General features: G+C 36.0%; 2 long non-coding RNA genes across 2 annotated transcripts; both read left to right on the top strand.

The window, feature by feature from the left end:
• Positions 1–19634: 19634 nt before the first annotated feature.
• LOC121021706 (uncharacterized) lies at positions 19635–59440 on the top strand. The gene is made up of 2 exons (XR_005786661.1): positions 19635–19859; positions 58536–59440. It is a non-coding gene; the product is annotated as an uncharacterized LOC121021706 (long non-coding RNA).
• On the top strand, positions 22216–28192 carry LOC121021707 (uncharacterized). Its single transcript, XR_005786662.1, has 2 exons — positions 22216–26245; positions 26485–28192. It is a non-coding gene; the product is annotated as an uncharacterized LOC121021707 (long non-coding RNA).
• Positions 59441–72089: the final 12649 nt, after the last annotated feature.

Below are 72089 nucleotides of genomic sequence, written 5' to 3'. Positions count from 1 at the left end.
TACTATAAATAATACCAAAAAAGTATCATAAAATTTACCTCCAAATTATTTCATTATAAACCTTTTTTTTTTTTCCAGGAAATCAGAAAGTATTAGGTTGCAACAACTAGACTGTTGGAAATACTACCTGGTATGATAAGTGAGTACCCATAGCCAGATGCACCAAAGCACTTGAATAAAGCATCTTAGAATAGATGCACCCAGAAAATAGCCAAGTGACGAGTGGAATTCTCAAGCAACACTAGGGAAATAAGAAAGTAAACATGGGTCTGGTAGACTTGGTAACCACAAACTCATCCAAGAGTAGTCAGAGAAGATAAAGACATTCGATTACAAATGGAAATTCAGTTGGAGCAATCAGTATTATCAGCTACGTACACGGGCAGACCCACACTACCCTGAGGGTAGTGTCTGTTTTCGAAGAATGCGAAACCTGGTTCTGATTCTGCTGGTTAACCTGAACACCTTTGCGTGAGCAAGGGCCCTTCTGGGTATGAAAAGTTGGCCACGTTCCACAGTGGGACTCATACCGTGTACGGAAGGACACCTGCTCAGCCATTCAGTTCTAGTTGAAATCACCTGTGACAGTGTACAACCACATTGCCCCCAGGTTCGTCGTTTTGGCTAAAATTAAACGCGAATAGCTGGAGAACATTACAATATGCTTCTAATTAGAACAATATTGTGATCTCTAGACAAAAGTGGCCCCAGAGGGGCAGTATCCTAACCTGGGTCATTGGCCTCCTCCCTAGGGGCAGTTATGTCATCACCTTTTAGAGTTTGGATTTAAGATCTAGGGATGGGGCGAAGAGGGCAACAGATCTTGATTTTTTTGTCCCTTCATATTTTCTTGGTATTTCCTAACTGGGTGTCAGTGGGGTTAAGGTCAATTTTAGCTTTTTGAACTCATATTTTAAAAGCCAGATAATTCTGAATTTTTTCTCTTTTGCTTTGTTATATTCTCTCCATTCTTTTTGGTTATGAATGAGCTGGAGTCCCTGGGGTCTCCCCCGTGTTCCTCCTTCAGATATTCTCCTTTCTAGATGCTACTCAGCTTTTCAAAAAAGCCTTACTTGGGTTTTTTGCAATAGAGGAACCCCGACAGTGTCTCAATTATACTAGTGCCTGTCACAACAAAGTAGAGCAAAGAGGAAGTGTGTCAGGCCATCATACTTTCCTCCTTTATAAGTTCTGTGTCTCTGTGCCCCTCACCACTGCTGTGTGTGAACTTCTGGTTTCTGGTTCTTCACGGGAGGAGCTTGGGGGTCACCACTCTATCCAAGCAAGAAATAAAAAAGCTGAACAGACTGAAAAGTCAACAACTCTTCTTGGACCTATAAAAGGTCCAAGGTAGGTCTACCTTCTGGGAGCTAGAGCTGGGGTAGGAAGCCCCGAACTGCAATTGACGAATTGCTGGCAGCTCAGTGCAGACAACTTTGAGAATCAAAAACTCCAGGGGGACCTACTCATGCGGAAGGCCCTCAAAACATTGTGTGATTTAGGGGCGCCTGGGCGGCTCAGTCAGTTAAGCGTCTGACTTTGGCTTGGGTCATGATCTCACAGTTCGTGGGTTCATGGGTTTGGGCCCCACACTGGGCTCTATGCTGACAGCCTAGAGCCTGGAGCTTGCTTCGGATTCTGTGACTCCCCTCTCTCTGCCCTTCCTCCACTCATGTTCTTTCTTTATCTCTCAAAAATAAATAAAACATTAAAAATTAAATATGTATATGTGTATACACACACACACACACACACACACACACATATATATATAGATTTGTGCGATTTAACTCCTGGAGTTCCCCCAGGTTCCTACAGTGAATATGGAACAGAAATACCCTTAGACTTCTGGCATTGGGAAGGGGAAAGGAAACCATTTGAGGTACATCAGTGTAACTTATTCTCAACAAGAGCTGCCCTCATGGGAATCTGCTTAACCAGAGCTTAACCTGCTGGCGGTTATAGGTGCCTAACTGACCCGGGAAGTGAAATGAAAACCTCTAGCTCATTCTAGCCATCCTGTTTCACCTAAGTGCTGGGGAGGAAGAGGAAAAAAACAAAACAAAACAAATAAAACTCTTGTGAAGTTCACAGTCCAGAAGTACAGTTTCACTAAAAGGCTGAGACCTATTCAGAGGACCAGAGAAAGCTTTCTCTCCCCTCATACCTCACTACCACATTACTAAGGACCCATTCACAGACACAGTTTATGTCCATTATGTCTGCTTGTCAAGAATAAAAAAAAAATTACAAGGCATACCAAAGGCAAACAACACAATTTGAAGAGACAGAGCAAGCATTAGAAACAGGCATGGCAGGGATGTTAAAAGCAGACCAGGAATTTAAAACAACTATGATTAACAAGGGATCTAATGGATAAAGGAGACAGCATGTAAGAACAGACAATGGAAGCAGAGAGCTGAGATCCCAAGAAAGAACAAAAAATGCTAGAGACAAAAACATTGTAACAGAAACGAAGGATGCTTCTGATGGACTTGTTAGTAGACAGGACACAGGGGAGGGAAAATCTCTTCCCCAGGTGCTTAAAGACACATCAGTACAAACCTCCAGGAATAAAGAGCGAAGAGAAGAGTGAGGAAAACAGAAGACCCAAGGACTGTGGGACAGCTACAAAAGGTATAACGTATGCCTGATGGGGACACAGGAAAGAAGAGAAAGAAAGAAAAGAACAGGAGAAGTATTTGAGACAATGACTGAGAATTCCCCCCAAATTAATACCAGACACCAAACCACAGATCTACAAAGCTCACAGAGCATGAAGCAGAATAAATGCAAACAAAAAAACAAAAACAAAAACAAAAACAAACCACCTCAGCATATAATTTTCTGGTTACAGAACATCAAGCATACAGAAAAAAATCCTGAAAGAAGGTAGAAGGGGAAAAGGCCCACCTTACTTATAGAAGAACAAAGATAAGAGTTACATCTACCTTCTCCTTGGAAATCCTGCAGTCAAGAAAATAGTACAGTGAGGTATTTAAAGCTTTGGGAGAACGAACGCATCAACCTAGAATTCTGTATGCTGCAAAATTATCTTTCAAAAGCGAAGGAGAAATGAAAACTCAGACAAACAAAAATTGAGGGAATTTGTTGCCAGGGGATCTGCTTTATAAGAAATCATATAAATTTGCTTTATAAGATCTGCTTTTTAAGAAATCTTAGAACTTTCTAAAAGCAGTCCTTTAGAAAGAAGGAAAATGAGACAAGTCAGAAGCTTAGATCTACAAAAAGAAAGGAAGAACATTGAAAACAGAACAAGTGAAGGCAAAATAAGCTTTCATTCTTCTTATTTTTAATCTAACACAACAGTTCAGAATAAGTGCAACAAGTGTTCAGTATGTATGCTTCTGTGTATATCTTATAATAAATGTGTATGATATATATGTATTTATCCATGTTTATGTTTACTTATATATAAGAGAAATGAGTGAGAGCAGTGATACGAAGGGAGAGGAAGAAGGAAGTAGGATTATTTGGTTGTTACAAGGTACTCACGCTATCCATGAAGTAGCACTGTGTTATTTGAAAGTGGACTTGGATTAGTTGTAAATGCATATTGAAAGCTCTAGGATAACCACTAAAAAAAGTAAAAAAAAAAAGATATTAATGATATGCTAAGAAAAAAATGGAATCATATAAAATGCCTGATTAAAGCCAAGAAAGTCAGGAAAAGAGTGAGAGAAGCACTGTTGCTGGCAGGGAGTGTTTGGTTATTCCTCAGCTATCAGAAATGCACTGATTTTGTTGGCTCAAGTGACTCTATCCAATAATCTGGAAATTAATGACAGAACCCAATTTGTGAAACTCTGATGGGTGTACCTCTTCTGTCTTTACTGTCTGTGTCCTCAATAGCCCAGTGGTAAGGGGTACTTCTGCTTATTGGAAGTCCTGTTCCTAAAATTGGCCCAACTCCTTCCCATAGTAAATCTATGACTTCTGTCTTTACTGCAGGATTACCAGAATGTCTGTGTGGGCAGACTTCTGCAAAACTGCAGGATGGACCTAACAGTCCCTTACATGAGGAGGATTGGGCACGCTACATGGATGGAAGAGGGACATGTGACTCCTTCCTCTTAGATTCATGTGACTAGGACTTTACCTTAGAAAGAGGGAGAAGCTTCACAAGTGGCCTCATCCCTGCTCTTGTTAGCCTAGTTTTCTTTCCTCATTTTGTCTAGAATGGCTCACACATTCTGCTCACGGACTTGGGTGTTCCTCTTGTCATCTTTAGGGCACTTGAGAGCTTCCCAGAGCTTCTCCAGTGCCTTTTCCACTCTGCTTATATATCACCACTCTCTTCCTTAAGCAAAGAATTTCCTCTGCCACCTTCTCCATTGAAACAAACGAAAGCCAGACTTCAACTATCCCCTCCCATTCTCTCCCTTTCTAATCCACCTTTGGTTCAATTGATAAACTTGCTTTATCTCACTTATTCCCACATCTCCTATACCACCGTATGCCCCAGAGCAGATCATAGCATTTCCTGTCCTTGTTTTTTTCCTTACCCAGGCACTTGAATCTGTACTTTTTGCCCCGCCCATTCAAAGTATTGAGTTATCACAGAAAAAAGATGAATTCAACCAGTTGAGGCAATGTATTCATCACACAAAAACAAACGTTCATGTGTGGTTATGCAGGCAGTAGGGGGTATCTGGCCAGCTCAAAGGACCTCCAAGTTTCCTTGATTTAAATTTTTTATTTTAAACCAGTTCCAGGGGCCATTTAGTCAACATTTAATGTATGAAATATCCACCATGTCACGATACTTAGGAACTCTTTAACTTAAGGCTTCTAATCAGAGGTAGAGTTTTCCAAGTAGAGACTATAATTTTTCATAGGCCTGGCAATGTCTATACTGGTCTCACAACCACTCATCCTAATCCAAATCTTCTCTCTACATCAGTTTAATCCCCACATTGCCACCAGAGTTATTTCCCTAAAAATAAATCAGTAAATTTGGTTTAAATGTCCCATTTTTGCTCAAGGCTCCATGCCCTTCAGGCTCTACATAAACTGTTATAACCTTCTTCTCTTTGAATTTTTATTCTACAGACCTAACTCAGACATGTCACTTACATGAAACCTTCTGCTAACCTGCCTGGAAACTAGTCATTCTTCCCTCTGTGGTGTCTTTTCAGAAAAAAAAAAAAAAAAGAATACAAAGTTTATTGAGTTGTTTTGACATGTATCTGTCTCTGCAAGGCTATATTTGGCCATACACATTTCTGGAAATTTTTCTAGCATATAGATAATTACTCATAAAAACAGATAACTTGTAGGAAAATAAACCCTGAATGTAAGCAACTACAGTAAGCACATTTGCAGAAATCTGTTTTGAAAGTCTAGTGCAAATGTGAAAACTACCTAGTGGTTGGAATTGAAACCCCGCTGGATAGGCTTGTAGCAGCCAGTTGTACACATCTTCTCCTCATGTGTTCAGTGATGTCACATCAGCCACATTTGGTGCATTACATCATGGAAATCAGCAAATGCTACAAATCAGGACTCTTTCCTACCTCCTCTGTACCCCTCCCCAAATCAAACATTTTTCAACACTCCACTGAGTAACGTTTCTTTTTACAAAACCATCCCACATCTGTGGTTTGTAATCAAACCTTCTTTATTATCCTTATTTAAAAATTCTTAGTCTTATCATCAGATTTTATTTTAAAAAGCATGCTTTTGCTCACTAATACATTTCATGGCAGTATGAATTTATCTTTTGAGGTTATTTCCACAAACACTTGACTAGTTAAGCTCTATAGTTGACTCAATCAGCTTGATAAAATAATTCTGAATTTTAAAATCAATATTTTATATCGTTATTATGGGAGAATATTACATAAAAATACAAATGATGTCACCAAAGTTAAAAATCATTTATAAGAATGAATGATTTAAACAAACTGTGAAGTATAATGTGATTCTTCTATTATATTTAGCTTGTTTTCATTTTTCCTTGATACTTACATTCTGTTCCTTGTGGCTTGTAGCCTCTGGTGTCTGCTGGCATTCCTTGGGTTCTGGCCACATCATTCCCGTCTCTACCTCCGTCATCATCATACCTTCACGTGCGTGTGTGTGTGTGTGTGTGTGTGTGTGTGCCTTTTCTGCTTGTGTCAAATCTCCCTGTGCCTCTCTCTTATAAGGTGACTTATAAATGTGATTACATTATACCCACCTGGAAAATCTCAAGGTATTACCCATCTCCATATATTTAATTACATCTTTTACCATTTAAGGTAATATTTACAGGTTCCAGAGATGAGATTAGAACTCAATATCATCACACTACATCATTGATCATATTTTAAAAAACCACTAAGTATTTGTAAAAACCTATTCCAAGGGAGCCTAAGTGTTTCAACCATTTTTTTCAGAGGCTTGAACAAAGTTGTCTAGTACTGCCAAGCATTCACTGAACACTCAGGAGTGGCAAAAATAAAGACACAAACGATCTATCTTATTAATATTTATGGATTATTTTGGTTATTTTTGAACTTAATTCTATGCATGTCATTTTAAAGTTTATTATGTATGAAATACCTTGCTTTCCGCCCCCCCCTCCTTTTCATAGGTATGGTACAATCCCGTGTTCATTTTTAAAGTTGGGTTGTTTATTCATGAACAAATATTTTTCAATACTCACCTTGTATTAAGTACTTTTTAATTTCTTACCTGAACATTTTATGACAGGTGTTACCAATGATGTATTTTTTCATAAGTCCCAGCATACATGAATCAAACTGATTTGCCAAGATTCCTTATAATCATGATTTGAATTATAACATTCCCATTGAAAATGTTTTTATTGAATGCCAAGTATGTCTGCAGTGCTTTATCATCTTCTCAGAAAAAGAAAAAAACCACAAACTACTGTTAAGGAATTACAGAGTTTTAAAGGCAACAGAGAGAAGTGAACTAGTTCAGCAAGATCGAGACCTTCAGCCATTTCAGCTGGTTTAAAACAATGTATGAGAGTATTGATTCATATGATCTTATTCTGCCAGGGTTTCATGTTTACTACCTCCTGTATTACATGGAATTTAACAATGGAGAAATCATTCATGAGTTACAGATAGCTTAGAAGGGTGATGGGGGATGTTTTTGGATTCAGACTTGGTTGGTTTCTTGATTCTGGCTCATATGTGGACAAATCATAAAACTAAACAAATCATTACCTTGCTGTATTCATTTATACTAAATGAATAGACATAGTGAGCCTCCCGATATATGATAATGCCTACTAGAATAAATAAAATATGAGAAGACTTATATTATGTGGTTAGAGACTACATGTGCTTATGTGTACGGGATTTTTTTAATGACAATTATTTTTTGAGAGAATAAGAGAAGGCTTTAGGAAGGAAGGTCTTCAACCTTGAAAGATTGAGGAAAGGGATGAGGAGAAAACACATTACACACACACACACACACACACACACACACGAAGGAGGAATAAGATCAGGAGGAAGAGGATAAAGTTGTGGCAGATGAAACTAACATGGTATGTTTATATGACAGCTGGAAGCAGCCCTGACAGCATTAGGGAGAATGTTAGGTAATACTAGGAAATAACGTTCCACAGCTAGAAGACACAGACACTATAGATCTTGAAAATCAGGGGGAAAAATTGGTTACATATGATGAGACAAGAGATAGAGAACCATTGAAGGTTTTTGAGCAGAAGAGTGACATAATGGAAATAGTTGATAATTTGCATATATAGTGAAAGAGTTTAAAGAATACTAATCAAATGAAATTGGGAACTGAGAAAAATATTTCTTCTGAAATAGACAATTTAATGGAAAATAGTGACACTATCCAAGTAAATAACATAACAAGAAAAAGACTTTGCAGAATATTGATTTAATGCATCACTTAAGCAAGAGAATATCTCAAACCTGCATTATCTATGCTCTATTTCCTTGTACCTTGGACAGCTTATCTATTTACCTCCTTCCAAAGAACAGGCACATTTTTCTACATGAATTGTTTGCTTATGATGTATAGTATTTAACAGTATGATAAACTGCATCTCAAAGAGTATTCAGCACTTTTAGAAGTTATGTATTTGTTAATATGCCATGGGTTAGAATATCATAATAAAAATGACTAAAATTAAATTCAGACCAGCAGAGAATAACTGCCATCATCATCATCTGTTGAAAACATATCACTGCCAAAGAAATCACTTTCAATATGCACAAAAGTTTGTAAATTGCAATTTGACCTCATTGTATAAATTTCAATAGTCATCTGAAACATCAAAAGAACCCATTTAAAATAATTATGTTGATTCTAAATTGTACATTCAAATGATATGTTCAGTTCACAGATTGATGAAATGACAAGAACATATGCCATAAAACCAAGATGAAAAGTTGAAGTTAGTTATCAAGCCTGTTGTTAATTTTTAGATGCAGGTATGGAAAATCTACCTCTTTAAATTAAGAGGTCTAATCTGAAAAAAAACAAAGAGAAATTGTGTGGTTATATCTATGTAGTTACCATATTAGAGATAAAATTAGCCTTTATTACAAGGAAAACTCTGGAATTCTTTTAGGATAGGAAAATAAATGTCATTCCCCATTAGAATGAAGCAAATGCCTTATTTGGTCAAGGCAGCATGCATAATTTAATTAGATGCCTTAATATTCTGGAAAATGGCATGAAAGGGCAGCTCAAATATATTTAGCAGTTCTGAATTTTAGAGACACAGTAGCTAAAAGATGTGTATCCTTACAGAACACTTTATGATAGCATCATTTCTGCTCATGGGTACAAAGGGTCTTAGTACATTTCTACTTCCCTGAAACAGCAGGGCACAATGGGAACAGGAATGAATGAATGTGAAAGTTGAGAGCCAGAGAGCTTTATGAATTTCATAACAAGGATCTGAAGAGATCAAGGTTTGCAGCAATCTGGAACTGGTAAGAGCTACAAAGGATGTGGCTTTAGGGAGCAGAGGGTAGAGAGAGGAAAGTCCTTGTAATTGAAATTCTTTGGGGGGATGAGAAGTTTGATCTCACTTTTGTTTTCATGAATATAAGCAAATAAGAAAAGTGATATCTTATTATTTATAAAACCCTGAATATTTTGACAAACCCTAATTTAGGGTTGGAAATCAGAATCGAATGAAATACATCAGTGTCATTTGAGTTTCCCTCCCCTGGGAGTTGATTTGACTCTAGTTCAATGAGAGAATCAGTAAACGTGAAATGATGGAGATGAACTCAAAACATTGACAAAAAGCTCTCTCAAAGAGCTTAATGAAAATCGTACCATTTACAGGCACTACAGAACACTCCAAATCAGAAGGAAAGAGTTGTAAGAGATATTTGCAGAGCAATGCTCTTAGTGTTGACTGGACTTTTACTTCCTTAATGTCAAGATTAGTTTTTCTATTTTTGGATTATATATAATACATTACATATAATTCAATATATCAAAAGAAGCCTAGAAGTCAATGCCACATTTATTATTTTAGGTGCATTTCAATGATTCTATACCTTATCTCTTCCTGTGAGGTAAGAAAAGTCAATATCCTCATTTTCATTTTCTCAACTAATGATAGTGCTGGGTAATAGTACGTTGTCAATAAATATTTATTGGCTGACTGATTTAATCTTACTATGCATATTACAAATGAAGAAAATGTTTAGGCCTCATATGGTGCTTGAGGCAAACTTAAGGGCAATTTTGCAGTCACTCCATGGGACTTGAAGTGACTGATAAAAGGGATATGTGTTTTTCTATTCAAATGCAATTTATTACACAAATTAGAAGGAAAGTGAGGTTAATTTACATATCATACGATGGTTGTGATCAGAAGTTGCACCACACCTGTACGGAATGGATGTCTGTTTCTGTAACTGAACTTTGTCTCATCTGAATCAAAGGAACGTATGTCTTTGGGGGTTGAAGGAAAGATGGCAGGAAATCCGAGGGTCAGAACATAACCAACTCTTAGGACCGAGACCAGACTATGGCATTATAGAAAATTCAAGAACTGTACCGTCCACATCTGTAAGCTCCTGTGCATCACTCCTAATTCTTGCTGATGATTCGCTTTACTTCCTAGTCTATGGTCTTGCTGAAAATGGACCCTCAATCCTGTATAGTCTATCGACTAACGCTAAAATCTTTTAGTCACAAGTTCAAATTCCTAGTTAGCTGGGCTTAGATGAAGTCCCATCTCTGGACCAACACGTGGTGGGCTAGGTAATAGGAGACAACAGCTCCAGTTGCAGTGTGTGGATGAAACACTGTGATGAGACTTTCTAGAAAGTATCCAAGAGGCATTCCTGTCTACCTGTAGCTGCTGGCAGGAATTCTCTCAATAAGAAATACCTGACAGTGGGACTTAAATACCTTTTATCCCTGCCATGCCTCCATATCCTCCCAGGTGTTCTTGGCTAGATATTGGCCACTGCATTTTTATTTGATCTAGTAGCTATCAACCTAAGGACCAGTCTACAATCATCTTAGTATACTCCATCCATTCCTGCTTTCTTTTACTCATGCCCGGATCTGCAGCTCATATTCTAGCATGCTTCACAGCCGATTGTGCCCACTGTAGAGTCCTTTCTGTCCTCACTGACTAAGAAGCATATTTTTATCATTTGCTTTCCATTCCATGAGCCCATTTCTAGTGCTAAAGCTCAACCCAGAAATTTCCAACATAACAATCATCTGTTAAAGCAGCCCAGTGATGTTACTATCCCCCCTCACCTCCCAAATCCATACAAGTGGAAAAAATAATCCATTTGGGGAAGGCAGCAGAATGATTCCATTTTCTTTTTAACCTTTCTTTCAATAATTTTTATATAGACAAGAAGGATTTATATATTCAAAGTTTTATATAGACAAGAAGGATTTTTTCCTGTTTTCAAAGTATTTTAAAATAGTATTGAAAAGAACATCCAACAACCCATTTTTCTAACTGAAAATTTCATTGCTTATTCTGAAACTTTAAAATTTCAAGCTTCACTGATAAAAATTTCAGCATAAATTATTAATCCAATTTAATTTAAATTTTCATAAGTTATTAAAGAAGATTGCATGTGAGTAACCAATTTTCAGATTTGGTAAGTTCTAATTCAAGACAACGCTAATGTGCAGCCTTTGGGTATTAACTTTCCTTAAATAAAGCATGAAATAATTTCTTTCATCCAAGACAAAATGTGCATGGCAGATGCTTTTCAAAGGGTTTAATTAATTATCTCAATTTTAGACCACCCAAGAGTTGGAAGTAGACTTGGAATTGAGTATATAGATACAACTCAAAAGTAATGTGATGTCTGGTAAGGCTAACAATTTTCATAATTGAAGATCTTAATAGATAATTTAGTGTGTCTGTGAAAGCCATGCACTTACATAGGTTAAGAAACTAGAGTTGTGGAGTGAATTATTATTCTTTGTAACTTCTTTATTTTATTTTCTAGGGTCAATAAGATAATTTCTTAAAGTTAATTGCCTAGAAGGCACTTCCACTAAATACAGTTATCCATTCAGTCATTATCATAGCCTGAGGATTATTTTTGAAGATAAGTAAGAAATAACAGAAAAGAAATTTTCATGAAAGTGTCCTAGGAAGACTAAATGAGCATTCTGCAGAAGTTTCCATAAATATTTACAACTCCCTAAATAGGGCTGAAAGTACTTCAACCTTGGCATTTCACTGCATTACTACCATATGGATACTCAATTTATACCAAGGAAGCTAGAACAGCTTAAGTTACTCATATGTGTGATATTAGAAAAAACAAATGCCAAACCCAGAATGCAGTAGATAGCACATCACTTAATGGTGTTATTTAAGGATCATAAAATAATCTCACCTCTTACCAAAATGTTTCCTCTCCAAGTAGTCATTGCCTAAAATTTTCACCACTGGATATCCAAATGGATAAATACTTACCTAATTATATTTATTCATGCAGGTGCTGTCTCGTGGAACAACACCACTGGAGAATGCTCTTTAACAAAATCAGTCCAACAATAAATTTCATATATTAAAAAAATAATAAATAAAATAAAAAATAAAATTAAAAAAAGAAGATTAAAAATAAATAAATAAATAAATAAATCTTTCTTCTTATAAGGGCACTAATCCCATTCATGAAGACTCCAGCCATATGACCTAATTACCTTCCAAACGCCCTATGTTTTAATATCATTACAGTGGGTGTTAAGGGTTTCAACATATGGATTTTGGGGGGACAGAAACATTTAGTCTGTAACTGCTATAAATTATATTGGGACTGCAGTAGATATATAGATTAATTTGTGGGGACTTGATAGCCTAAAAATTCATGAACATGGTATATCTCCTTAATTGCTTAAATCTTTAATTTCTCTCAGTAATGTTAGTTTTTGGTACATAAGTCTTACACATCTTTCATTAGATTCCTCAAATATTTTGATTATTTTGGTGCTATCATAAATGATCTTTCTAAAATTTTATTTTTTACTTTTTGTTGCTTACTAGCCACAAGTACAATTATTTTGTTTCATAAAAATATAATAATTCTTGTATATTGATTTTTCTTGTAGTCAGCAACTTTGCTACATTTATTGTCAATTCTAAAAGTTTACAGATTCTTTTGTATGTTGTCGTTCCACAATCATGTAAACAATATCAGCTTTATCCATTTCTTTTCTATCCTTAGTGCTTTTTATTTCTTTTTGTTTGTTAATGTTTTGTTGTATCTGTTACGGCAAGCAGTAGAATATTGAATAGAAATAATTAAAGTGGGCATTTCTGACTTCAAATAAAGTTTTCAATATTTGTAAAAAAAAATCAGTCCAGCAAAATGTTGAGCAAGCATTTCAGGAAAAAAATTTATATTATTTTAAAATTTATTTTGGCATAAAAATATAACAAAAACTAGGCAAAAATTAGTTTTCATAGTTTTAAGTCCCCCCCCCAAAAAAAAAATTTTAAGGACTAAGTGAAATCATACCAGAGTGCAAATCTGGATTAAAGGTGACTGTAATATCTCAAATGGAGAAATAAAGTAGCAGTACTCTGAGCAGGAGCTGTGGCATGGCTCAGCAGACATTTTATAGATTCTGCTTGGCTGCCGTGTGGCCGAGGATCAGATAAGAATGTTGTGCCCCTTTTTTAAAGGCATCACCTGGAGTTCAGCAACTGCATGAAACATCATACGCCAAGTGATAGCAAGGTGTGACAAAATGTGGAGGGTGAGGGAGAAAATGGACAGCTGAGGAGAAGGGGGGGGGAAGAAAATGAGAGAAACTCTCCCACTGGAGATAATTAGTAAGCCGTATTGAGTAGTTGGTCCCTAATGCTATGTTCTAATCTAATACTTCTAAGTGGCTTCCAGAGCCTTGCTAATAAAAGTGTCCTCAGCTGACCAGCATCATCAGCATCACAAGGGAGATTGCTAGACAGACATGCTGAATCTAAAACCATGCCCCCCACCTATGGAACCAGCTTTAAACCAAGTCCAAGGTAATTCATGGGCACATTAATGTTAGAAAAGCATTGCCATGTGGTAGGTAGATATAAACATTCAAAAGATGTACTGATAAGTGAAATTAAGACTCTAATGAAATCATTGTTCTTTCACATAAATGTAATTGTGTTATATTAATCTGAGACAAGCTAGTGATGATACCTTGTTTTGGTGACTTTTGTTCTAAAAATTAGAGTCTCTGTTTATAGACTGTATGCTGTCCACATAGCTGTTTCCTTCTGATTGGAAGAAACAGAAAATGCACTTTGCTTTTGATCATCGAAGGCATTAGAAGTCGGGAGATTTAAGACAACAGTAGGTCATCCTACTTCTCTCGCTTGTTCACTTTATGCCAACACAGCCACATGAAAAGTGACAAGCCAAAATAGTGGGGTTTTTACTGTGTTCTACATTAATCATGTGCATATTTGGGAAATCCTCTATGTCTGGATATTAATTTTTACTCGTAGGAAATGTGAACATCACACTCAAGAGAGGGTAATAAACTGAGAAAAATCAAAAGCATTTCAGTCACTTAAAGGTAAACATCTAAGTTCATAAAAGGTTTGTCTTTTACGAAGTTCAAAAAAAAGAAAAAGAAAAAAAAGAGTAAGAAGCAAACTCTTCAGTATGTTGGGCCCAACTCCCTGAGATCTGACCACACATCCCGATATGTGCTCATTATAAATTCAGAACAGTTGAGAGACTTCCTGCTCAGATATCTCTCATTTTCGTCTGATCCCAATTTTCCCACCCAAGTCTCAGACCACCCATGACAAACAAACAAAATTACTACCAACAGCTAATTTTATAACAAAAAACATTTTGTATGTAAATGTGTGAAAAGCAGAAATTTCTATGTGTCCTTTATTTCAGAATACAAAGTTGAGGCCAAGTTAGAAGGCTTAACATAATCCAATAATTTAATACTTGCATATTTGAGCTACGGAACTCTTAACCTCCTGCCCTCGTATAGCCCACATCTCATGACATCATACCTTGTGTCGCGAGTGCAGAGACATGGTACTGATTCTATGTTGCATTGTTTCTATAAATCATGTAATTTTCCACATCTTAGTCTCTCTGTACATAGTCAAGGGGATAGCAATACTTTTCTCACTGAGTCATTGTAAATATCAAATATAACAGTGGGCCTTAAAGAGCTTTGAAATATAAGATATATCAAGTACATATCAAGTACTGTACATATAAAAGACAGTTACTGGTAAATGTGTTTCTTAAAGACATTTTAGGATTTATAATATGGTATGTATTCTGGGATTATTTAATAATATGCAATTTAGAAGGTCCAATTCTTCCATCAATGATATTTCATTCTTTAATAGATTTTCCTTCAGAAAGTTGAAAGTATAAATTGAGCTTTTTAATGTAGAAAGAGTATTTTTATTTTTTGTAAATATTTATTTATTTATTTATTTTTGAGAGACAGAGAAAGCCAGGGAGAGACAGAGAGTTCCAAGTAGGCTCTATGCTGTTAGCACAGAGCCTGACATGGGGTTTGAACTCATGAACCTTGAGATCATGACCTGAGCCAAAATCAAGAGTCAGATTCTTAACTGACTGAGCCACCCAGGCACCCTAGAAAGAGTATCTTTATGTAACAAAAATATAGATATACTCTTTTTATTTATTTACTGGACTTAAATAATTATAAAAGCACATAGATACAAATTTTAAAGAATCAGCAAAACATATAAACACAAAACTAATTTATTGGTGTTATTTTAATTTTATTTACATCACCACTGCATTGGACATTTTATTCAGTTTCATTTTCTCAACCAGTCCTTTGCAGCTGAACATACTGAATGGCTGTTATATAGGATATTTGGGATTTTTTAGCTCAAAGTGTGAACAATAAACACAACAAACTTCAGAAAACAAGGCTCATATTCAGGTGGGGAGAGACATATGGCAGACAAGTACATTTGGAAAATGATATATTTTCTGATGATAATAAGTTCAATGGGCAAAAAACAAATCCAGGCAATAAATTAGATTGGATAATAGGTGGGTGTCATTCTATGAAGAAAAGTTTGCCTGAGCAGTAACATGTGAAGAGAAACAGATGATGAGGGAGCCAACAGGTAAAGATCTAAGACAAAGGTGTTCCAGGCAGTGGGGACAATGAATCAAACAGCTTGAGGAAAGTCTGATATATATATATCTGATATATATATATATATATGGCAAGGACACAAGCCAGATTGCATAAGTAGAGAAGTGAGAAAAAAGAAACTACAAATAGTGAATGTCACTAAATCATTTAAGAGGTTTACCCAGGAAAGACACAATACAGGATGGGGGACCTGGTACCTAAGGCAAGGATTTTTAAATATCGAAGACCCTTGAGCATCTTAAAATGCTAGTAAAAAAAACTTTGTAGGCAAGGAGCTGCTGACAATTTGAGAAAGGTAGAGACATTTAAGAAAAGTTTTCTGAAAACAGCAGGAGGAGTTATCTAGGAACACTGTAATTGATTTGCCTTAGGTAGGTTGAAAAACTTTTCCATTGTAATGGGAAAGAATAAGAAAAGGATGAATCTACATTTTGGCAAGTTAGTTCCTCTAAGGATGGAAAGGCAATGCAATCTAGGGAGAAAGAGTAGAGAGAGAAAAAAAGAGTGGATAGCATTGTGGAAAATGAGAAAAGCTGAGTGAGCAAACATAAGTTTTATACAGCATTGAGTAGTCAAATCTGGAGACTCTGAACTTATAGTGATGTCTTTTATAGATGGATTTGATTTTTATCTAGCATCCCTTGGAAGCCCAGAAGAGAGGAGATTATCCCCTGTATCCTAAATTGGATTTTGCCTGGTGGAACTGATGGGACATCAAAAGGCAAACCAGGCAAGAAAGTTGGGTATCTTGACCAGATGTGGTATGATGTCATGAAATATGGCTATACTAGCGCAAGGCGTATGAAAGGAAAGGGAATGGAACATGGAAGAGAATGATAGATAAAGAGACAATGGAGGAGCCAGAGAATTGGAGGTATCAGAAAAGGTTGAAAAAGAGGTGTAGAAGGGTGGAAATGGTAGATAGAGAGTAGGTGACTTGACTTTGCAGTATTAACAGTACACTTTTCCAATCTACAGTTTGTGTGGAGTGATTGTGGTGGGAGTGGAGGCGGCCCCATCATCAGAATTGAGATCAGTGAAGTCAGATATTAGAGTGTTGATTGGATTGCCTGTATGAGCATTGAACTCAACCAGGGTGATGGCAGAACTAGAGATGAAGGGGGAATCTGAGACCCAGAAGCCTTGTGTTGTGAAGACAACAAGGAGGAGTTAGGTAACTGTGTGCCAATCTTGTGACCATTAGTTTAAATCAGTGAAGTGTCCTGTATGATTAATTTAGACCAAAATTGGTGAGAATCTGTGGTCTCAAAATAGTTTCCCTATTTGTCCTCCAGTGTCTGATTCATTTATTTGGACTTTATTTTAAAATATTCTTTTTAACACACTAGCATTATTTATCAGATTTTTTTTGTGATCTGTTGGCCACCAGTGAATAGGTCACTGCAAAACAAACAAACAAAAAAACAGCAAAAATTAGTGTCATCTCTACTATGATAGGAATTAAGAGGGATTAAAAATAGTGAAATACAGGGGCGCCTGGGTGGCGCAGTCGGTTAAGCGTCCGACTTCAGCCAGGTCACGATCTCGCGGTCCGGGAGTTCGAGCCCCGCGTCGGGCTCTGGGCCGATGGCTCAGAGCCTGGAGCCTGTTTCCGATTCTGTGTCTCCCTCTCTCTCTGCCCCTCCCCCGTTCATGCTCTGTCTCTCTCTGTCCAAAAAATAAATAAACGTTGAAAAAAAATAAAAAAAATAGTGAAATACAATTCAGCCCTTGAAATATTTACACTATAGTAGAGAAACTTAATAAAAATACGATAACATAATATTATCACTTGAGTGTTGAATGAGAAGACAGAACTACCAAAATTCTGGATGGGGTGGCAACAATTTATGGGAAACTAAGCACCATTCAATGAAAAAAAATATTCAAAAAGAAGAGGACTAAAAATTATCTTCTAATTCTACTTAGGACCTGCATAACCTATTCTAGCTACAACACACTCTAGGAGAGAGCAGTGTGTACTTTAGATTGCATAGGTGGTGAGGATGCAGTCATATTTCCTTCAGGAATTGCCTCCAGTCTACAAATAGGCCACATGGAGATGAGGAGGAGTGAATGCAAGTTCCTTAGGCTGGAGGAGGGACACATTCAAAAAACTCCAGGAGGACTCTTGATATTTCCCTAGCAGAAATGGAATTTTTGATGCCATTTTGGAAAGGATCCATGACTTGTCTGATCCTATTAATTCATGGGTTTCAAGCTCCAAACCAGCTGCAGGACTCCTTAAACTCCAGACTAATGTTCTCGGAAAATGCATTCCCTCAACAAATATGGAAGCTTCTATTGTTACAAGATTCTATGGAGGGGCTCTCTCCTGAGGCCCAAAGAAAAATATGGCTCCATGCCTGCTACGCTAATGCCTATTTATAGTCACATTAGGGTCACTTTTAATGGTATGGTCTAGGTCTGATCTAAGCACACTTACATGACTGTATATTCTCTGTTTATGCTGAAACATTCAAATATATTATACCAGAAAGAAAAAGGAAGGAAGGAAGGAAGGAAGGGAGGAAGGAAAGGAGGAAGGGAAAAAATATCATCTTATTCAACATCATGATGACAATCTCTATACAACGCATAGTAAAATGGAAGAAAATTGGTTTGAATCAAGTGCCACCAACTACCAACTTTATGACACTGGGTAGTATAAACACCATTTTCTCATCTACAAAGTGGGGATAACAGAGTAACTAACCTATTAATAGTTGTAAGAATTGAACAAGATGATGTGAAGTGCTGTGCACATTACCTCGCATACACAAAAGGAAGATACCTATAAGAGATAACCATTATTGTTTTAGAAGGGAACATATCTATTTGAAAAACAAGGACATGAAATCAGTCAAATATGGGTTCAAAACATGGTAGCAAATTATCTGTCTTTGCCACAGAGAAACGAAAGTAATAAAAGGGACTCTATGGATTGTTGTAATGATTGAATTAAACAAGAGTGATTATGTCTTGGTAGGCACACAAGAAAGAGCGAACTCCTATTCACTTCGCTATCCATTTATTTTGCGTAACTCTGCGGATCAGTGTGAATGGATAGAGTTAGTATTTGTCAGAGACCACCTTCCTCACCTTCAACCCTAGAAATATGGGATTTGATCATCTCTTGGGTAACTTGTACCCCTAAATCTTTACAAATGCACCAGTGATTTTTAGGAATCGGGTGAATGAAATCATCCTGAAGTGACTGAAAAATAAATTCTGGCTGTCAGTATTATTACAGTTTTGCATTACCGTAAGTGCTAAATTAAAGAATGACTTTAGAAAAATTATACTTCCTCTCCAGCCCTGCTTAGCTGAAGCCCTTACTTTGATTTCTTTGACATTGTTGCCTTTTAATGTTTTCCAGAGTTATTTTTCCCCCTGCTTTAAGCAGCAACTCAAAAAAGTTAATTCTATTTCTGGGTCACTATTGAATAATTTAGTCTGCTAGTTTAGAACTGCATAAAGCTTGTGTATCAAAATAAAATCTGAAAATTCATGATTGACAAAAAGAAAATGATTTTGTGCTTCCAAATGTGATTGAGTTCCACAAAGGAATGAGATGAAAATTTACTTTCTGTCACCTCCAAAGTTAACTGGGAAAACACACACACACACACACACACACACACACACACACGTTTTTCTGACAGGCAACCAGGCAAATCACAGACAAAACTGCAGGGCAGGGGGATAAAAAGGAAAGAAAAATCTTGAAAAAGCTGAGCTTCCAATCTCCTCCCACTGGTTTCTGTGAAGGATGACTTCAGTCCCTTTCTTAACTAATTCTGTCACTGTAAAATCCTACAGTCATTCTTCCACACATAAAGGACAAATAAACTCAAGAGGAGGATCCAGATGCTTTCAGTTTTAACTATTCACCAATGGTGGAAAAGGCAGAATGCCTAAGCTATGTCTTGGTGGCCAATAGGATGGCTGTGTATCTCCCACATGACTCGCTGCCTCTGTCTTTCACATGGGCTGTAATTTAGTTCAATTCAGAACTGCAGATAGTACAGCTTTCACAGGAGCAAGGATGCCTGAGCACAAGTGGCTGACTTCCGAGTGACTTTGTGAAGCACTTTCCTACCTCCCTCCGTCATGAAAACGGGGATTCTGCACCTGCATCAGGGACAGTCTGGCAAAAGCCTCTGCTATGCCTCCGGGGACAAGGAACTAGCACAAATAACCATTTTGAAATTGTAAGTATACATTTCTTTCCGTCAAGTGTACTGATTAAAATAGTTTTATGTCATAAGCATCAAATATTTGAAGATTTTTTTAGGGTACTCTTTTATACGTGTACGGAAAGGTATTCAGCAGGCAGGAAAATGTTTCAGGGACAATTGTTGCATGCTTTATTACGTTAAAGATAAAGAATTAAAAATAAAAGTCAGGCATTCCAAAGAGTAGCTGCAGGAAGCTGCACCCCGGAACATTGCTCCAGTATGCTGCTTTGTTCATAAGAAAAAATGAAGGCACACACATATGTACTTACTTCACTTCTTTTCATTCTTTATGTCTAATCAGATCTGATCTGTCCCCAAGAAAAATAAAAGACAAACTTTGCTGACTCCACTGACAAGGGTACCATAGACTTTCCAGACATCTGACAGTTATTATAATTAGCTATGAAAGACTGCTAAGACACTTGGGGGCAAATAGCTCTGAAATTCTGAACAATGGCTTCAAGCCAGAGCTTTCTTTTTATTTATGTTTTTTAACTACCACTTTTCATTTCATAATAATGATAGAGACTGAACTGGTTTCAGCATTTTAGTCCACAAAATGTGAAATAAAGTCCCGGCAGAAGTGAAAGGTGACCGTGTAAAGTGGTCAGTGTAAAGACAGAAGGAAAAGACAGCTTTCTGTATCAGGATCCAGCCTTCCATGTATAAAGATTTTTTTTTTTTTTTGAAATTCCTAATAGGGTGGAGTGAGGATGTGGGGGTGGGGAGGAAGCATGCGGAAGCTTCTTTATAGAAGAATGCTTGAAGAATAAAATAATTTGGGATTTCTTCTTACCAGAAGGCAAAAGATATGCTTAGCATCTCACATTCTTGGTAAGGTTTTTTTGATGGAGTTTCAAACAGAAGCGACGTACAAACCAGTTTTTTTTATTTATTTATAAAATAATTGGAAACAAATGGGGGAGAATGATCCTGTATTATTGCTTTCTTTTTACATTCAGCCAGGGTAATCTAGCAATGCATTATGCTTTTACTTCTAGAATCATCCAAATTCTTAAAAAGTTATAAGCTAAGTCTCATAAGAAATTAAAAGGCAAATCAAATCGACGTGATTGTGACTGATGAAGATTTTGAACGACAAAGCCTCCAACAAAAAGAGAGTTTGTAAGAAAACATTGCCCTCCTTATTTTTAAAAGAGAGTATCAACTCCATCAATTATTGAAAGGAATTATTCAAAGGCTCCAGACATAACTAATTATGGCTTAAAGAGATCTGCCAGAGCAGAGCTTGCGTTCTAATTATAAAAGTCCAAGACGGTAGGATTCATTTTTTAAAGAGGACTTGGACACAAATTTTCGCATAATCTTTTTAAAATACACCATTTTTTTTTCTTTGTCTGCTCTCATGTTATCTACACCTCCCCCACCGCCGCCCACTGTGTGCTGAGACACCTGAAGGCTAGACATAATGATCAACAGAGCTCCAGCCTGTCTGGACTCCAGCCAGGTTTTTTTCCCCCCTCTACAATCAAGGAGCTTGCACGCAATGCATGCCGAGCCTATTCCGCTGCTATGTGCAGATCCGGGATGGAAGTCTTACACATACTGCGGAAAGATTAAAGACAACAATATCCCCTTTCTTTTACCCCAGACAGCCTCAATTTTTAACCCTTTCATTACCTTTACAACCAAGACGTCTTATCCTTTCAAAGGCAGGTCTCAAGGGACCCTGCAAGTCCTGCATCACATTATACAGATACACATGCCTCATTTGGTATAGAAATCTCATCTCAGCAGACCCATCGGGGGGATATTTTAGGATTAACAGTGTGCTAACTAAACAAAACATAATTTGCCTGTGCGGGAAATGCATTTTTGAATGAACTTAAGCTGTAAGAAATCTGGAAAAAGTCAAAGGTCTGTGGAAAGATTCTTGCAAACCTTGCAGAAGGTTATAGCATTTCTGATGATGCTGTTCTTTAAGGCTCTCTGGTCTGTCTCTCCCCCCCCCCCCCCCACACACACACTCAAGAGACACACTCAGCCAGGCAATTATATCATTATATCACAGAGAAACCCGGGTTTGCTGGTGATGTCATCACATATAAAATTTCGCCTTTGTGGGCAACATTTTCAATCACCTAATCGCCAATGTCTGTTGGGTGTGTGCCCATAGGAAGTTCACATGTTTGTGGGGTTAACCAACACCCACAGGAAAGGACTATTTTATTTGTAGCTATCTCTTTCTTGAAGATGTGTTTGTGGGGCAGCATGGGCATGTTTATAAAGATGTATGTAGTCAGGCAGAGTTTTTTCGTTCTGGGAAGCGTTACTAATATGCTGGTTGAACGTTTCAGAGGTGGTTGAATTTCAATGATATGAATAGGAGGTAAAACTCCAGAACATTTTGCAATCACTTGGATAAAAATGTTATAATGCTGATAGATGTTATGACTTGGTGATTCTTATTTGCCATTTCAATTTTTGCAAATATTAAATCGTTTCACTCTCAACTTATTGGTTAAAGAGTATATGCCAATGATTTAAATATAATGCTTATTTCATGTGCTCTGGGTTAGATGTTAATTTGGTTAAAATTTTGTGGGCCGGTGTAGAGCTTATATCTGTTTTCAAGTTTATTTTGTGGGTTTTACACTAGACAGTTATCCACCAAAGGAGTGTCCAGATTGTTAATAATGTGTGTATTTACTTGTACTATTTTATTTTACTCAAATAGAACAAAGTTGAATAATTTTACTGAAACATATTGCCATATCTGAGACATCAATACAGAACAACTTTGCATACATAATGTTTCTTCATTACTAAGTTTTTATATGTAATTTAAATTAATCTCTATTATTCTAGAATGGCCAGGTATACTTAACCAGTTCTTATATGCCAAACATTCGATAAATTCTGTTTTAAATTTTGGAAGTTGAACTTAATGCTCCCTTCTTGCACACTCGGAAAAGGATTAATTTTGAAAGGATTTGTAAGACACATGTATATGAACAGCACTATTTATACACCAACATACAAATTAATGAGATGAACCTTGCCGATGTATTGTGTGATTGTTTTAAAACAAGAGAAAAAGTGTTTTGTTCTTTTTTTGCTTTCATGTTACTTTTGTTGAGAAAAGTATATAGCTCAAAGAATGGACACATTTTGTACTTAGAAAAAACAAGCCACACAAGTTAGGTGACATTCTGTGGGCTAAAGACTCCAGTGTGAACTAATAAATAACTTTTTTGAGAAATTTTTGGGCCTGACTCCATAATTTTTACATAAATAGTTTTTCCAGCGTATAGTGGAGTTCTTGCCTGAGGATGAGTTAAGAATTGTTTTATCAAACATAAAAAATTAAAAATTGTTGGATTTAAATTTCACCTACTTTCTAAAAACAAAACATGACATTGCCCACTGGGAATACAGGTTACTAAAGAGGCATCTTTCAAAGAGAAGAAGATAATGGACTTGATTGAAATAGTTGAACTACGTAACGCCAATTCAAGAACAAATGGTTTTTCAGAGCATAAAGGAGAAAGAACAATTTACTATAGTACAGTTTATTCTTCTTACACAATAGTAATGATTTATTTGAAATGACAGAACAAACATAGTAAATATACAAAAACAACCAATGATATCTTATGTCAGAGATCTGTCAAGATTGTTGTGTTTCATATATGAGAATATTCTTAATTCAATTATTTTTCTGAAGACTTTAGTGAAAACCTACACTCTTGCTTAGCATATATGTTGATATTATAATCGTGTATTCTTGCACATGTGTGTAGATACAGTATATATAAAATGTATTTGAAGAGAGTCTGATGACCAAATATAATTGTTGGTATTTTATTATAACGAGAGTTATTTTTAAAAGCTATTGCATTAGGATATTAACATATTTTAACACAATGAAATTTACATGGGGAGGTCAACTAGCTATGTCTATGCTAGCAGAAGGGCATAGTCAGATAATGGCCAAATTAATGTGTTGATGATGTAATTATTGCAAATGCCTCATATCAAACTATATTTCAATCATGTCCAAATAGAGACGACTCTAATGTGGCAAGAGGTATACAATGTTATTTAAAGAAACTTTGTTTCTTTACATTATGAAGATGGTTTCTAAAAGTAGACTCACACTCAGTTTCTCTTATGAAAAGACAGATTGGGTTGTTTTTTTTTTTTTTTTAAACTTAGCCTTTAGGCTTTGAGGCCTGAAGTTATTTTGAGTGGATGTCTGAGCACCGACCACAAAGAGAATGCCCAGGAACCTCAAGTCACAATGAGAAAAGAAGGAAAATTGGTTTGGCTGCTTCATGCCTCAGATTTTATTCTGTCAAATCTACCTGCAGACAGCCCTCAAAATTAATTTGAGTGAAAACTATCCAAGTTATTTTCACAATTTTCGAAAGACCCACGGTCCTGTTGATATCCCATTAAGGAATAGTATTCTAAGAGTGATTGAATGTTCCACTGCCTGAAACTCAGTCAAGCTCAGTGAGGCGCTGGGGTCAAATGGGCTCATGAATCACAGATAGGAAATGATCTGTGTATTGCATATTTGGAGGTTTAAAAAGAAACATTTGGGATATTTTACCGTAAACAGATTTGGGGTTGGTTTTTGGCACATCTTTTTAAACACCAAGTCTGCAGTTCAGCTGAAATAACTTTTTATATGTATAGCTAAGACCAGATGGCCACGTGCTCCTTTCTTATTTAGATGAGACTTTTCCTTTCAATAACATCTTTCTTCCTGACCTGCTTAAAAATTCCAGCGAATGAAATCAGCTCAGGATTTTCAATTCTAATTGACCATGTGCAAAGGAAGGGCCAGTGGAGAAATCAGTGGAGGCATTGTGAGGCTCACTGCCTCAGTTTTGTCTTTGTGTTTTCCCCTTACTAGTCAATCTAAACTAATTGAAAACATTTAATATTTAGTCATATTAATATAGCTACAAGATTATTGCTCAATGCAAATTATTTGAGTCGGGTGTTTCTGCCATTTCATAAGTAATCAGAAAAGTTATCACACACCTCCATAGTCTTTCAACTACCTGCTAAGCAATTTATGGGTTAAAAAAACATTACAACATTGGCATAATGATTGAATTAAGATGAAAGAATTATGATACTAAACTTATTTGAACACATCATTATTATTGAAACACATATATACTGTTAAATTTACCTTGAAAGTATCTACTATATAAAATTCCTGGTCCATTACATGTGAAGTCATTATATTTATAATTTTTTTTTTCTGGAGATTTCATTTGGACTTGGATTTGTAAAAGATACCAAACATTGAAGATGATCTGTAGGGTCAATGGCTAAGTAGCAAATCATATATGCTGGTAAAGTGGGCATGTGAATTTTTAGGGTGTTTTTCTTCTTGACAAGTTCTTGACTCAAATAATTTTCTTCATAGTTTATTACTTCAAAAACTCAAAGATGTTCCCTTTTTAAAAATGTAATTTTAGAATGGCAAAAGTGTTAGATGAAAACAAATTATCCTTCTGATACAGACATTATTTTGACTAATAAAGACAGAAACCCGTACCAAAGGTGCAGATTTTTAAAATACATGCTAGAGATAAGAAAAACTCTGAATTAATTATCATTGTTATTGAGAAAACACTGGCCTCACAGCAACACTGTCTCAGATTTAGAATTCTTTGCTCATTCTTATCCAGGTAACCTTTTATCCACTAGTTATCAAAAATGGGATGCCTAATCAAAAGCCACACTAGTGCAATTGTTTGAAAAATGCTTTTTATGAGTGATAAGATCAAAACGAATTTCTTTGAGTCAAAAGTACACAAAAATTGACATGCGGTTGGTCATGGGATTCACATCTATGAAGGCATGTTCTATGCCACCAACGTATAAAGTCAATTCTTTATGCACCTTGTAAAACTTAAATTTCTGAGATTTTCATATATGTATATTATATATATATATATGAGTCAATTTGTATTAACAAAATATTAAAACTCCCATTGCATCAAATATATGTGTTAGTTAAGGTGTCTCATATTTTATAAATTTTCTTCCTGATTTGTGAATCATAAAAATCAATTAGAAAAAATATATATGGCAGGGATTTAGCACATTTTTGTTCTACTACCCGAAATGAATAAAATATATTTAGGGACTTGAGACATCAAAATATAAACAGAAAACCTAAGAAACACAAAGTCTAAAAATTATACATATTTTTAGCTTAGTTTTACTCCTAAAAATAACAGATTCCAAATGAAAGTGAATGTGGCTCTTATGTAGGAGATAATGGATAACGGGATCTTGAGAAAAATAGTGAAAATTATATTGGCGGAGTAATTTCAGATGGTTGAAGCTAAGATGGTCAAAACAGATAGGTAAAGGGGCGCCTGGGTGGCGCAGTCGGGTAAGCGTCCGACTTCAGCCAGGTCACGATCTCGCAGTCCGGGAGTTCGAGCCCCGCGTCGGGCTCTGGGCTGATGGCTCAGAGCCTGGAGCCTGTTTCCGATTCTGTGTCTCCCTCTCTCTCTGCCCCTCCCCCGTTCATGCTCTGTCTCTCTCTGTCCCAAAAATAAATAAAAGTTGAAAAAAAAATTAAAAAAAAAAAAACAGATAGGTAAAAACAAGGAATACAACTGGGAGTTACTCCCACTTTCTCTTCTTCCATGTTATTCTGAAAAATAGACCTCGATTCTGCAGGATCATAGATAATCACGCATTTTAAATGAGCTTTACTCTTTTTATTTATATGGGGTCATGATTGAGACTTGCTACTCAGTTTTCCTGTTTATCCTAATTCTTTAGACGAAGAGCACAGGAGAAACTATAATCAGTTTTGGGAGCTTTGCAGCTGTGTAAGATGTCTGCCCCTCACTATATCCCCTCTGCTGTTCTGTAAGCCTGTGATCATCAGTCAGAAACAGAGATCCTTGAGAAACCCAGGCCCCTTTAATTCTCTGGGGGCTGCATTTGTATCTGTTTTCACGTTCCTTCTGAAGAATCTTTCCCCAGACTATAGCACACATCTGAACACTTGCTTCCCACCCAGTTTGCTATGTTCACAGCCATTTCTGCTTAGGTAGGACTTTGCCTCATCCTTAATTACGCAGCTACGGTTCACACTCAGAGCTGTATTTTTTTTTAATTTTATATTTTTAAACTGTGAAGGAAGTGGGGCCAACCGGGTCTACGTGACCTCAAAAGAATAAGTGTAGGAGCAGACGCAGATGTCTTTGGCATTCTGAAAGTCTGCAGTGTGGTAAACAGAATAACAAGATTGCACTGAATTTGATTGGACAGCTCTCACTTCCAGCAAGTGGACTATGCCCACTTTGGAGTGGAAGTTTTCTCTTAAGTAATGCACTTGTGGTGGACTCTTCATTCCTGCAACTCATACTTGATTTGGTGTATTTCCTGCAGGGAAATTTACTGTTTTAATTTAAAGGGCCTAACCTCTCCCTCAGCAAATGCTGAATAGGACAACGGTATGAAAAGAGATTATGTCCATAAGCATATGAGAGAGCAAACTGCACCAGATGACCCAAAACGAGGCGAATATGTCAAAAAGTTGATTCGAGTTAATTATATGTTTATCATGCATATGGGTTATCTAGTAATCTGTAGGTAAATGCAACCTCTCTGTGTGATGGGAAACCAGAACTGAACCAAAATTCTATTTAAGGTTTTAAGTATTATGTTTATTGTTTAGAAGCATTCGTAAAAGAGACATATTTCACTGATTTGTACAGTCGTCTGATTGCCTTGGTACTATCAGCCATCGCTAGGATATTCGTCCACGTTAAATGGGAGAAAATGCCAATGCTCTGGTTGTTGTAAGCACTTCACAATGTGTTCCCCTCACCCTGAAAGGACATAAAGATTTAAGCTGACAACAGTGACCGGGAAGAAATTCGTTCTTTGGTTAGTCTGAGGACAGAAAAGGGTTAATTTTTCAAATCTCTGTGAAGAGGTGGGGAACAAGCCCTGGAAGATAAAAATCAAACCAAAGCCTAAGCTGCTAGTGATTTGGTTGTATTTATGGATTATACTACATCTTGAAAAGAAGAAAATCAGAGCTGTAAGATGACGCTGCAGGGGTCGTCTGGACTTTTCACTGAGTCTAAAGTCTGTGTAGTCAATGCTTATTAAGGCCTGGATTTGACCTTTGCTCTCCTCACTCCTCCCTGTCCCAGGTGCAACATTTTTGCAAGTGCTTTACCATTATTGGACACTATGTGCAAGCTTCAAATTGTGAATGAACAGAGTGCTCTTAGCATAAAAAGCAATCCAGTAGTCACCATGCCCGAGTTTAAAAAAAAAACAAACGTTAAGATCTGTAAACTTACATCCACTTTCTTTTATAATTAATAAACAATGACTGTAGGTGTTCTTCGAGATATAACGAAGCGCAACTTACATTTAAACCAGCTTGGTACGTTTGCTGTTATGGTGAAGTTTTTTTATGATAAATTTTTGTAAGAATATTTAAGATAGTGATTTCTATCTAAACAAATTATCTTTGAAGTTAACATAGAAAAACCTATATAATGATTTTGTTTAAATTTTTACATAGACACTCTTATAATACCTGAAGCTCTTATGGTCTAGGTTTTGTTTTTGGTTTTGTCTGTTTTCCTAGAGGATGAATTTTACTTCTAAAAACTGCATTAGCTAAGAGAAGAGGACAGAAATGCCTTAGTATTCGCTCCTGGGATATAGTATAACTTGTTTACTGCAACATTTCTATGAAGTATATTTCTGTATTTGCATAGTGTTTGATAACTATAAGAGAAAATCCATTTATACTATTCATTAATCGATATTTTGAATAAAATAGCCAGGTTTATGCCTCTGGAATGATAGCTAACATGCTTAAAGCGTATAAAATGACTCAAAATTAATTAAGTAAACATAAAGGGAGAAAATAGAACTATTCACCTATAGAATACACTAAAAGATTTACACTTTTATTTTATCTTTCTGCTGAGTGTTTTGTTTAATTGGCAATTCTTTAAATGGCATAAATTTACGGTTGAAAACCCCAGCCCCCTTTCCATTTTTTGATGTCCCTTTGGATATAGAAGTAATCACTATTTTTTACTTGCTAGGCTATCTTTTATATCTTCATTTTTAATCACCTAGTTATGTACCACAAGCAGTACAAAATGGATGAAATATCAAATATGAAGTTCCTAAATTCGCTGCTTCTAAATTTACCTTAAAATTATTGAGAATTTTTCAAGTGAACATATTTGTTGGAAATAGCATTTATCCATTTGTAGTTAAAAAACTGTAATGATGATTTAATATAAAGACTTAACAGATTTCTTTACCCCACGTCGACTAACTCCCTTGGTTGCAGAAATTGAGAAAATGTCTCCCTTTTATTCAAACTCTGTAGAATCGAGTCCTGCACACTTTACTATTTTCACTTTACATAAAGGATTGGCAATATGGTTAAAGCTTTATACTTTAACACGACCTCTATTGCTCTCATTGTATTGTTTTTATAAAGGAGCATGCATTATAGACAACTTCATGCCTGGATGTTAATTTTCATACTTTACACTTATAGCATCTCATAAGGATGCTCATTTTAAAATATTCTAAGGAGCCACAAAGTTATGTTTGGTTTGATTTGATAAGAAAATATCAACAGTATCATAGGTAAAGAAATGAGCATTGACTTTAGGATTGTTCTTTGTCTCTTCATGTGGAGCCAGATTTCCCTCTAAAGAGGAGCAAATGCGCTTCTGAAAAATGGATTGAAACTGAGATCCTTATTTGAAGACAGTGTTGCTACAGATTTGCATAAACTATTTGGTAATGCCTTGCCATATAGACCTTTTAATGCTACGTACCCCCCTGTGAGGGCATCAGAGTGGAAATCTGCTTCCAAATTTTAATGGTGTGTGTTCCCTTAAACATAACCTTCAGAGAAAAAATTTCAGAATTACATTAGGGTGAGTTTAAATATATTTTTCCCTATAGATCCCTTACTAATTATTTAGGTAGCGGTGTATCAAGAGATACCTAAAGTCAATTTAAAACCATAAGAGACTCTTAAATACAGAGAACAAACTGAGGGTTGATGCGGGTGGAGGGGGAGAGGGGCAAATGAGTGATGGGCATTGAGGAGGGCATTTGTTGGGATGACCACTGGGTATTGTATGTAAGCGATGAATCATGGGAATCTACCCCCAAAACCAAGAGCACACTGTACTCACTGTATGTTAGCCAATTTGACAACAAATTATATTTAAAATAATAATAATACATACATACATACATACATATTGGGACAGACACGTACACACACAAAATTAAGTCAAGATCTTAGTGCCTAAAGGGAAAACATGCAAAGAAGTCCCTAGGTTAGATAACTTGAGCTTGCTCTCCAACCAAACTCAGTTTTTTCAACTTTCATTTATGAACTACATGTTATTTCAAGATTGGACCGTATTAACCACTAGTAAATATTTACTTCAGGAAATATGTAGGCTACGATAGTTTAAAGATGGTAAGAGATGAGTACGTAGGATTCCATCTTTTTTTCTCGTTCAAGCCAGAGTATCCTGTAAGCTTCAATAAATGTGACCTTTCATATTTTATGTTAGGGGTAAATAATAATAATAATTATGATAATAATAATCATAATACAATAATTTTGACTGCACCATTTCTTAAAAGAATAAATTGCTATACAGTATATTTAGAATTTATCTCTTCTATAATTTTTGTACAGCAAAGTGATTCTAAGATATCACTCTATTTCTATAAAATGAATTCAAGAGTATGGAAAACTTTTTTTTTAAGTTTATTTATTTATTTTGAGAGAGAGACAGAGAGAGAGAGAGAGAGAGAGAGAGAGAGAGAGAATGAGTGGGGAAGGGGCAGAGAAAGGGAGAGAGAGATAATCCCAAGCAAGCTCTGCACTTAGCTGGATGCGGGGCTCTATCTCATGACAGTGAGATCATGACCTGAGCCAAAATCAAGTGTCGGATGCTTAACCAACTGAAACACTCAAACACCCCGGGAAAACTGATTTTTAAAAGCTCTTTTCCTATAACATGGCCCAAAGAACAGCAAACATATTTACTAAATATCTATGGAACTTTTTTCTTTTTTCTCTCTCAGCTTCCTGTCATCTTCCTTAGCCTTTTAGCTGCCAATATCCTTTTCCTCCAGATAACTTCTTTTTTTTATTTAATTTCTTTAAATGTTTACTTATTTTTGAGAGAGAGGGAGAGAGAGAGACAGTGCAAGCTGGGAGGGGCAGAAAGAGAGGGAGACACAGAATTTGAATCAGGCTCCAGGCTCTGAGCTGTCAGCACAGAGCCCAATGCGGTGCTCGAACCCACTAACTGAAATCATGACCTGAGCCGAAGTCAAGATGCTTAACGGACTGAGCCACCCAGGCACCCCTCCTTCCAAATAATTTCATAGTGCCATTCATTGAGGTCTTTTTTATTCTCATTTCTCCAAAACTCTGGTCAATTTATTAACGTCTCTCAGTATTTTGATGTCAGTTTCTCATTAGAGTCACACAGCAAATAGAAAGAACACTAGGTATGGAGTAAGAAGATATGTTACTAAATAACTGAGTGACTCCTCTGGGATCTCAATTTCCCTGTCAGTAGTTTAGGGAATTAGGGACACAAGACCTCCAAGGTCCCAGGACATACCTCTGCATGATTAGCTGAAATTGAGACTATTAACAGATTAATGAATTCTGTGCTTGCAAAATAATCTCAATATGGTATACATGTGCCAAGTGGTCCAGCCTATTGGAAACACAGTCATATTTACACTTTCTCAAAACTATTCCTTTTAAATGTTTAATTTTCACTTGTTAAATCCCTTTGTATGTAAACTTTGATTCTTGAATGTGCCTTCTGATGGATATTCTTCATGTGAATCTGCTAATATCCTGCATGAAGTATCGTATGTAAAATCATATAGTGTAAGGAAAGCCTAGATAATTCAGACAATGCATTTTATTGTTGAGCCAAGTCAAGTCAGGAAACAACATGGTCACTTTTTCATAAAAATTTTTTTAAGTAGGCTAGTCTTTACAAACTCCATAATAATCTGGAACCACTGGGTTGTACAACCAAAGAAGGGATTCTCTGAAGGGTAGATCTTAACTGTTATTACTGCAATCATGTGATATGACTGTGGGGGTTTCCCAGATGCTGATCTAGACTTTAGTACAAAGAGTTACAAAATAGACATCTTCAAAGTATTACCAAAGTTGTATTTCAAGTTAGCACTACCACTATTTTTATTATAGGGAAGTTGATCATTGAAAGACTGTTGAGGAACTCTGACAACATTTTTACCCTGGATTTTAGCAATGCAAATTTGTTCAAGTTTCTTGTTTACGAACAACTTAAGCAAGTTATAAATTCTCTTGCTAATTTAGGCTATGCTTTAGGTTTAAACTAGTTTATGACTGTGGTGTATGTATATTGAACTCCCACAGGGGTTAAATATACAGAACCGAATTTTCAGGTTCAAATGTCAGAAGCAAAGGTAATACTAAAAGTCCAAAAATCAAGAGTACAGCATGAGTGATGGGAGTCCATGGGAGAAAATATGTCAAGTGCGTTAACTAATAAACATAAAGTGAATTACAAAAATGCACTTGAAATATAAAGAGCTATAATTATATTGAGTTTTTTTCTACTAAAGTCTATGTAAGAGATTTAATTTACCCTTTTAGGAAATTGTGATCAACAATCTAACAGCTATTCAGATTGTGTCATAAATCAGACAATTACAGATTAATTTCTTAAGCTTATTTGTCCACCAAAATGATCTCTGCCTTCAGAATATTGTAAAAACACAAAAGAGATCCAAATTAAAGTGCCTGGTAGATATCCACAGAATACAAAAATCAAGTGTTATCAAATTATCTGTAATATGAAATTGTAGAAATGTCTGTGATTTCCTTTATCCTTCTTTTAAAAAATATTTTGGGACACCTGGGTGGCTCAGTTGGTTAGATGTCTGACTTCAGTTGAGGTCATGATCTCACAAGCCTCATATAGGGCTCTGTGTTGACAGCTCAGAGCCTGGAGCCTGCTTTGGATTCTGTGTCTCCTTCTCTCTCTGCCCCTCCCCTGCTCATGATCTGCCTCTCTCCGTGTCTCAAAAATAAATAAATGTTTAAAAAAATTTTTTAAATAATAAAAATATCATTTTATCCAAATGGTCATATAAGCTTAATCTTTAGAAAGAAGGAATGAAGAAGAAAAATAAAAGTATCATATTAAATCTAGAAAGTAGTTTCTTAACTTAAAATGTGAAGTTAATGATTTAATGAAAATCATGTCCACTTTCAGAAATATTTACTTATATCAGGTTTGAATTTTGTCTATCGTTATGTAAAGCCATGACACATTATACATATGCGCATGTTGGCACACAATACATTATTAACGATCACATTTGGACTTGGTAGGGAAAAGTTTAATTCCATAATTGCTGTCAATGCTAAGTTGATTTTATGCATCTGAATTTCCATTATACCTATTTCTGAAATGGGATGTTAAACAAAAGGAAGTAGGAAACATCAGTGCCTGAATAACACGTATAAAATGAAATGCAACATTTTTTTCTGATCACAATGTGGATTTCTTTTCTTTTAACTTGAGAAATTTATTTATTAGAGTCAAATCTCAAAAACTCAAGAGTTTATCTGGTTTGTGAAATAATATTATTTTCACTGTTGCCAGTAAACAACAGAAACCGAGCCTTGAAAAAAGAAGTGAGTAATCCAGATTCAGGGAGTAAATTATCTAGAATGATAAGGTAGAATTCTTTCAGTTTCTCAGGTGTCTCTCTAAAAATGACTGGATAAAAGAAAACATATAGAGATGAAAGCACAACATTTCCATTTGCCTAATAACATCAGTTCTGATAAAAGTCCTGGTAAAGATAAAGCTGAGTCAATTTGCTTTAATGAAAGGCATCAAACCTCCTACAGAAGCACTTAAAGCCTTTGTTATTCAGCTCCTCATTTGTGAAGTCTAACACATACCCCATACATCCCATGACACTAAGCATGTTTATTAAGTGTTTACAGCCTCTTAAATCATGGTACTATGTACAGTGTGCATCTAATTCCTATTAAAATTTCCGTGATGTAAGTCCCATTATCATCCCTTCTTTGGAAGTGAAGAAATTTAGAAACAGGATGGCCAAGTAGTAAGCCCGAGCTGCCACAATGCCTGTCATGGTGGAGTAGCATTTGAACCCAAAGACCAGACATCACATGTGCATCTAACTGCTTTTCTTCCATTATTGTCCTAAGCTATGGAATAGGGGGGGGGGGGGGGGGGGGGGGGGGCCCGAACATCAATGTAATAAAGCATTTTATAAATGCAAGATGGTATTAATTCTAGAAAGGATGCCTGCCCGATCTCACATTATCATGGGTAATCAATTCTTAGATGTGCAGGTCAAATCTCTCTAATGAGTTCCATTACAAGGAAGATTGAGACAGAACATATATTAGCACCATGGAAAAGCCCATTTATTTTACTTATTTATTTAAAATTCCTCTATACTGAGTTCTCTTGAAAGTCACTATAATAGGATTTGACCTGTGTGGATAATATACCTTTTATTTTCACACCAATTATATTTGTTTTATGAAATCAATTTGTTCTCAGTCATATTTCCCTGTGGCTCATCAGTTTCTTGTTTTTATCTGCTTTACCTAATCAACAATTATATTCTGCTATTCCATCTAAATAGCACTAATGCTGTTTCAGACAAAAATGTATATCAGTAATGGTTGCAAACTTAAAAAACAATTAATCTCAAAGCACTTTAGTAAATGCACTGAACTTGGCTTTAAGACAATTTACAGTAGCACAGAAGTCCAGTCTGTAATGGCCTTTGTCCAAATGAATGTAGCCACCAATGATCCTTACAAAAGGACAAAATTACACCCACAGACAGTGCTATCAAATTGTTACAGTGTGGCCATTTAATAATCAATCTAAAATGTTTACTGAATGTTAGCTCTAGGGAAGATATTGGACATCAACATAGTCCATGTTCTCATGCTTTAAGAAAGAAAATCTGTAAACAATCTCAATCTTGGATCAGGGTTAATGGAGTCTGTCAAGAAATAAAAATATGTACTTAGAAATTCTAAAATCTCACACCTCTCATTTTTTTTTCTGTCATTTTCTAAAATTTCTATAAACAGCTAAAATTTGGTTTAGTTGGAGGCTTGGCTGGACTCACAAGACTTTCTCTCTCATGATTTTTTAAGTGTTATTCAACTGGATGTTTCTAGATGTGAAACTCTGACTCAAATCAACTTCTCTCTTGGAGAAGAAATGTCAGTCATTGCCCGAAAATTTTCTTGTTGCTTCTCAGCTTTCTAAAAAAAAAAAAAAGTTCTTGATTTCACGGCAGGTAGTGAAACTCATTACAGAAACTCATTCATTCCATAAACAACAGTAGAGCATTTTTTAAAAATATGCTACATCTGAAAGAGTTTTTACTATATGTATTTTTAATTCACTTGAAAATATCTTTGAAGGTACTCACTATTTTAAAAGGTGTATCTAGTGTGTCTATGTGTAATTTCAGCCTACTATGGTAAAACTTGTGAAAGGTCAAAGGCAACATCCTAGCAAGGGAGTGGAGGCTATTTTGGCAGTTTCCTGTCTGCAATATTGCTCTCAATTCTGAGAAGTTCTACAATAAATTTGAAATTGTCTTCTAAATTTATGTTGACTATCCTGAAGAAGTTCCATTAATTTGTCTCTGGGAAATAATCACTCTAATCAGTCTTTCAAGTGGTACTGAGTAGTTATTGCAAAAGTCTCTTAGAAAACTCTTATTAGAAAGTTTTATATTTAAATACTTGTTCATAATTTCCATTCAGTTTTCTCTTAAACATTCATATTCATAAGTGATTTTCAAATCATTCGATGAAATATCCATGTGTTATCATGGGTTTGTTACCAAGTACATAAAGAGTAAAGTTAAACTAACATGGTGTCCGTGAAGAGTAGAAAACAAAAGAGATGTTGACCAAATTGCGTAGATTCTGGTCATAGCGAAAAGATAGAGCCTGGATCACTGTGCTACTTTAGTTCAATGCCTATTTATCAAGCTCTTGTTAATGTAAATACTAGGCTACACAGGTAAGAAGGTATCCAAAACATGAGAAAAATTTATTCTCCATCCTCAAAGTGTTCATAATCAAGTTGGTTAAAAATAAAAGTGCTGAAAGTAATTAACTTTTATTCAAAATATATGCTAAAGTTAAGAGACAACGATCTTTCTGCATGGTTGTAGGAAATTTTATCATAAAATCTTAAATGTGAAGATAGCAACCTCTTAAGTATGCACAATCCAAAACAAGCAGAAATTTCAAAGAATTGCATTTTCTTTAAAAAAAATTTTAATGTTTATTCATTTTTGAGAGACAGAGCACCAATGGTGGAGGGGCAGAGAGAGAGAGAGAGAGAGAGAGAGAGAGAATCTGAAACAGGCTCCAAGCTCTGAGCTGTCGGCACAGAGCCCAATGCGGGGCTTGAACTCACTACGTGTGAGGTTATGACCTGAGCTGAAGTCAGACGCTCAACTGGCTGAGCCACCCAGGAGCCCCAAAGAATTACATTTTCAAAATTATCCTTCTTTCAATAATTTTCAGATAATGGATGTTCACAATAAAGACCAGAGAAATATCCTAAACTCAGAATTATAAAAGTAAACATTGGATTATATAAAAGTAAACATTGGATTATATACAGTTTAATTTTGGGATAACGTCTATGTTTTAGTACCGACAATATTTGAAAATGGCAATCTAAGGATTAATCAAATGTATCAGTTCATTTTCAGAAAAAAAGAGACAGATCTGTATTAATGTTCCTTGTTTTGTGTAATTTGAAAGAGTATTTTTAATCAGATAACTACCACGTGTTCTGATAGTGATGTCAAGTCATTATTATTTGACTATAATCCCATTCTCCCCAGTTATGAGAACATGTACATATTTTGAAAGGAAACACTAAGCAGGATACCTTCAATGTGATCAAACAAGTACCTTCTGCTGGAGGACATTTGTTCCAATAAATCTACAGGCATTTGGAAGAACTCATACATTTCAAGTAACACTTTGGATCTTAAAATTCATTCATGTTATTCTCTGTGTTCTAGGGGTCACATTCATCAAATCAGTGATATCATTGAGGATGTAGATGGCACAGCATTAGCACAGTGGGCATAAGCGTTGACCACACGTTTTGGGTCAACTTAGTCCTACCTGTAGCTGCTTCAAGAATCTTCAAAATTAGAGCTGGTCTATTACTTTTTAAAAATTTGTTTTAAGTTTATGTATTTGTTTTGAAAGAAATGTAAACAGCACAAGTGGGGAAGGGTCAGAGAGAGAGAGGGAAAGACAGAATCCTAAGCAAGCTCCACACTGCCAGTGCAGAGCCTGATGTGGGACTCGAACCCATGAAACCTTGAGATCATGACCTGAGCCAAAAACCAAGAGTCAGACGCTTAATTGACCGAGCCACCCAGGCGCCCCAGAGCTAGTCTATTCTTATGGCTTAAATGTGTTATAGTATGTAATCTTTACAGCAGACTTGAAAACCAAAAAAGAAAAAAAAAATGTGGTCTCAAAGTCATTTCAGAGTAGTGCAATTTATGGAATACCATAATGCTTAGGGAGCTAGAGAGATGGAAACGAAATATTCCCATCAAACTGTAATTTCTAGAATAATTTGGAGTCTCATAACAAGAGTAGCTCATGGGATCATTGATTATAGAGCCATTGGTCCAATTTACAAGTGAGTTCTTGCCACTTGTCATCTTGAAACTTGGGCCTTTATTTCTTAGATCCTAATATGAATCCTCATATTATTTCTGTCCCACTCATCAACATCACCTTGATGACCTTTCTACTCCTTTCTTTATGCAAGGAAAATGAGGAGGGGCTTATTTTGATGTTGACTCATCCACAATTAACCTTCAGAAGATTTGAGCCAGATGACAGAACCCTCCTTTCTAGGAAGGGCCATATCAACATCAGGGGTTTTGATTCATTCTGGAGAGGGACCTGGAGGGATCTATCCCAAATGGAACTGCTAAACAGATTTTAAGCTAAGCTAGTTTGCAGGATGGCATAGAATGGTTCCACGAAGAAGAGACAATTTCAGGAAAATAGCAAGGGAACATATTGCGAAGACTACAGGGAGGCCATGGGACACTACACTCTGACCGGGGAATCGGCACGAAACTTGTGAGGCACTCAGAAGCAACGGCCACATTTCTCTTTTGGTCGTAGAGACTCAGGTGCACGGGGCTACTTCCAAAGAGATTTCAAGTGTCACGAATGGTAGCCCCTGCCATTCTGCTCTCACCTCTCATTTTTGTGGGAATGACACTCTGGTGTAGGATTCCAAGCACCTATGATAACAGCTACCATGTGCTCCCCCAGAAAGGCCCTCTCTTTCTGTTTACTCAGGTCGTGGTCTCTAGTGAGCCTGTCAGTATGAATATTGTTCTTTGTCAGCCGCCTCTGAAATGCTGACTGTGACATACACGTAGTCTCAGATTGTGTCCTTTGGTTTACTACTGTGTCTTTTTGCCCCCAATGCAGCCACTTTCAAGAGTTTTTTTTTTTTAATTTTTTTTTCAACATTTATTTATTTTTGGGACAGAGAGAGACAGAGCATGAACGGGGGAGGGGCAGAGAGAGAGGGAGACACAGAATCGGAAACAGGCTCCAGGCTCTGAGCCATCAGCCCAGAGCCTGACGCGGGGCTCGAACCCACTGACCGCGATATCGTGACCTGGCTGAAGTCGGACGCTTAACCGACTGCGCCACCCAGGCGCCCCAACAAGAGTTTTGACTGAACTGTCATCGCTTTCATATGGTTAAGCATTCTGATGCTAGAGTGGCATCCTACCTCTACTGACACCTCTATGGTTCCAATTGCTGAGAAAGTAAATGAGAAGGGAGACTTTTACTTAGCTCTTAGCTTTCACGGGTTTTCTCAATGGAGAGAAACGCTCCCTCTAAATTATGAGGAACACCCAAGAAAAGAATAAAGAAACCATCATACGGTAACAGGGCAGGCATCATACTCTATCTTGGCTCTTTGTATGTCTAAAAGTAGTAAAGGATTAACAGCAGTACACATCAGTTCTGAAAAATAGCAAAGCCTGTGGTAAAACTTAAAACAAAAGAAAAGAAAATTGTTAAAGCGATTTGTTTTGGGTCAAATTTACATAATCTAATAGAGCAAAAGAAGGCATAATACAGGTGTTTGCCATCAAAAGTTTTCATTTGTATTCGCTGGACTTATCCTAAAATAGGTACAGGTTATGATTTCACCTCAGAGAAAATGAAGTGTCAACACAACTAATTGAAGATATTGAGTTAAGGCTTTTTTTAAGAGAAAAATAAGAATATGTCACATTGGGCCCTATTACACACACAGTTCTGAGTCAAAATTAAAAGAGAACAGGGATTATCATAATAGCAGTATGACATATAGGTAAATATATGCTGGTAGTGCTTTGTTTCCTGCAGAGGACAAGGATTTTGCTTGTCTCAAACAATGCTTGCATAGTTCAGATTCTCGAGGCACTCAATAAATAGTACCCTTCTTTCCTGCTCAAGTTCTGAAATAAAAAATGTAAGACAGATGGAGAGAGGATATCACCTTTATTACTGCTGCAGCTAATCATTTTGAAAAAAAAATATGGCTTATACCTTTGAGCATGCAGGCTGAACATTATGGCATGAAGGTCATCCAAGAGTATATACATTCTGCAGGCAGACCAGTTCTTCAGGGAGAGAAACAGAGAGAACAAAAGACAGGCAGAAACACACGCACACACGCACACGCACACGCACACACACACAGATGCATGTATGCTGGCTCACATACCCAGTTTGTCCTTCCAAACTTTCCAATTAACTGCCTGTTGGAGTAGAATGAATAAGAGTGAAGAGTATTATGCAGGTGTGCCGGTAGAGTCACTGCCCACAGAAAATGAAGAGCAAGAGAAGGAACCTTTCCCCATAAAGATATACACAAAAGAAATAAAAGGAAGTAGAATATACAGAAAAAAATAATAAAATATAGCTTTAGAGTAAAAAAATCCCATCTTCAATGATCTAAATTAATATTCTTTTTTATTTAAAAATTTTTTAATGTGTATTTATTTTTGAGAGAGGGAGAGTGTGTGAGTGGGGGGAAGAGCAGAAAGAGAGGGAGACAGAGCATTGGAAGCAGGCTCCAGGCTCTGAGCTGTCAGCACAGACCCCGATGCGGTGCTCGAACTCACGAACTGTGAGATCATGACCTGAGCTGAAGTCGGACAGTTAACGACTGAGCCACCCAGGCGCCCCTAAATTAATATTCTTAAAAACAGCTAACAAATAACGTGTGTGTGTGTGTGTGTGTGTGTGTGTGTGTGTGTGTATAGAGAGAGAGAGAGAGAGAGAGAGAGAGTCAAAAGGAAAAAAATTCTCCATAAGGAAGAGTTGTGACCAAAGGTTGAAGTGATGGCCAAAAATCTCCTTTTAGAGCTGTAGGTAAAGAGCCCGTGGGGATTTGCATCAAAGGCATATTCCCTTTATTTTCCCCAGGACTAAGATATAGGGTTCCAAACTGTAAAGGGCAGAGTAAATTGATCTTTCGCCCAAGGCCGCCCGAAGAAAATTGCTTCTCAACCTTCTGTCCACCTTTCTACCAACCATTCAACTCTGGTTTCACTATCAAATTAAACATGCTTTTAAATAAAGGATTCCATTCAATGTTTCTACAAAGGCTTCTACTAAAAGCACCTCACTATCCTAATAATTAAAATAAGAGGGCATTGCAAATATCTGGAAAAAAGTATTTTGTCATATGAAAAATTTTGTTGCCTGAGATTCGTGTTTGATAAAAATTCTTCCACGAATACTTAAAATTGTAATCACAGGAAGAGAACTTCTCTAACCAAGTCATTTCACCGTGCAGAATGAATTAATTTTTGCAGATACTGGAAACCATTTTGCTCAAAATATTGATGGAGGCATGGAATTCTCTCATTTTTCTCCCTCACGGTCTTCTGTTCTCAGCCTTTCCACTGATATCAACTCTTTGCCTCCTGGAGCAGCTAACAGCAGGATGTGGCACACAAGAGAAATAACCTTCACAGTTGCTGCCTTTCAGCACAGACGTTCTAGAGATGTAATAGTGACTCTCAGAATAGCCGGTCTTGAATGTTGGAATAATTCTAGTAGAAAGGTGAAGCCAACGCATCCAACTGATCTCTACTGACCTAGTTCTAAAATTATTCCAAGAGGGAGTCTGTGACAGGATTTGCCAAGGAGTTATACAGCAAAACCTACCTGAAGAGGCTAACTGCTGTTTAGATAGCTATTTTTTCTAGTTTTTTAACATTTCTTTATTTTTGAGAGAGAGTCACACACAGAGCACAAGCACAGGAGGGGCAGAGAGAGGGAGACACAGAATCCGAAGCAGGCCCCAGGCTCCGAACTGTCAGCACAGAGCCTGCCAGGAGGCTCAAACCCACGAACTGTGAGATCATGACCTGAGCTGAAGTGAGCCACCCAGACGCCCCTAGATAGCTATTTTTAAGACATCCAACCTTTCTGTATCAGTCGTGTTCTCCAAACAACCAGTAGTGTGTATCAGCACATGCGCGTGCGTGCGTGTGTGTGTGTGTGTGTGTGTGTAGATAGAAGGAAAGAGAAAGACTGACTTTAAGGAATTGCTCATGCAATTGAGAAGGGTAACAAGTCCAAACTCTGTAATATAGTCTAACAGGCTGGAGACCAAGAGAGGAGTCGCAATTTCAGTCTGAAGGCAGTCTGCTACCTAATTCCCACAAAACACCTTGGGTTTACAGAGGCATTTATTCAATAGGTATATGTGGAGTTCTTTATTCTGGAAGTCCCATGTAGCTCTTATGTAAACACCTGGCTCATTCACGCAACCATGAAGCACTTGCTATGCATCAGGTAATCAGGGGTCACTCCGTCTTTCCAGGATTACGAACAGAGAGTATGGCAGGATCAAATCTGCATTTTGGAAGAATAACTCAGGCATCAGTTCAGATGAGGTAACATCATATTTGCCAAAAATAAAATAATGATCCAAACATGAACTATAACTTGTGTTTGTCCCAAACAGTTTATTCTCTAAACAAAATACTAAAAACACACAGCCGTTTATTTTCCTCTTTATTGTGTCCTCATTTACACATTTGGAGCACATGCTGAAGTCAGTGTAGGTAATTTCAGGCTAGATATAATTTTATTCTTGGAAGTATAAAAAGCAAATGCAGCCCACATAAGGAAGGACTCTAGCTTGTTAATCCTAAGAGCATGTGCCTGGCTACTAAAGGGGCTGATGGTACCTTGGGCTTCCCAATGCCCGTGTAACTGCTCTGCCTTGCTCAATATCCACTTTGTACAGGAACATTGACAGTTTGCATTTGAAAATGATGCTATATAAAGTGTAAGATGCTTTCAGATGTGGAAAGTGCACATGCTGACATTCTAACTGGAAGTAATATTCTCTTCCTTTGCCACTTATCTGCTAGTAATGCGATGGAACATGAAAGCTATACTGAAATTATAAATCGTTTGTTCTCACTAGAAATACAAAAATGGAAGAACGGTATTACCCTAAGTCCTCCCAGCAAGTTTGCCATATCTGTATTCATTGGGTATACAAAACAGGAAAACAACCTCCATGTGCCTATGAAGGCATGCATCTTGCCACATAAGCAAATACCTGATCACTTACGATGTAACCTAATATATGTGGCACATTTCCTAATGGCTTGAAAATTTATATTATTTTTTCTTTTTTTTTCTTCAAGTGCTCAAAGCTAAATATGAGTACATTACCTGTGATAATGTATCATTATTGTGTACAGAATTCTCTAATCTACTGTGATCATTGAAAATTTATTTTTGCTTCAAAATATAAAACTAGGAAAAACAATGGAGATGTTTTAGTTTTTTAAATGAATATTTTCAAGCATATACACAAGTGCATTTAAATTTAGGCCTTACTGTATATTGGAGTTAGTATATTTTTATACAGAGAACTTAAGTGTATAAACAGTCATAGTCCAAGATTTCCCATTATTATGGGAAGCTATTGTTTTCTTTTCCATATACCTCCCTAGTTTGCTTATGCTATTTCCTCCTATTGAAATGATTTTTCCCCGCTCTTCTCTGAATGTCCAAATGTGGCCCAACTCAAATGCCACCTTCTCCAATACGCCTCCCTATCTATCACTGCTGGACTTAATCTCTTCTTTAAACTCTAATAACCTTTCAGCTCTATCCCTTTCAGGGCACTTAACACTTTGTTTCTTGTGTTATTGTCTTTCATCCTTAGAAGACCAATCCTTGAAGGCAGGATCTCAATCACTCAGCAGAGTGCTCTTAATCTAGTAGGTGCAAAGTGAATATTTGTTGAAATACTGAATGGGTGGGTAAAGGACTTAGAAAAACTCCTGCGGAAATCTGAGAATTGGTTCTAAGAATGAAATAGCTCTAGCAATTTTAAGAGTACTAAATTTTCTCTGTCTAAATTGTAATAATCAAATAGTTGCAATTTCTGTATAAGCTGAATATAAAAACCTTAGAAATTGAGGGAATCAGGTAGGAGTTGTATCATTTTATCATATAGATTGCATTTAATTCTCATGACTACAAATCTGTGATCAGTAATGGCCAGCATGGAACACAATGGTGACTTCTACAGATTTTAATGAGAGTATACCCTAAGTGTTAATCATTAAAAAGTACAGATAAAGAACTCATCAAAGAATAAACCTTGAGAAATCAGTGAATCACATAAACAGACATACTACTGCAAGATTAGAAGAGGTGACTGGGGTGTGCAAAAATAGATGTAATCTGAAGAGATTTTTATGGCTTATATACCTCTAAAACTGATTGCTAGTCATTAGTTCTGTTCTTCCATATGTATTACGCACCTATATTTTAAGTCTGACACTCCTTTAGTTACTGAAAAGACAACGATAAGCAAACAAATTCTCTGCTTACAGTAAATACATGTATAAAATCAGTAAGGTGACAGGCAATGAGTGTGGTATGAAATTTTATATAAAGCTCTCAGGGAAGACCTCTATGATAAGATCATATTTGAGCTAAGGTTTGAATAAAAAAGTAGTGGGAACAATATGAATATTCAAAGAAAGCTTTTGAGACCAGGCCACAGCAAGTGCAAATGCCCTGGGGAAGGAATGTGGGTAAGGTGCTTGAGGAAGAGTAAGGTGACCATTAGAGTTAAAACAGAGTGAACAAAGGAACAGTGGCGGGAGATAATGTGAAGGTATGGGGTGGGGGAGATTTTGCAGAGCCCTTGCAAGACATGGTTAAGCTTTGGACTCTTATTCTGAGCAGTGGACTTAATGTGATTTGGCTCTAGACTTAAAAGGTCCACTATGATTTCTGGGTGAAGAGCATGTTAGGCTAGGTTGGTGGTGATGTGTAAGGATAAAGGATGGAGACCAGTCAGGACATTATGGTGACAATCCAGGCCAGAGATGCAGGTGTCTTGTATGAGGACAGTAGCAGTGGGGTGGTGAGGAATGGCTGGATTCTGGATATATTTTAAGATAGTACCAAGGTCAAATTATTCATTCAGATTTTTACTAAGTAGAATTCTACCAGATGTTGATTAAAGAAAAGTCCCTTTTCTAAGAGACCCCATGATATCGTATTTATCATGGCAATTATTTTCCCACTTACTCTTTGGGGAGGCTCATCTGTTAGGATGAATCCCACTTCTCAAAGATTCCTGGTGACATGCTTTGTGTCAGAAGTGAAGCCAGATCCCAGATCCCAGAGCTCCAAAGCTACTGTTCTTTCCACTTTTCACATTTTCCCAGGTTTTTTCTGCATAACCAGGAAGAGTTTTGAGCTAAAAGGTCATATGTAAAATATTTTTGGCATTAAGAAAAATTCTGAATATTAACTACATGGTTAGTTTCATAAAAAATCATGAGCATTTTATGGGGCGCCTGGGTGGCTCCGTTAGTTGAGCGTCCGACTTCAGCTCAGGTCATGATCTCACAGCTTGTGAGTTCCAGCCCCATGTCAGGCTCTGTGCTGACAGCTCGGAGCCTGGAGCCCACTTCAGATTCTGTGCCTCCCTCTCTCTCTGCCCCAACCCACTCACATTCTGTCTCTGTCTCTCTCAAAAATAAATAAACATTAAAATTTTTTTTTTAAAAGTCATGAGCATTTTATTTTCAAAAGATTGTTGTAGTGATTTTTTTAAATTAATTTATTTATTTTGAGAGGAGGGGAGGGGCAGAGAGAAGGAGAGACAGAATCCTAAGCAGGCTCCGTGCTGCCAGTGCAGAGCCAGACAGGGGGTTCAAACTCACAAACCGTGAGATCATGACCTGAGCAGAGATCAAGATGGGATGCTTAACCAACTGAGCCACCCAGGGGCTCCTGTATGATTTTTTTTTATCAACGTTTTGAATTTGATAGGCCTCAAACAATAATGCAATAATTCATATTTGAGTGATTTTTAACTCTATGTGGGAGAATGCTGACATTTGAGTAGTGATATTTTCTTTGTTGCCTTGTTTTTAAATGTGTGTGTTTAAAAATTAAATGTTATTAAAAGCAGGCCTGAAGATACCATTTAACAAACTATTTTTAAACGTAAAAATTTAAGTTTCCCTCTATTGACTAATTCATAATTAGTCAATATTGACATATTGACTATGGACATAATTCTTTATTGTGAAATGTTAGCCAAAGACCTGTCTATTTTAATTCTAAAAAATTTCTCAATCATCTATTCATTTACTTTAAAATATTAACTAATCAGCTAACAGGTTTTATTGTAATGGTAGTACATTTTACTGGACCATTAAAGGTCTACCCAGTTCGTTTTTTCCTGTTCTTGAATAAGGATTGAAGCAATTAAGACTCTTGAAGAGTCTTAGTTGCTATTATATTTAGACTGCTAAAGCATGATGCAAATGTCCATATTTTAATCAGGATATATGGACATTGACATTAAAAAATCTTCCCCCTCACATTCTTATGAGTCATTTTTCCTCCATAAGAATCCTTTCTGCATATTTCTACTAGACCCACACCTGACTCAAATAAACTCTCAGCCTCTTGAGTCAAGCATTCATTTCTCTCTCTTCCCCATCTCATTCCTCTGAAAATTCAAAGAGAATTTAATGCATTGTGCATCTACAGATGGTCCCTAAAATGCTTGCCATCCAGGCTAGAAGATAGGAAGAATAACAGAGAATTGGACACAGCCCTTGCTTTCTGAAGACTTGACTCCTAAGTAATTGTTTTAAATGATCTGAGGAAAATCCCGCCATTAGCCTTGAGAAGCTAAATAATATCTGGTGACTCCTACCAGTTGTTTCTTCTTAAAGAGGGCAAAAAGGCATTTTGTTCAGTATCCAAAGAGAATTTTTATTTGGAGAATTCTCCAAAGAGAATTTTTAACCTCTTTCTGTCCCATCAAAGATAAGTTTGATCATCTCTCTTAAGATAGTTTCCCTTTGGATCCCTCTTTTTATTTTTTTTTTCCTCAATGATTGTGCTAATTAATCTTTGACCATAGGAGAATTTGCAGATGTGAGTATAGAAGATGTAGAGCATAAGAAATAGGAAACATCAACCATCTTCTACCAGGGCTACTCATTCCATGCATATTTACTGGACTGAGAATATATTAAAATACAGAAAGGAACAGTGTTTAAACATGTATAGTCACCAAAGGCATTCAAGATGGCACTCTATATTTGTTATGTAGAGTATCGTTGGGTCCAAGGATGCTTCCAATGCCAATCTTTCATGTTCCCAGACAGATGTTAAGAGGAACAAGTGATTTTTCCTGTCTTAGGAGATGCTATAATGGATGCATGTAGATTCACTATAAGTAGGATAGAATAATTTATTCTCTTAGAGCCACTGATGCTCAACCCTATCTTTCTAAAAATTGGTTTGATTGAAAGCCAGGCATGCTTAAACCCTGATTGCATATTTTAGATGTTTTCAAAAGATTATGTAAGAGTAGAAATTGGAGTGTATTATCCTCTGTGTCTTCTATTTAACGTTCTGTTCTGTTTTCAATGAGCATACTAAGTATGATGAAAGAGTATAATGAAATAGCTATTTGGTAGTTTTGTTAGGTTCCAGGGCCCAAAATTTTCTAATCCCATTAACAAAAAAATACATTGCCCCTCAAAACCACAAATATCTCAAATATTTCAGTTTCTGAAACTAATAATTAGCATTAGGAATATTTTCTCATAGAGCCTTACAACATAACCAAATAATTCTTCTTGAAATTATGCATGGAAATGTAGTAACAAAATATAAAAAATAAAGAAGTTTTCTTTTCATACTGTATTGACAATAAATTTCATAATCTACATGTTAACTTTGTAAGAGCTAATTATTAAAGAAAAGATATTGCTGCGTTATATATAATTAACACTGTACGCTATGCTGAAAGAAAAATAAATGTTGAATGGTTTTGCTTCAGAAGCATTGTTAAAAGAAGAATTTTTATTTTCTGAAATTGTAATTTAAACTCGTGTAGCAAGTTTGGCTTGATCACTATATGCGGCCATGGAATTTACAAGAGAAAGTGCAAGGCATACCAGAAAGAAAAGAAAATCTGTGGTTTTCCTATTCAATACACCCCTTTCCTAGATGTGCAAACGGCTGTTGGTTCTATTCCCATCCTGTGAAATGTGGACCACAAGGAAGGAATCCGGGCTGCCAAATAAAAGGGCACGCCCCCTGTTTATATGAGCAATAAATACTTATTTAGGGAACGAGAAAAAAAAAAAAAAACAGAAACAAGCAGAGCTGATTTGTGTCCCATTCTCTGTGCACAATTTGACATGCCTATTCATCACTCTTCAATAAAAGTGAGCCGAAAACTTCAGGGATATTGTATCCCATGCAGAATAGAAATGTAGAATTGAACAGCATCGGTCCCCAAATGTTGTGCACACATTGTTCCAGTTTCCTTTCGTGGAGAATTTATGTACCATGTTTTTAAAGTTTCAATAAACCTTTTATCTGGAAGCAAATAAAATGTAACAAAATTCGTGATGCATCCTTAGGTTTTCTAAGCAATCTTTAAGTAAATCACAGCCTCTTAAAACGTCAGGAATTCTCTTTAAGCAATGTCATTCAAATTTTTCATTTACATTTAAAAACTGCAAATTATACTTTAAAGTTATTTTTACTCTTAAATTCCCACAGATTTTGTAAAGCAGAACTAGATCAGCTTCCGAATATATTTTGGATGCAACATGTTGCACCTGTTAAGCTACCAAGACAAACTCTATGCTTTTGCTTTCTAAAATTAAAACTTATACACATAATTGCCCTTCTAGCAAAGCAAATTTGGTTTTCTTTGAAGGAGTACTACACAAAACTGGTAGGAAAAGAAAATGAAAGAAGAATAATATTAATTAATGGCAGTAATAGTTCACCACTTGCCCTGATTGTAAGGCAAAAAATAGAAAGGGTGATGGTTATATCTTAGACATGTTCTCTTGTTCATTACAGAAGAATCAGCATTCCTGGTATTTATAGACCACGTACATGTCCAGTCCTGATCTATATTTATACTACAAATAAAATTTTAATTGTTACTCCAACGTAAGTGCCACCAAAACCACCATTTATTCATGCTTGGGTATTTAAAAACTGGTCTTCAATCTCAATAGTTTCTGCTGCTAGCACATTATTAACCAAATAACATGTTTTCCATCAATAGGTTTGGTATATTGCAGGTTGCATTGTTTAGAAAGATGACAATAACAGGAAATATATTGAAATGTGCTAACTCAAGCACACAAAAATGCAAGACAAAAAGAGCTCCAGAAACCTGGTTGAAGTTTGGAAGAATCTCCTCGTTTTGAGAAGTGTGGAATAGTTTTTAGAGTTTTGTTTGATGATAACAATGAAGCTCAAGGGGGAGCAGGGTGGGGGGTATTGAAACTGCTACATTCCCTGCTAGAGAATTGGACCAATACCCCAACTGTTTCCTAGCTCTTCAGTCAATGGTGTAAATGGAAATTGCCCACCTTGCACCTGACAGTCATAGCAGAAATTTCCAGCTTATATTGGGAATTTGCTAGGTGCCGGGTAGACCACAGGAGCTACTAATGATGTTAGAAGGCAAGAGTCATCATGCAGTCAAGAAATAATTTTGCCGGCTTCCATTCATATCCAAGTTTTACCTATTTGAAATACCCTTTAGAGGGGCGCCTGGGTGGCGCAGTCGGTTAAGCGTCCGACTTCAGCCAGGTCACGATCTCACAGTCCGGGAGTTCGAGCCCCGCGTCAGGCTCTGGGCTGATGGCTCGGAGCCTGGAGCCTGTTTCCGATTCTGTGTCTCCCTCTCTCTCTGACCCTCCCCCGTTCATGCTCTGTCTCTCTCTGTCCCAAAAATAAATAAACATTGATTAAAAAAAAAAAAAAAAAAAGAAATACCCTTTAGAGAAAATTTACAAAGGGCTAAGTATATAAATACACATGTACATAAATAAAAATAAAAAAGGGAAAGGCAGAAGTCAGGTGATAGATTTTCGGTGTTTCCTGGGACAGTTTCCTAAAACACAAATGAAAAATAGAAAACAGTGCCATCAAACAAGAAGCCATCAAACCTAGATTTATGTGATGGACAAACAGAAGAGTGAAATTCATATGCCGTACACAAGCCACTTGAACCCAAAGTGTCACCATTAGAAAATTTACACAAGTCTAACTTTGCTTTATCTGTTTTAGCTCTTGGATCAAAATATTGTTCCAAGCCCAATGTAATACTGAGATTCATGTCCATTATATTTTTTTCTTTCCAGACTGCATTTTTAGGAAATGAAATTGTAGTTAGTACTTTCCTACATATGCAAGATGATTTACTGACTCTGTGGCAATTATGTGCAGAGCTCATTGTTATTCTCTTGATAAATGCACCGAAATTTCCCCATCAGGTTCATCTAAAAACTAGTACATCGCGCTCTGATGGAGTCAAAGGAAAGAGGGGAGGTATCCTTGCCAGGCATTGGTGACCCTATTCAACCCACCTGAGAAATAAGTGTAACCAGATCTTGAGTGGCTCTGGGATCATTTCATTGAACAATGTAACTCATATCATCTGTATCATCTTTAGGAAGAACCATTTCCAAGAACAACTTTAAATACTCTGACATGAGTGCATACAATAATGAGTCTGCCTGTGAAGACAAATGTTTTTAAGTGTATCTTCATTGCTTCCATATAAATTTATGGTTAATAATTAATAGATTTTAGCTTATACTTAAAGTCTTTCAAGAAAATCCTTTACCTAAGAATTTTGGACAAATATTTTATGTATTTCAAAGCATCAATTTGCAAATGGCATAATCCTAGGACTAAACCTGCTGGGCTTTACTTTTCTTTAAGGATCTAACAAAAGAGAAGTGTGATGACAGTTCTTGTAATTTAGGATTTATTAATTTATGTTTTTCTTACAAAAATTATTCTGAATAACTGCCATATTCTTCATAATCGATGTGTGTAGTTCATCCCCTACTTCAAAAAAATCCAAATAAGTATGCTTTAAATTTAATCATTTAAAATTTTACACATTTTCTTGCTCTTCTACAAACTTATTACATTTTACAGCTTAGAAAATATTTTACTTGCACTTTCAATTAACAAAGATTTATCCTTATATTTTTCCAATTCATTTTTTGTTTAAATTAAAGATATCCATTTTGTGGGTTTCAAAATCCACAATGAGTAAAAGATTCTGGAGATAAAGTGGGTCACATTTACTTTTCCTTATCCACACATATATATAATATGAAAATTCACATTTATTTTTAATTAGACTTAACTCTGCTTTAAATTTATATTTATTGCAGATTTTGCTAGTTCAGTTACATGTATGTATATTACACATGGACAAGTACCACTGCCCCTAGTACCCAGAATACATTCTATTCTCATTGCTCTAGTGTTCAGATGTGACTTACTAGGAGCTCACCAGGAAAACACATAGCTCTGGCTGTGTAACACAGTTTAGATTTCTCCTTATTACACTAGAATCATCAAAATACATCCTTTAATTTGCAATGTAGTTCATCATAAAACAAAAACATTTCCTCTCTTTTGCCATAATTTTTTATTTCCCTATTCATCCTCTAAAACCAGAAATAAACATTTGATAAAGTTTCATTTTGCACTTAGCAGTTCTTGGATGGATAATTACCTTTAAAATGTAGTAAGACAGTGTCTCTTAAAGGATTGCCATTTATACCTAAAAATTAACTGCAAATTAAGTGGCTACTGATGTAAAAAAAAAAAAAAGAGTTAAACAAACAAATTCAAATCGAATTCAGTGTTTCTAAGAAGCAGGGAAACCACATATCACATCAATTTGCTGCTTCCGAGGTCAGTACTAAGATCAGAGAGCCCCACTGTATGATACAATTGGAAGATAAAGACACATTACTTTCCAGGGAAGCTTTGTCTGAAGCTTTAGCACAAGTGGGTCAAGTTCCCAGTGATCCTTTGCGCCTGTCTAATTAATGACTGTTGCATTTAGTTTGCCTGAGACTTTATGATTATATACCCCCTCCCACTCCAAATAAAACAATCTTACACACACCAAAATTATCCTATTAAGTGTTCTCATTTCCAGAGTTTGCAGTAAGAATAGGCCTTAAAAATCTCATAATAATGGTAAAAAATAAAAAGATTGTCCTCCATATTTATTTGATTGTCTAGAAATTCTGTTTTCCAGAAATAAGGCTTTTCTGCCTAAATGTTAAGCACACAAATAACCTGAGATCACTTCAAATACTAACCAGTGGGAGAAAGGATTACACTCTACAAGCGTGTGTTTGAATGGTCAGAAATTGACTTGAAATGTAAAATTAATGATCATTTACTCTGGAGTTTTATGTGAGTATTGCATAAGTCCGTGGCAATGGAGCCACTGGGGTGTAACCGTACAATGATGCATTGTTTCATTTCCCACGTTTCTGTGTATATGTTACTGTTTTCAGTTTCATTTGTCAGCAAATGTCTGTTTACCCCGCTTCCTGTTATTAATTATGGGAAACAGGTTTTCTTGAAATATATTAGAGACTCTTTTAACTCTTGTCCAGACACTTCCAAGGCAAGATATTGATGATTCCTTTAATGTCTGTACAAAGCCGGAAACTGAGTTAAAATACATTGTTGTCTCACATAGCTTACAACTTCTTATCTCTCCCAGAAAAAAAAAAAAAGGACAAAAATAATAAACAAATCACAGCAGCTTCTATTCCTAAGACTAGACACTGAGATAACAGAGTTGGATACTTTCTTCATTGGCCACAACAATTAATTAACATTTCACACTGTGAATTCTGAACTCAACCCACAAAAATGTTTCAATGATCAACTCATAGTCAAGTGCTAAAACACAATAAGATATATTCTAACGTAAGTGAATCCATAAAGAGACAAAAATACTGATCATATTATTGGTGTATTACAAAGCTTTTTATGTAGAAACATATGGTCAGTCCATCTAGCTCTGTGTCTTTGAAATAGGAGCAAATATACTTGCATGCATTAAAATCATAAAGGAGCCAAAACATCTGGAAGTTTTAGAAGAAAAGCAAAATAGTTATGGGAGGAAAGTCCAGATTAAAAAATGCAGATGTTTAATTGGGCTGTCAGTTATGTTACGAGGAAATAAGGGCAGAAATAACCAGAAGCCACTGGTGGAAAATTAAAATAGTTTCATGAGCCATTGCCAAGCTAAAAGCAATGAAGTCGGTAACATAATATGGACAGGGGCTTTCTAAACTGAGATCTGAAAATGTTACCATGTGCAATTTTGTAAATTAGCCATCTCCCCCCAAAAATCTTTTTCATTAAAGCACCATAAAAGTTTTTCAGACTCTCCTTTCTCTCTTCAGTCATTAACATCGGGCAGTTATTTGGAGTTTGGCTTTCATCAATGACAAGCTCTCCCCCCACACTCCTCACCCCGTTTGTGAGACCCTCTAATACCGCTGAGTGGCCAGAAATTACAGATGCAAGAAGAGCTGACAAATGACTGCCAGGCCCCTCCCCCAGTGCCTCGATAGTCAAAGCCCCTGCCAGGACATGCCCGAAAGCAGTACACGGAGAGACAAAGACACAAAGATTCCATTTTCTCAGTGAAAATAGATTTCATGTGTAAAACACTAGTGAGAAAAAATTGAAAGCTGACACATATGTGCAATTTTAGAGAGGCAGGGCTGAATATTTCAAGAAGATTGAAATTGCGTTTGATTGCATCAAAGCCTAACAAATGGTGTTTAACCTAAAAGTCTTTTCAGTCTGTAAAAAGACATTCAGTGGCAAGATATTTTATTTTTTTAAGCACATGGTTAAAAAAGAAAAAAGAATCTTGAGCTCAGTAGAGAGATGTTGATTACATACTACTGTTGCATAAAGAATTAACACTGGCTCACATCACTGGGTCTACAAAATAAAGGGGGAAAGTTAAAAAAAAAACCTATTGAATCAAAGGGTTCAGAAAGATAATATTAAATCCTTATGAGTATGTTTCCTATAAAAAGAATCCCCTCCCAGCAGCCCCAGGGTATCATTACTGGAGAGGCAGCGAGTGGTTTATTAGAGATTCAAACCTTGGCATCTGAGCCTTGCCAAGCACGCAAGTTTTAGCTTGTGAGCCCAGGGCCCTTGGCTTACACAGTCCCTTCTGTCATCTAACAGTGAGGGCCGTCTGGTTGGTCTCCACACGCCAGGCAGTGTGTGGGTGCAGGGGCTCAGCCTGGGAGACAAAGGAAGATCATCACTTGCTATGGAAGGTCATGCTTTGTGTTTTTCTTCCTACCTAGATTCATACAGGCCAGGGTAACATTTAGGGATGAAAAGAGAAATATGTGAAAAAGGAAGAAATAACAAAATGAATCAGGGAATCCACCCATAATGTATCTTCAAGTGATATTATAAATAAATACACAGAGAAAGAGGGGAAGAGAGAGAGAGGCAGAAAGAGAAAGAGAGAAATGGAGAAAAAGAGAGGTCAAAGGTTTGATTTAAAATAATCTTTTCAGGGGCGCCTGGATGGCTGGGTCGGTTAAGCGCCAACTTCTGCTCAGGTCGTGTTCTTGCACTCCGTGAGGAGCATGGAGCCTGTTTCAGATTCTGTGTCTCCCTCTCTCCCTCTCTCTGCTCCTTCCCCGCTCATGCTCTCTCTCTCTCTTTCTTTCCCTCTCTCTCTCTCTCTCTCTCTCCTCTTTCTCTCTCTCTTTCAAAAGTACAATACACATCTAAAATTAAAAAAAAAATAATAATCTTTTCAGGGCTGCTTGGGTGGTTCAGTCGGTTAAGTGTCCGACTTCAATTCAGGTCATGATCTCCTGGTTTGTGGGTTCAAGCTCCACGCCGGGCTCTGTGCTGACAGCTCCGAGCCTGGAGCCTGTTTTGGATTCTGTGTCTCCCTCTTTCTCTACCCCTCCTCTGTTTGCTCTCTGTGTCTCTCAAAAATAAATAAACATGGAAAAAATTGAAAACAAATCTTTTCATGCAAGGAAGGGATTTCTCCCACCTGCCTTCTTAGATTTTTAACTTTGGTTTGTGTTTGTAAATCTTTAACTTCATATACCATGCAAAGCAAATTCAGTATATGAAAAGTGACTGAGATCATATTTGTTTATTTTTTAAAAGTTTGTATTGAAGTATAATTGATATACAATATTCTGTTAGGTTCAGGTGTACATCATAGTCATTTGCTATGTTTAGTTACTGTCACCATAGAAAGTTATTATAATGTTATTGACTATATTCCCGATGCTGTACATTATATACCCATGACTTACTTATTTTGTAACTGTAAATTTGTGTCTCTTAATCCCCTTCACTTATTTTGCAAACCTCCTAAACCCTCCTCACTCTGGTACCCAATAGCTTATTTCCTGCAGCAGTGAGTCTATTTCTGTTTTTTTTATTTGTTTTGTTTTTTTAGATTCACACATACGTGAAATCATACAGTATTTGTCTTTCTCTACCTGACTTATTTCACTTTGCATAATACCCTGAAGGTCCATCCATGTTGTCACAGATGGCAAGATTCCATTCTTTTTATGGCTGAGTAATATTTTATTGTACGTATACACCACATCTTCTTTATCTGTTCATTTATGGATGGACACAAGTTGCTTCGATATTTTGGCTATTGTAAATAATGTTGCAAGGAAGAAAGAGGTATATATATATATATATATATATATATATATATTTTAATTGGTGCTTTTATTTTCTTAGATACTTACTCAGAAATGGAATTGCTGGATCATATGGTATATATGTTTTTTAATTTTTTGACGAATCTCTGTGTTGTTGACCAGCGTGGCTCTACCAATTTACATTTTCACCAACAGTGTATGAGGGTTTCCTTTTCTCCACATCCTCACCAACACTTGTTATTTTTTGTCTTCTTGATGATAGCCATTCTGACAGGTGTGAGGTGATGTCTCATTGTGGCTTTGATTTGCATTTCCCTGGTAATTAGTGATGTTGAGCATCTTTTTGTGTGTCTGCTGGGTATCTGTATGTCTTCTTTGGAATAATGTTCTGTTTAGGTCCTCTGCCCTTTTTAAAATCAGGTTGTGGGAGGTTTATATTAAGCTGTGTACATTCTTTATAATTTTGAATATTAACCTCTTATCAGATGTATGATTTGCAAATATCTTCTTCCAATCAACAGGTTGCTCTTTTGTTTTGTTATTGGTTTCCTTAGCTGTGTAAAAAATGTTTTAGTTTGATGTCATCCCATTGGTTTATTTTAGCTTTTTTTTTTTTTTGCCCTTGTCTGAGGAGACTGGTTGCCCCCAAATATTTCTAAGACCGATGTCCAAGAGCTCACTGCTTACGTTTTCTTCTCTCTCAAATTGGGCCTGCTTGCAATCCTGACCCAATCCATTCAATAGCATGCTGTCCTTCATTGATAGGCTCAATATTTGCCGAATAGTTGGAATTTACTTAATATGTGTTGAAAGTGTTAGACCATTAACAGGTTAAAATGTAGTTAATACCAGCTGTCAAGGGTTATAGACCAAAGAAGTGTGCTGGGAATATTTTAATTAAAAAAAATTACAATAAAGTTTTTAAAAATTGAAGACACATTTTGTACTCTGCCACTCCCTTTGAAGCCCCTATAGTTCTTAAATCCCTTTCATCAATAGGAATATCAGAGAGAGAGAGAGAGAGAGAGAGAGAGAGAGAGAGGGAGAGAGAGAGAGAGAGAGAGAGAGAGAGAGAGAGGAAACTAATTACTTCATAGTCTCATAAGAGACGGCTGGGGGGAAATGAGGATATTAGGTAATTCCTATGACCACTAAAATGCTTTGCACAAACTCTTTATTCCCACAATATTCATATCAGGATGCATTCTAACTATCTTTTCCCATCAAATGAAAATACTAGACAGCATTTTGAACAAGATATTTATAACATTAATAAAACTGATATTTCAATTAGGATATTAAAAATAATCTAAGAGTTAAAAGTGTTCACCTATTTGCCATCAAAAAGGAGTGGAATATATATTTGGGAGTTTGGGAGCATAATTTATTATGCGTATTCAACCCTCTGTAATTTTAGTGAGTTTCTGAGTCTCAGTTTCCCTGTGTATAATATGAGGAATTTTGTCAGTCATAGGAAATTGGGGATTAATCTTCTAAGCCGGTGTTGGCTCCAAAGTGCTAACATGCAGTGTGCTCAGTGGGACGGGAGTACAAAACTTTTACTGTGTTTTTATTTATTTGTTACTGTTTATTTTTGAGAGAGAGAGCGAGAGCCAGAGAGTGAGAGCTTGTGCATATGAGCAGGGGGAGGGGAAGAAAGAGGGGGAGAAAGAGAATCTCAAAACAAGCTCCACATTGAGTATGGAGCCCTACGTGGGGCTTGAACCCACCAACTGTGAGATCGTGACCTGAGCTGAAATCAAGAATAGGGCACCTAGGGGCACCTGTGTGGCTCATTCAGTTGGGCATCAGACTTTGGCTCAGGTCATGATCTCACAGCTTGTGTGTTCCAGCCCGTGTCTGTGCTGGAAGCTGGGAGCCTGGAGCCCACTTCAGATTCTGTGTCTCCTTCTCTCTCTGCCCCGTCCCCACTCGCACTCTATCTCTCCCTCAAGAATAAGTAAACATTAAAAATAAAAAATAAAAAATAAAAAAAGAATAGGGCACTTAACCTACTGAACCACCCAGGCACCCACTGTTGTATTTCAATTTTTAAGGTTTAATATGAAGAGAAACCTCATGTCATTAATAGAGATAGGAAGCCCCCGGTGAATTCAGTAAAATAAATCAGGCAAAAACTATGTAATTACCACACCACAGACCGGTTAATTGATGTCTTGGTATACATTTCAGAATGTTTCTGTAACTTGGAATCTGATACTCTGTGATTTCAAATTTCTTGAAGTACATGTCACATATTTACATTAACTTTCTCCCCCCGGTAGTCATTTTTCTGCTAAGTGGATATGCACAGAGTAGCTGAGTGAGCCAAAATGAATCAGCATAAGGTCCAAAACTCTGAACAGAAAGAACTAGTTATCTTAGGCCCCGCCCCTCCCTGCCAAGCCCACCGCCTCAGAAGACTTGGGAATAGCAGCGGAGGATATGCGAAGTGGTTCAATACACGTCCTAGCGGTCCCAGCCCAGGACAGTGTCAGCCACACCTCTTAAGTTGTGCTTCCTCAGTCCCCAGCGCATGACCTCAGGTGCCGATGAACCCAGAAGAAAATTATGAAAATGAAGCATGTTGTTATATGGGGGATATTGGGGAAACTATTGATAATCTTTTAACAGAAATCTATTCTTGAAGACAGAATGTGTATGTCTAACCTGAAAAGGTCAAGAAACTTATTAATTCTAAACAGTGTTTCCCAGAATAATTTTTTAACCAAATAACAGGATTCCCTAATTCACTAGTAAAAAGGAAAATAATACAAGTTCTTGTCCTCATTTAACCTAATTGAAAGGGAGAACACCACTTTGCTTCGTCACATTCAGTATTTTCCTTTTGGAAAATTCAACTGCTATCATAGACTAGAATAATGATATAAAATAGCATTATATTATTTAGACAAATTAGTCTCTTTAGAGAAATTAGATGATGAAAACAAAGCAAAGATATTTAATATGTCTGGGAATAAAATCTAGATTATCTATCAATTGTACTAATAGTAGGTAATATTATAAAAATCTTTTGAAACATGGAGAATACATCCGAAGGAAAATGAATCCTTATAATTAATTAGCATATTTAAGGTAGCCAAAAGTGTTTGTTTTATATTTTCAGGGGTTTCTGGTTTTTACTTGACATTTTATGGGGAAACCCAGACAATGCTTTCTAGGGCCAAATTAGTAGCCTTAGAAAAGAAAAAAAAAAACAAAAAAAAAAAACTTAGGCTATGAAAAGTTGGTAGATCTCTGTGGATTGTTGGATTGGAAAACATCCCCATAAGAGGATAAAAATCAATTTTAGCTAATTTGCTTAGCATGGCTTGAGTTTCACATAATATTTCTTTTTGTTTTGTACAGGGATCTTGGCAAAATTAGCAACAAATCCATAAAGGAAACTGAAAGCAATTGGATCTCCATCTTCAGTGGAGTCCCACAAAAGTTGGAGAAATACGTTGTCTCCAAAGAGGATACAGCTGTACCCTAAAATTAGGACATAATTAAGGTATGAAATTTCTTTTAGTTCATTTCTTTAGTTTGGTTGCAATGCTTTGTTCTTTCAATTACAGATAATTTTTTCTTTTTTTTTCCCCCAGTCTCTCTCTCTCTCTCTCTTCCTTTTCTTCCTCTCATTAGCAAATGTCTTTTATAATTGATCTTGTTTACTGTCCTTTCATCAAATATATGCCACATAACTCAGGCGAGCCATCTGACAGGGCACCTAAATACACATTAGAAAGTACTGGGAGCCATGCGTCACTTTGACTGTCTCATCAGGGCAGTTATAATAAGCATCTTGATGCCACTGAAGGCAATGCTGTATTCAGATAATAGCCTTCATTTTTACCCTTTTTAAATATAAAAGTAAACCTTGAAGCATTTGAAGGACCTAACTAAACAACACACATGTGGAAACAGACCAGGGAGCCTTTGAAAAAAAAATCCCTACGTAAAATCTGTAAAGAATCTTAGCAGTTTTTCAAAAAGACCTCCAGATACATGATGCCTGTGAATAAGACACATGACCACCTTAATTATGAGAATCATTATTGTAGGCCCTCTGGGCCATTTTTGCTCCCAGCAGGATTTTTCTTTCCTCATCCAGAGTTTCCGGGGATGTCTACTATTCTCTGTGTGTAAAGCACATTTAAGTGGTCCCACAAAGCTGCACTAATTAAACACACACACACACACACACACACACACACACACACACAAACACCAATAACAACCAAAAAAAAAAATACAAAACACTTTGTCAAGTGGTCAGACAGACTGGAACTAGAGGATTATAGGTAAGAGGGATAAAATGAAGGGTTGAAAGCCATAATTTCTATTTTTGTGGTGGTAACTGCATCAGCTGTTGGAGTCAGGCAGTTTAAAGATATGGCTACTTAAGCATAGAGTCTGGGAAGAATGCCCTTCAAAATGTAACAGTAAATCAGGCCTTCAGTGGTAAAGATGCAGTAAATGTTGGGGATTCCTTGCTGGATCCCTTTTCCAGTTGTCCCGGCTTCTTTCCTCATTCCCACACCCGTGTATCCCACTTCCCATTTGATTCTATGCCTATCTTTGACAATTCCATCTATTACTTTCTTTCTCATATATAAATATATATATATATGTATGTATTTATATGTATTTGTATTTTATATTTATATGTATTTATACATATTTATATTATTTATATGTATATATATTTATATGCATTTATATTTTTTATTTATATATTTATATATGTTTTTAAGCCTTCTATTTTAATCTTAGTTGCTTGGCCTTTAACTACCAATCCCATTCTCTGTGCTGCTAGAAAACAGAGAACATGTTATAAAAGGAGACACTGCATCTCAAAGGGTTCCTTCATTTGGCCAGAGACTAGTTCATTCTTGAACATGATGTGGCTTTAGATTTTCAGAAAAAGCCCCTTCCTTGGGGTGGTTTTGAAGAGCATGTAGGTACATATGGGTGTCAGGCAATCAAATTTGTAGATGCAGTAATTTGAAGAATGAATTATTATAGTGACAGGATCGCCCATAAAATGATAAGAAATATAGAGGTCTTTCTAGCTTACATAATAGTGACTATGATCTTGAGAGTTTCATTCCATAATTTGGCTTTATTCTTATTTTTATTGGAATTAACAGAATCAGAGAGTTGGTAGAAACCATAGAAATTTTGTAATACAGCTCTCATATTGAAATGAAGAAAATGAAGCCCAGATAATAATCTGTTCTAAGTCATTCTGTTTGTCTATAAATGTCATTGGTTTAATTTTAGTTTTGCATATATTTAGACAAAGAAAATATTTTCCCAGAAACTGGTTACAAATCTTTGAGATGAGATATAACCATTAAAATACATATGCAGTAAAATAAAACTATACAGTAGTCGATAACATAAATTGAAATTGCCTGGGGATATTATAAAACTTACTTTCATTGTTAATATATTATCTGACTTCTATGTATGTATAATATGTAAGCCAGCTCAAATTATCTATATAAATGAACATTATTTTTGTATACAAATATAATCCCCTTTTGACATTTTTATGTTCTGATTATATATTACTCACAGTTTTGTAATTTTAACCAGAAAAAAAAAAAAGGATTGCCCAGAAGAAAAGAAGGTAAGTTATTTCATAAGTTGGGTTGGAAATTCAGAAGTTCTTTTTCCATTACTAACATTGTGTTCTTAAAAAAAATAAGACAAATTCTCATTTTTTCACTTATAAGTATTCCTATAAGAATCGGCAGAAGTGGGGGTGAGGAGGAAATGCACTGTAGACAGTTAGACCTTATTATTAGAAGCAGTTGGTGGTATCCTGTAGAAAAAATAGTATATTCTTGAAGACATAACTACTTAATGTTTAAAAAAACCCTAAGGTATCATGCATACAAAAAACATTTATAAAACAAAGCTTTTAATTTTTAATTATACCCCTAAGCTGACTTTCTAGTTCTTTAGGATATCAAGGCATAAAAAAAGACAGAAAGACAGAAAGACAGAAAAGAAAGAAAAAAAGAAAGAAAGAAAGAAAGAAAGAAAGAAAGAAAGAAAGAAGAAAAAGAAAGAAAGATTTACTCAGATTAGTGTTGGAAACATCACATAGAAATATGTGTGGTGATGTTACTGGAAATGAGTATTTTTGTAAAGTAAACAAGTAGACTGAGCTTTAAAAAGCCTGCCACGCTGCCTTAAGGTTAAAAATGCAAGTCTAGATATATCTAACAAATTGTACTGTTTAACTTTTTAGTTCTAAGTATGTTTTGATGCAAATAATTAAAAGATGCTTATGTCTTCAGTTAAAAATGAACATTTTGCTGAAGTGGTAATACTTAGTTGTTTTCAGTTTCCATAATTAAATGCTACTTGCTACTTATTTAGGGCATATGTTTCAGTCCCAGAACACCGAGGACAGATCTAAGTGACATCAAATTTAAAAAAAAAAGTTACACAAAAATTTTGTGGTAGCTTTCAGGTTTAATTTTAACTTGTGTTTTAGGGACTTCAGACTTAGTTAAACAGCATCATGATCTGTATTGTCTCTATGATTGTCATACTTGAAGTGAGGATATATAAAATATGGAGCACTATAGTATAATGAATGCAGACTTATGGAAATATTGCATTCTCTTAGCCAAAAAAGTGGGGGAAATCAGAACAAATGAGGATGAACGTGATTAATTTTCCTAGTTCTTTCATAAACTCATCTGTAAGAATTGGGTTTGATATATCTTGTCTTAATGGTGTATGAAGAAACCCACGGCTGACATCAGAGTTTGTGGGTATGTGGTATGTGTATTCTTAACAAAGATATCTATGATCAAACACTGCAGAGATCATTAGGCTTGACATAAAACTACCTCTTCTAGAATCTTCAGGGACAAGGAAATTCAGCTGTGTGTCATGCCCCCCCTTGCGTAGATAGTGGCAACGGATCTAACTCAATGAAAATTCAAATCAGAATGCACGAAAACACAATATTCCCAATCTGCTATTTATATTGCCCGATAAATTACATATGCACAACAGTTTTCCATTGTTAATTTTTATGTTGCACAATTATACTAAATTTTGAATGGCATCTTTTGCAAAAGAAGGCAAGAAACATCCTTCGGCTAACAAAGGAAAAAGCCATCACATATGCTGGAGGGAACTTCTTCAGAACTATTGTAGGGGTTGCTGAACTACACAGTGAAAGATGTTTATGAATCAAAAATATATTTCATTTAGAAACTGAGCTGTGCTTTAGTATTTATCAGCTCCATAAAACACTTGATTTATAGTGCTCAGTCATAAAAGAAATGTAGAAAGAGAAGAAATGTAAATGAAAATCTTGTTAGAAGCGGTATTTATAAGATTGTGAAGTGACTGCTCGTTTTTTCAAGTTGAAGTCCCATTTTAAGTAAATAACATTTTTAGGACAAGAATTGGTTAACAAAATTGAACATTCACACAAGGCAATGTGCCATATAACTCAAAACACCAGTGCCAAAATGTTAGCTTGTAAGAGGGGATTCAGTGCTGGTCTGTAATAATTAGCCATGGTTTCTCCACCGAGAAGAAAAGCTCTCTTCAGATCTTAAGGGCTAGTGTGGATGTGGACATTTTAAGTATAAGAAAAGGAAATTTAATTCATGTTCCATAGTTATATGGCTATGATGGAAGGCTTTGATTTCTCAAGTGGGTATCATGGAAATGATAATAACTATGATGAAATTATATTGTCTAAATAGGACTTAATTTCTTTCTAGGCCAGGGTTCCTCAACAGAGGCACTACTGATGTTTTGAACCAGATAATTCTTTGGCATGGGGGATTGTACATTGTAGCATTTTTAATCAGCATCCTTGGCCTCTACTCACCAGATGCTAGTAGCATCCCTCTCTCACCACAATATTACTAGGCATTGCCCTTGGTTGAGAACCACATGTCTAGGCATTTCTTATTTCTTCTCTTATCTCGATGGAAAATGAGTTATGTTGGTTTTGTATTATTTTTAATAGACATTTTCTGTAGAGAACTCTTATGTACTAAGTGAAGAAGCAGTCTATAATGAAATGTTTCTGCAGGATACAAAAATGTAGGAATCTCAATGGTACATTCATTGCTTGAAATACTAATTTAAAAAAAATTTGGTAATGTTTCCTCATTTTTGAGAGAGAGAGAGAGAGAGAGAGAGAGAGAGAGAGAGAGAGAACCAGCTGGGGAGGGGCAGAGAGAGAGGGAGACACAGAATCCAAAGCAGGCTCCAGGCTCTGAGCTGTCAGCACAGAGCCTGATATGGGCTCAAACTCACAAAGTGTGAGATCATGACTTGAGGCAAAGTGGGACGTTTAACCAACTGAACCACCCAGGTGCCCCTGAAATATTAAATATCATATGAAAAATACATGAATTTGAATGGATATTGAATGTGAGCTCATACTTCGTGCCATAGCTGAAAACTTGCGATGTAAGCCATGTAAATTAATAAAAAATATGTTTGCCTTTGATTGGACATGAAAATTAATTCTGTGTATTATAGTTAAATATAGCAATACATTTTCAGAGGGGAATCATCATCTAAATGGACTGATAATCATGTATCTAAAATGTGAATCATCAATTATTTTTTTAACTAACAACAATGAGATGGTATAGAAGTTATTAACTTGATATGTCTTTGGTATTTGAGGGGTTTTGGTGGAAATACATCAATAGAAGAGGAAAAAAATAACCTGCATGGAAGTCTAAGAAGCACTTCCTCAAAAAGAAATATTCAGGAAGCAAGGAATCCTGTTTTAGTCCATAGGAAAAAAATATGTTGATGGTATTGATCCATTGGTCTTCTGAAAACTGTGGAAGTCATTAAACCACTAAGTCTTAGCTTGGTTTAGCTTTAACAAAAAGCCACATGAGTGATTTCAATACATTAAATGACATTTCATTTAGCTTTTGTATACAATGATAAATGTATTATGAGTGTGTGTGGCCTCTCCCGTGAGTTCTTGAAAAAACTGGGATGATTTGCCCTTCCTTCTTAATGGCACTCATGAACTTTTTCAAAAGCTCTTTAAGATCACTGACCTAAAGACCTTATAATAGATGATGCGGAGGCATTAAAATTTAAATATACCAATACTTACTTTTTATTACATTTTTCAGACTTGAGATTTAAAAAAAATCTCTGGATCTATGGAAGATAAAATAACAAGTTTGCCTTTTACAGACCTTGAGTTCTACACTAAGAATAGATATGGGCTGAGTTCCTTTCTAGTATGAATTGGATTATCACTGAACATGTAGCCATGGAGCTATAATGCCAAGAGTTAGACACAAAACTTGGAAGGGCTTATAGCTCCAACTTGTAGTAATGACATTAGAAGATACACTTATGCTTATAGCTTTTTTTTTTCTTTATGAAAATCTCAGAGTAATGATGCTTTATTTCTGTATGTGCCATTTCCCTGGTAACATATAAGAGGAAAAGTGGATATGAGGACTTAGCATTGCTAGTGAATTTTAAAAGTAATAAAGCATTTCTATAAAAAAAAATATGTAGAAATTAAAAATACAATTTCCTTTACCAGTGCACTATGTCACCATTTCTTGCAATTTAATTACTAACGAATGATTTTGATGATCACACATTTTCTAGGTCAAGAGTTCCAAAACTTTTACTATGTCAGAACTACTTGGAAGACGTGTTAAAATATAGTTTGCTGAGTTTCCTGCCCAGGATTTCTGATTGAATCGTTGAGGCCTGAGAACCTGGTAATTTCTTGCAGATAATCCAGGTAATCCAGGACCAAAAAGGCCCACTGCTCCAGAGACATGTATAATTTCAAGTATAGTTTCTTAGTGTTACTTGATGCCTTCCTCTTTATGGAAAATTGAAAAGGTTGCAAAATATAAATACATTAAAAGAGTTGTATAAATTTTAGTTTATTCATTTGCAATAGACCAAATTAGCTTTGTCACGGGGAAGAATGACTTGTGAGAGTGGATGTTTTCAATGTTTATTTATTTTTGAGAGAGAGACAGAGTGCAAGTGGGGGAGGGGAAGAGAGAGAGGGAGACACAGAATCCCAAGCAGGCTCCAGGTTCTGAGCCGTCAGCACAGAGCCCAGCTCAGGGTCGAACTCTGGAACAGCGAGATCATGACCTGAGCTGAAGTTGGATGCTTAACCGACAGAGCCACTCAGAGTGGAGGTTTTTAGTAAAATAGCCTAGAGAGTGGAGGTTTTTAGTAAAATAGCCTTCACATTGCATTGAAAGACAGGAAACCTTAAAAGGAAAAGACAGCCAGTAAACCACTCCCAAACACAGATTTAAATTAGTTAAGAACATTAAAAAAAATAAAATAAAAGTTTGCTTACAAGTAAAGTTTCATTTTCCCACACTAGCAAACACTTAGTTATCATTATAATATATCAAACATAGTATCAATCATATTTTTCCTTAGTCATCCTTTTTCCACCTTCCAGGAAAGAATTAATCATTCTCACCACTCAGTGTCCACCGTCCCAAAGTATGCAATAGCTCTTGTCCTTATTTATAAATTTTATAGCTTAAATGTACAGCAAGGCCCTATTAATTCAATACTTTTATTTAAATTTTGACAAGGTCCTACTATATTTAAGATGTCATTAAACTACAGAACATCAGGGGCACCTAGGTGGTTCAGTTGGCTAAGCTCTGACTTCGCTCAGGTCATGACCTCATGGTTTGTGGGTTCAAGCCCTGCGTCAGGCTCTGAACTGACAGTGTGGAGCCTGCTTGGGATTCTTTCTCTCTGCCCCTCTTCAACTTGCTCTTTCTCTCTCTCTCAAAACAAATAAATAAGCTTAAAAAATTTAAGCTACGGAACATCTAATATAGTGAATAAATTATTCAGGATTCCAAAAAAAATCCTCTCCAAAGGTATTTAGAGCTATCACCTATGGCTATAATGGTTGTGCCCTGCAGAAGTCTGGGAGGGACCATTGATATGGATGATGATGTAAATGGTACTTTCTTGAATTGTGCAATCAGGTGTTCCTTAGTCAGAAGTAATAGGGCAGGTTTAATAATGCAGACATAATGTTCTTGTCTTAATTCCAAAATTCTACAGAATGGGGGAGATGTGGCTTAAGAATTACACGTGTGATTTACTTCTATTTAGTTGACTGCTATTAGCTCAGTGTGAGTCAATAGTAACATACAACTGCCCACAAAAACCATGAAAAACTTAAGTGTTTCGGTGGGTTGGGTTTCTGAGGGAAAAGAAAAGTGTCTTATCTTCCCAGCTGGTAGAATGAATCCAGAAATGACCATTTCTCAGACACTATTTTCCATCCTGCCTTCTTTGTAGGTAAACCAAGGCACCAACTGTTAATGTTCATTTACAAAGAACCCTAATGATCTACACTCAGCATGATAATTGAGAACGTTAGACAGAAAAGCATGAAATTGTTAAGCTGAATTTTTTCAATTAATCCCAATGACCTGTGAACAAATATGTACTGGTTTTGCCAGTGAAATATGCCAAAATTGTGGAGTCTTTAATAGAAATATGACAACACAGCAGGGGAAGCTGAGAAGGGAGTTATTTTAGCTGAATACTGGAAAATCATCATCCAGTTTCCTCTGCTCAATCACTAATAATCACAGGCAGCCATAAAAGAGTTGTTGATTAATTAATCTGTGTCCAAACATTTTATTTTTTTCTTAATGCAGTGCACAATCTGTAGTTCAGGAACACTTACAGTTAAAACTTGTTTGGTTCTATGCCTTGTAAGACCGACTTTATCTGGTAATACCTATTAACCCACACAGATGCTTTGTAAAACAAGCAATAAAATGCTTTGAGAGTTCTCACCCTTTGTTTCTCCCACATTTTAATAATTCTGGCCCATCCTTTCCTCCGAAGCAAGATGTGGAGACACTTGTACATGAAGACCTAGTTTCTAATGTGCATATCCAAAGCACTGACATTGATGCTGTATCCATGGTTTTCAAAGGGGAGGGTAATCTGTGATAACAAAATTGTATCCCTTCCTTCCTGCAATTACCTCACTATCCTTACAGCCTTGACATCTGGAAACCCACTGCTACAGTAGCAGCTGTGATTCCTGTTCTACAGCAGGAAGTTAACTACACATTCCAAAGTGCCCTAATTGTTTTGATATTTTCTGGCTGCTTAAGAATTTTGGGTGTTGGAGAACACACTATTTTGCACCAACCACATTTTGGAACGAGACACCAAAGTATATCTTGTCACAATCTAAACCACTTAGAGGTGATGAAGGCTGTCGTTCTCTTCACAATATATAACTGTACGTTGTGATCAGATTCCAGATTTGGCCACGTTAAACACAGCGCACTTTAGTAGAGAATTAAACCTGATTTTGTTCATAATCACTGTATTTTCCATAGTTTATGTGATGGTTTCACCTCTGCCACAATTTTCTCAAGTAATCAGCATGGAAGAAGGCTTATCCAAAGACGTGTTCTTACATAAATATTTGGAAGAGGATTGATTAATTTAAGTTAAAAATTGATTCCCATAGTATTGTGAGAATCATGATGCTTTACATTTGCTCACATAGTGCCCCAGTTAACAGAGATTTGCAGATACTTATCAATTTGCTAGACATCAAGAGATCTCCAAAAGAAGTGCACAATTATTAAGTGTTGGGCAAACACACTTGTATTTTGGCTTCATTAAATGTCCAAAACTATTTTGTGTTTTGAGCCAATGAAGTCTATATATTGTTTATTCAGAATGCTTTTATTCCTTAGAAAGAATCGAAAGGAATATCTTCTGTGTCATTTTACTGTTAATTTAACATTAAAATGGCTACAAATAATAGTTGTCTTTATTATAAAAGAATTAGTACTTTTTTTATTCATCAGATGAAGAATGAAATGGATTTTAGTAACACCCTACAATTACCTTATTAATCGAAATTATCACCAGTGATCTCTTAAAGCTAAACTCATTGGCTGCAAAACAGGTTGAGGATTGCTGTGATTCTAAGCATAACTCTGAACATAAAATATATCGATATATGACTTTTATTTAAATTACAAACTTTATTAAGATTTTCCTCTTTCCTATATTTCCTCCAGAATATGACGCTACCTCCCATTGTATATTTTTATTTGCGTTAATCTCCAATTTAGTCTTTCTTTTCGCTTAATTGCTTCTTCTAGAATTTTACACTCATAAGTGATTAAATTCCAATCTCAATCTCTCTCTCTCTCTCTTTCATAATTAAAGAGTTGATATTAAATAATTATTTATGCTGTCTATTCTAGTGACTACAATCTCTGATATTCCCTTGTGGTTAGAAATGTTTTTATACCGTATTTATAATATATTTTCTGTGATATTGATTCTATGGATGCTTAAGCATCTTGTCAGTTTTATCCAACTGTTCTGATGATAACCAGTAGATTTTGTGCCTTCTCCTACTATTTCAATACTCCAATGTATACTGAGTGGTTAAACAACCATAAAAGCAATATTTGTTTGCATAGCTATTGGTTTGTTTATCTTCACTGCTCCAGAAAATCTTGCTAAGCAATCTGCCTGGGGCTGATACTTGTAACCATTAGCAATTATGGATTCCAGAAAATTGTTGACATGAATTTTTTTAAAAACCATTTCAAAATCAGATACAAAATACGCAGTGTTTTCCTAGGATAGTTTACTTTTGTTGCCATTCACACTCTTGCCCTTCTTGCTATCTTCACCGTACTTCACTTTTCATCAACCTGCACCCAGTAATAGGAAATTCTCTATCAACCTTGGGTTCTTCCTTGACATTCATAGGCAGATGCATTATTTGCCAAAATTAATAAAGCAGAATTACTTTTATATGATGGTGTGTTTACACACCATTTATGTTTTGCAGGGCTTTGGGTAAAATAGTGACGTACTTTTCATCGTCAAGGAATCCATCTACACAAAAGAGGCATGCGGGTGCCCCAGCTAGCAGGTGGGGATCTGTCATCTGACAGCCATATTGAGCTCTAGGGGAGACACAGAAAAGAGTGCATGGGGTACTCTCTCAGGGAGGTTACACTCTAGAGTCTGTACTAATAATATGCCCCCGGTGGGCAACAAGAAAAGCTACGCAATGACTTTTCAACAGAAACCTCTCCACTAGTCCTCACACTGGGACAGTGTGGACAAAAGAAGCCCCCATTTCTGCTGAATGCAAACCTCTCTCTGAAATATTTAGAACAGCATTAATGAAGGGTTCAATTATAGGCTTTGTTTTTTATTTTGTTTGCTTGTTGACGGATGTTTTGCAGAAAAGCCTGATGCATTTGAATTGTTTTACTTGGAGCATGATTTGCGCCAGAAATAGCACTGAATACGATTTTCCTTTTTCTTTCATTTTTAAAATAACTTCTATTTTTCTAAAAAAAACCTGTCAATCAAAAAGTTGACTTCTAGAATTTTGTTATGTCACGATATAACAAAAGGTATCAAGGAAGAAATAAATAAAAGAATCACTATTTATGCATAAGATGCTTCACCTTTAAACTATATCAAACCTGACTTTAGTAGTTGATTATCAAGATTTTAGTGGTTTATTGTCAGGATGGTATAAATTTGACAGCATAAAAATGTGATTTTTTTTGACCACTAAAAATCTGCTTCAATCATCCCAAAATTTTCACCCAGAAGAGAAACTGGAAATAGTTCCTAAGCATGAGAATAGAAAATAGAAAAAAAAAATGACATTTATGTAATATTAGATTCAATCTTGGCAAAAATACTCTTTTTTAAGTTTCTTTTAATGTTTATTCACTTTTGAGAGAGAAAGAGAGACAGAGTGTGAGCAGGGGAGGGGCAGGGAGAGAAGTAGACACAGAATCAGAAGCAGGCTCCAGGCTCTGAGCTTTCAGCACAGAGCCTGACGCAGGATTGAACTCACCAACCGCAGGAAGGTGACCTGAGCTGAAGTTGGATTGAGCCACACACCTGCTTCTGGGCAAAAATATCTATTTTTAATTAATTATTTCTCATTATTTAAAATAAAAAGAGAACCAAAATATAAATACTTAAGACCTAAAGTTTACTTTAGGTTCTGGGAACTATCACTGACACATTGTGGTCTAAAAATAATATTTATTTTTGACATGAATTTATTTACAATGAGCTACCAAGACTATGTACAAATCACAATGAGTGATTACTTTTGTCAGATTTTCCAAAGAATAAGATACAATGAATCTATTATGAAAATCTCCCACATCATACTTTCCCTTAAAATGTAACATGCACATTAAAGCCCCCCAAATTGTTAACATATCACAAGTTTTACAACAGTGAAGAGTCTTACTCAGCAGAGAATTCACTGTGATTTTGCAAATGACTGTAGCATAAATTTTGTTGTAGATTATTAGCTACTGGTTTTCCTCACGGAGGTCAAACGTGTGTTTATGTTCTGCTGAGTCTTATATGCAAAATATGTCCTTACTCTTTAAGAAGAAAAATGTATAGAAGAAACTACAATGTACTTAATTCCTAAGATACAATTGCCAGTAAACTGTACACATCAAGACATTTGGAATTAGAGTCTAGTCACTTTAAACCCAGATGTGTGTATTTTGAGCACATTTTTTGAGCCCTACATAGTCATAAAGTAACCTAAAATAACAATGAAAGAAAACTGAGCTCTGCTGATAAAATACACTTTACTTTTTATGTGGTGTTAACAAAATGACTTAGATGGAAAATGAAATCTGTCTTAGCTTAAGACAGAAGCACAAAGACATTTCCCTTCTGGACAGCAGACTTTGGCATTGAAAGATCAAAGGAACAATTTTATCTGCATTGTGACTACAGACCCAAAAATTTTACAGTATTCCTGTCTCCATGCTAGAGCTTATGTGTCTTTAATGGCATTTAAATTATAGCCCTTCTGCAGTCAAGCAGTCAAAACACCACGTCATCTGATGAGACACCATATTATAATCTGTCAGTATGTCTCATTTAAAAATTCTCCTATACTGTACTTGTCCTCATTTTTCTCTTTTGCTAGAAAAATTGAGCAAATTGTTTTTTAAACTGGGTTTATGAGTTGACCTAATCAAGCTAGATAAAAGGCATACTTTGGTTTATGTTATTTTAATTTAATTAATTTAGACCAATTTGTAACTTTTTTCTTCCTTTTTATTATGATAACCCCTCACCATATTTTTTGGTTGTTTGTTTTTAGGGTTTTAATCTTACATGTGAAATGATATATGGTTTACTATATACAAATATTAAATGAAAATAAAGAATGAGGGTCCATTAGAGAATAATAGCTAAAATATTTTTTTCTTAAAGCAAAGTATTTTATGTTAAGCTAAAATATAATAGAGTGACTATTATATATAAATGAAAGGAGCTGTTGTCTGAATTTTTGTGTAGCACACAATATAGATGGTGTTTCAAATGTCACTGGAGAGACAAGTTTTGAATGTGTAGCTTTAGGGTCATGTTTATTATAGTTATTTAATAATCAAAACTTTCTGAAAATGACTATTTCACTTAGAATATTCCTGCTGATAGGTAAATAAAATGTTACGTTTTCTACAAAAACAGTAATTTTTTTCTCAAAAATATAAAAATTTTAAGAATTTTATTAAAAAGATAGCAGGAATATGTAATCAATTATCTTATACCTTAATTAATGCTATACAATATTTTATATATTTACAGAAATAAATTGATTCTGAAGTTTCCAATTTTGAACTTTTATTGCTAATATTTTTTCATGTGGAAAATCACAGAAGAGTATGCTATCTGCTACATATTGAGTAGGAATTAAGGGAATCACCAGACATACAAGAGGTTTGAAGAGTTAGGTCTCTTTCCCAACCTGGAAATGCCACAGATGCTTCCATATTTTACTTACATGAGGAATTGCACAAGATGCTTACT

The sequence above is a fragment of the Herpailurus yagouaroundi genome, unplaced genomic scaffold (assembly GCF_014898765.1).
Source record: "Herpailurus yagouaroundi ecotype Mexico unplaced genomic scaffold, PumYag 308, whole genome shotgun sequence".
In the NCBI taxonomy this organism is placed as follows: domain Eukaryota; kingdom Metazoa; phylum Chordata; class Mammalia; order Carnivora; family Felidae; genus Herpailurus; species Herpailurus yagouaroundi.
Note: the sequence above shows the minus strand (reverse complement) of the source record. Positions and strands in the feature narration are given on the sequence as shown.